Source organism: Alosa alosa, chromosome 5 (assembly GCF_017589495.1).
Source record: "Alosa alosa isolate M-15738 ecotype Scorff River chromosome 5, AALO_Geno_1.1, whole genome shotgun sequence".
NCBI lineage: Eukaryota > Metazoa > Chordata > Actinopteri > Clupeiformes > Clupeidae > Alosa > Alosa alosa.
The window spans coordinates 1,816,738-1,888,826 of NC_063193.1; the positions used below are offsets into that span (position 1 = coordinate 1,816,738).

At 39.5% G+C, this 72,089-nt stretch overlaps 2 protein-coding genes across 5 annotated transcripts in view; one reads left to right on the forward strand and one right to left on the reverse strand.

Moving 5' to 3' along the window:
• The first annotated feature begins 23,852 nt into the window (after positions 1 to 23,852).
• On the forward strand, positions 23,853 to 42,999 carry mrps30 (mitochondrial ribosomal protein S30). Its single transcript, XM_048244331.1, has 5 exons — positions 23,853 to 24,471; positions 36,997 to 37,142; positions 37,786 to 37,891; positions 37,996 to 38,172; positions 42,659 to 42,999. The coding sequence occupies exons 1-5, from the start codon at positions 23,886 to 23,888 to the stop codon at positions 42,916 to 42,918; spliced, it is 1,275 nt and encodes a 424-aa protein (XP_048100288.1). The 5' UTR covers positions 23,853 to 23,885; the 3' UTR covers positions 42,919 to 42,999.
• An 8,356-nt stretch (positions 43,000 to 51,355) lies between these two features.
• LOC125294681 (selenocysteine insertion sequence-binding protein 2-like) overlaps positions 51,356 to 72,089 on the reverse strand; it is a 43,991-nt gene continuing 23,257 nt past the window's right edge. For 3 of the 4 annotated variants that reach the window (XM_048243615.1, XM_048243613.1, XM_048243614.1), the window contains 8 exons: positions 68,252 to 68,384; positions 63,969 to 64,135; positions 61,035 to 61,176; positions 58,836 to 58,950; positions 57,113 to 57,333; positions 54,507 to 54,661; positions 53,549 to 53,723; positions 51,356 to 52,416 (listed from right to left, as the gene is read on the reverse strand). In XM_048243615.1, coding sequence (XP_048099572.1) covers positions 52,274 to 52,416; positions 53,549 to 53,723; positions 54,507 to 54,661; positions 57,113 to 57,333; positions 58,836 to 58,950; positions 61,035 to 61,176; positions 63,969 to 64,135; positions 68,252 to 68,384 — 1,251 coding nt within the window. In that variant the 3' untranslated portion in view covers positions 51,356 to 52,273. Of the gene's footprint in view, positions 52,417 to 53,548; positions 53,724 to 54,506; positions 54,662 to 57,112; positions 57,334 to 58,835; positions 58,951 to 61,034; positions 61,177 to 63,968; positions 64,136 to 68,251; positions 68,385 to 72,089 lie in introns of those variants that run through there. The other variant, XR_007193547.1, reaches the window with a different exon arrangement.

Sequence of the window (72,089 nt, forward strand, 5' to 3'; positions counted from 1 at the left end):
TGAACTCCATCATTATGTGCTTAAACGGGCCTTCAGATGGTGGGTGATGTCCTTCCTTGACTCTCATTGTAGGTGCAACATCAATTTTTAGACACATAATGCACCTTGCACAATACATGGCTGCTACTGAAGTGAATCCTAGTGTAAAATATATTTTCTCTTCTGTCTATGTCATAGTATTTGCATGGTCTAAGCCACTGATAGTTTAGCAATAATATGGAAACAAGATCTTGGAAAAAACGGTCTGTCTGTTGGTTGAATGTACCCACAGACCATGTGTTCTGTCCTTACAATTCTTCCATTTCCATCTTTCCTTATTATCTGATGCTTTTATGCTTCCTTTAAAGCCTCTTCAGATGTAACTACATCTGGTATTTGTAAATTCTGTAGCTGCCAGGTCAGCCTTCCTATTGCCCCAGCTGATAACATCTGTATTTGCAGAGTGGGCTGCACATTTTACGACAGCCACAGATGTAGGGAGTTGAATGGCATTTAACAATATTGCTATCCAATTTTTATGTTGTACGGGTTTGTCTGTAGATGTGATCATGCACAATTCCCCAGTTATAATGACTATATATGAAGAGTTCAGATGCAAAACCCTCCAAATCCGTCTGACCACTTTTCTTTTAAATGAGCATTTAAAATCTGGCTCCTATAGGTTTTTGCCTATACATCGATATTTCATACCATGAAGATAGTGGTATTTAGTGGGGTTTGAAGTAAAATTATTTGATTAACGTATACTATGTGTGGAGAGCATCCACTCTCCATCTTTATCTCATTTTTGACGTAGGTGGCATTTAGAGGCTTTTGCATCTGAACCCTTCATATATAAAAACAAATTGATTCCCATTTGCTTAAATACATGCCCTGAATAGGGCTACCAATTCATCTGCTTGGACAGAAATAATATCTAGGAGAGAGTGAGAGTAAACCACATCAAATTGATTCACTACAGAGTAGCCAGTCCCTACCTCTCCGGACTCCAAACGTATAGATTAGCCATCAAAGAACAATAGTAGGATTTGACAAAGGTGTTAGAAATGTCAGAGCCAGGTTTAGTGTACATAGAGACACCTTCACCACAATCATGCAAGAGCCACAGGGTTAATACCACATGCTGATATATAGATACAGGATTTGAAGTTTTTTCTTTTAGAAGCAGTGAGTGTACTTCATGTGGGACATGTACAGTTAGTGAATGTAACAACACAACGTCAGCACAGCTAACACTTGACTTGCAGCTGCTGCCACATCATTCCTCTCACTACTGCATCTAATTGCTTAGATAAATAAGCCACTGGTCTGTGCTGACCCCCATGCTGTTGACATAACACCCCTGACATGTACCCTGCTTTTTCACACACCAATAAATCATAGTCAACAAGTCAAGTAAGTCATAGTAGGCAAGAGCTGAAGCTGAGGCTAATGCCTATTTCAAATATGTAAAGGTCTTATCATAATTGTCAGTCCAAGTCACATTGTCAGTCAAGTTTTTTACGTGTATTTGCACATGCTTGGAGAGGCTGTGCCTCTCTGTTTAATTTAGAATCCAAACACGGCAGTAGCCAATCATTCCTAGGAAGCAAAACTTTTGCTGCTTTGTCTTGGGTCTGGGATAAGCAGTTATTGCTGAGATGCGAGATGCATCTAGGGCCCGACAGCCAGGAGTGAGTATATGACCCAAGTACTTCACTCTCTCTTGACAGAGTTGCAACTTTTGTTTGGAGACTTTCAGTCTCACACTGGCCAGGAATGTTAATTTTGCCACAGTGTCAATTTGGCACACCTCACTCAACGGACTTCTTAGTAAAACATTATCGACATAGTTGATAATAGGCTTGATATAAGCAGAATACATTTTTAGAGGCAAGATACCAGAGCTTTGTTTGAAACGGCCCCTGACTCTGTGTATCTTTGTGGCAAATGTGGCAAAATACCTTATCCTTTGAAAATAAATGCAAATCAAAACTAAAATATGTATCCGCTCGAATTGTAACTTATGCATTTTTCTATCAATTACAGAGAAACACGTTGCATTCTGAGTCAAACTTGAGTCACAACCTCCTCCTGCAGAGAAGGAAAGCTGTTCAAAGATCTGTCTCTTTTACAAAAACACCATTTTTGGACAAATTATGTCTTTTGTGATGATAATACATAACCCAAGGTGTGTTGGACATGCGTCCAATCTTTGGCATTTACCACACCTCAACTAAATAAAAATCAACATGGGGATAATAATATTGAGTTTGCAAACAAATATGTCAGACCAGGTGACAGGTCTACTACATCTGCAGAGTAGCTTTACTTGTAATTACGCCGGCTTTTTCAACAGTCTTAACTGTATGTCCTACTTGGTACCATTTTCTAAGTATTCCGGATCCGGGGTCTCATGAAAAGATTTCATCACAAAATGCAAGCACTCTGGAGTTTCCTTATCTTCCTGGACTGAGACTGGAGATGTTAATACTATACTAAGCTGTTTGCTAATGGTCCCTTTAAACCAACCCCATTATGTTTGAGTGAAATTATAAGATAATTTACACATTAAGTCCCAGTCCAGTACATTTTCGGAGCAAACACTGCTGAGGAGGAATACTGTTTTACTACATGTTCTTTACATTTAACTACCCATGGGTAAGGAACTCTCTCAAATATGAACTGATCTAATACTCCTGTACCATGCACTTTTCATTGTCATAAACTTACACTATCCTTGTTTTCTTTCATACTAATATCTGCTCCTGTCTCGTTCAAAAAGAAAAATGTCCCCATTAACAGAAAGAGAGTTGGCTGAGTAGGCTGTGCTGATACATTCAGAGTGAGTTGAGGAAAACAGTTCAAGTTGTAAATCAGAAGTGTCACCACAGGGTCTCCTGTTCAGACCTCTCTGTCCTCTTCAGCTTTGTCATGCTGAGACCAGACAGGAGTTTGAGAGCGCTGCTGTGATGGGTGATCCCAGTACTGTTTCTGATTTTCCTTGTGACAGTGACGTGCTAAGTGGCCTTCTCCTCTGGTTAGCCCCACAGCCACATCCATGTTCTTCCTTCAAGCCTTTCATAGTTTTCAGTGCATTAATCAGTAACAAGCTGGCTCATAACATAGTCCATGATGTCCTCCGTATAGACTTTGCCTCTCTCTCTTCTGCACAGGTCTATCTTTCCTACTGTTCTTTAACCTACTTTCTTTTATCTTCTCTACCATAGCCCTACTTTCTTTTACCTTGTCTACCATAGACCTAATTTCATTTTGCTTTTATATGCTCAACACTCCAGATGAATGATTTTGCCCTTCAGTTCACCTATTCCATACTTGCTAATTTCCCATCTATACATTTAGATTCATACTTTCTCTACATGTCCCTCAAACACCCTGGATTATACTCCTCTAGGAAAGTTAATAGCTTTACTCTTACTGCTCCCCATCGCAGTGTCCCCTTGATATTTTTATTTCCAATTACCTCACGCCTAAAATCAGAGCAAAACCCAACAAAATGTGATGACAGTCTTATCAGATACCCAATGTTCTCAGGCCTATTTTACTAATGCGCATAACCAAAAAAAAAACAGAGCACTCAGTTTACTACCTACACATAGGCAGTAAGGCCACTACCACTATCACTGGCAGGAAATATAATGCGCATAACCAAAAACAGTGCACTCACAATTTACCACCTACGCATAGGCAGTAAGGCCACTACCACTATCCCTGGCAGGAAATGTGCACTCAACCACTACCCCTCTCTCGGATAGGGACAGGCCTTCCTTCCCTATTTTACCACCTCAAAGTGTAAAATCAGGGACTCACCACCACGTTGTCTGTGACCACCGAATACGGTCATTACCGTATCCGAAACACAGGAGGATTCCCTCTGGCTAGGCTGGGTGCCGCAAAGCAGTGTTTGTTGCCGATGACGGCCTTCTCCCTAGATCACAAAGAGATCTCCCTCCAGTCGACATGGTTGGGGTCCTGCGCCTTTGGTCCTCCTCACTGTGCCTCATAGATAGGTAATCCCATTCTCGTCGCCATTAATGTGCTCAAAATTAATCCAAGACAACTGGTGTGAGACTGCAGCTTTATTCACAACGCCGGGAGCATGTTACCCACATGAAATGTCAAAGTAACAAGCCCACACATCTGTGGGTGAAGCCAACTCTTATACCTTACCCCACACCCATGGAAAATCACAAGTTGTCACCCTCCATTAATCACTTAACCATCTGGTATTTTAACAGAGATAAGAAATGTTTACAACCCCACTTAACCATCTGGTGTTTTGACAAAGATAAGAAATGTTTATGACCCCCCATCCTGAGGGTTACCCACAATTCACTGACACAAGGGTTAATTTAACTAAACATTCTAACATAGGAGTTTCCGAAAACACAAGGGTCAGAGTAAGGAGATGACAATTAGATTTCACTACATGTATGTAAGGTATACTAAACATTCAATGAGAGACATATAAAATTTATCCCACAGACAGTTAGAATCATATATGCCTTTCAGCGTGACTTATTTTTGTGGAAAACATGTGCTGGACTGGGCGTCGGTCATATTTTGTACCGCTCTGCGGTACATCTAGTTAGACACTATTATTTTTCATTCGTTTGAAAATAGTTAGGGGCCTTGAAGGCCCTGACGGTCCGCCACTGTCCGGTTGAAGGGAAGCTAACTTTTGACGCAATTATGCCTGCGTCTTTCTGTCGCACAGTAGGGAGATATCCATATTGTTTGGATAAGAAGCTAAGTCCAGCCAAAGAGTATAGAAGCCTATGCTTCTATACTCTTTGGTCTAGCCAGCACGGAAACTCATGAACAAAGCTATGTAGCCTACAATACCATTATATGTTAAGGTGAAGTATTACATAGAGGCAAGTAAACCTAATAAATACGGCACTAACGTTAATCATTTCAGAGGTTTTTGATGGATTGACAGGTCGGAAAAGTGGAAAGAAGATTGGCTATAACTTTTTTGTGTTGTTTTACCATTGACTGTGTTTGAAGATGATCATGTCTGGTCATTTCAACATGAACATGACTTACGATGGGAAGCCAACTGAAAAAAACTTTCAATTTGTGTCGGTGCCCTCCCATTGAAAACAACTGAGTCTGTTCAGCCATTTCTTTTCTGTCTATGATGCAAATAGAGGTTTGAGAAAACCCCATTCTCTGGTAGACTTGATGTGATGCATGCTGGGTTGAACACAATGCATACTGGTTAGAAATCCTGTCCGACTTCTGGCAGCCGGGGGCGGACTTACCACCGTGTCATCATGTCACATGACAAATATCGCGGGAGTCTTCGCCTGCATCCAGATCTATAATATTGTTCATGAGCATCGAAAAAAACTTTTCCCCAGTGAAAACGTCATCATTCCGCATCATTCATGTGAGTCAGAGGTTGGAAACTGGGGCTGAAAGAGTTGCCCAGTTAGGGGCTCATCATCACTTTTGTCGTCACATTGTAGTTCGTTTGTAGTCCATGTGGCGTTTCATGTCCAACAGTTTTAATGTGAACTTGGGAATTTGCCGTTTTGTAACTTGAAAGCTGCATATCTTTCTTTCACAAGCGTCTTAGTATAGTATAGTATAGAGTCTTTATTGTCCTATAAGGATATTCTTTTTCACACATATCATTGTTACATTCCATGCAGGATGTACACAGCCTCATACATATAACGTATAACATATAACACCCCTGGCTGGGGCTGGGAAGCTGTATTATCTTGAATGCCAAGTGTGAGATTTTAGTAGAGTAGCAGAAGGAGATGGGGGGCAACATACAGTGATCTTAGTTTGCGTATTGCATACAGTCTCTGTTGTGCACGTTTCTGTGTAATGGTGACATGTTCATTGAAGTTAAGCTTATTGTCAATGGTGAGACCAAGATATTTGAAAGTGCTGACCTGTGCAACTGGTTGCCCATGGATGGTGATGTGAGTGAGTCCAGGGGGTGATTTTGATGCATGAATGACCAGTTCTTTTGTCTTGTATTGACAGTTGGAGGTAGTTATCAGAGCACCACAGTGCAAAATCTGTGATGGACTGGTGGTAGGCTGTGATGGAACTGTTGTCTGTAAGTAGTCCTACTATGGCTGTGTCATCTGCATATTTGTAGTAAGTGGTGTTGGGTAGTGAACTCTGGCAGTCATTTGTGTAAAGTGTGTACAGGAAGGGACTGAGTACGCAACCTTGGGGGGTTCCAGTGTTGGTGATGATGGTTGATGATGCTGTAGACCCTATTTTCACTGTCTGTGGCCTGTTGCTGAGAAATTTGTTTATCCAGTGGATGAGGAGAGGGGTGACATTCAGGTGCTGTAGTTTCTTGATGAGTTGATGGCGCTGGATTGTATTGAATGCGGAGCTGAGGTCAACAAACAGAACTGAGGCAAAGTTATGGGGAGTCTGGAGGTGGTGAAGGAGGGAGTGGAGAAGGCATGCCACTGCGTCCTCTGTCCCCCTTTTCGGCCGGTATGCAAATTGGTATGGGTCCAGTTGTGTGCTGACAGTAGGTAAGATGAGTTGTAGTATGATTTTCTCCATGCATTTCATGATTATTGGGGTGAGTGCGACCGGACGGAAGTGGTTGGGCTCTGAGGGGCGTGGTTTCTTGGGTACAGGTGTAATGGTTGATGTTTTCCAGAGGGTGGGTATTGTTGCTGTCCTGTAGGATTCCCAGAAGATGGAGTGGAAGATGGGAGAGAGCTCCATTGCGCAGCACTTCAGCACCTTTGCCGGGATGCCGTCTGGTTTATATACAGTTGTTTATTTAGGATTAGTGAGCGTATGTTTTAACCTTTGACGTGGCATCCATGTTTGTCACACATTCTGACGGCAAAACACATGAACACTCGCTGTGGGAAAAACAAAAGGTTTGTTCGACTTAATGCAGATCTGCTCAGATTTGACTTGATGTGATGCATGCTGGGTTGAACACAATGCATACTGGGATGGACACAATGCATACTGGTTCGAAATCCTGTCTGACTTCTGTCAGCCGGGGAGAGACTTACCACCGTGTCACCATGTCACATGACCTTAAAATACCGCGGGAGTCTTTGCCTGCTGCCAGATCTTGCAGTTGCTTCATGACATCAGTTCAAAAACGTGATAGGGCTGTTTGGGAGGAATCTCCTCGTGACGATTTTGACAGGTTTCTCATGCTGCTTCCATATGTTGGAATATGCGAAAATGTACAGAAATTGAAGGGATACTTTCTTATATGTGATTTCTGCAACAATGGTAGGCTAGCCTACTGAAAGCGTTTGGATATTCTGTTATTTTCTGCTGTTGGTTAAATAGATATAATAGACACTGATATTGAATTTATGTGCTACAATGTAGGCCTGTTAACTATGCCAACAGTGGTTTATTTAAACTACATCATAGCAATTTATTTCGTCAGTCATCATGCTCTTTTTAATGAGTAAGAATGAAAGTTATGCTGTACGGCTTATTGCAACCAAAATTCCGTGATATCTCCTGCGAGTCACGTCAGGCAGACTGTAGCCGGTCTGTCCAGAATAAGCTGTCGTCTGTTGTAGCTCGTAGCAGTTAGCAGTTCATCTCGAACGTTTGTAACTGTTAAGCATAACACATTTGATGTTTTGGACTTTTTTGATTTTGGTCAGTTCAGTAAAAACTTTATATAATGATTGTAATAGTTCAGTGAAACTTCCAGGGGCTACTACTGATAGCCTAGATTCAACATATCTAGAGGTTTTTGTTTATTTTAGTTATGCAAATATTGACTCCACATTTATATAATGACTTCCAGGGTATTAAGTATAGTATAAGTACACACTCGAACCGGCAACCCTCCAGTAACAAGTCCGAAGCGCTAACCAGTAGGCCACGGCTGCCTGTATTAACATACTGGAAAGAGAAATAAAATGTTGTCAGCTAGCTGGTGACACGGCTATCTTTCTCAAAGATGAAATGCAGGTCAAGAAGGTCATTGAGTGTCTTAAGGAGTTTTCAAATATATCTGACTTACATTTAAATCTTAAGAAATTTGCTCCTTTACAGACAAAGTTACATATTTAGGTATTGTCATTTGCAAAAATCAGTTAGAAAGAATGCAGTGTAACTTCCACCCCCTCATCCCAAAAATTAAAAGTAGGTTTAATTTATTGCTAATGCGAGACTTATCTATCAAAGGTCACATACTCCTGTATGATGTAATTTGCAGCCAGGGTAGTCTAGCAACTCTCCGTTGGCTTGAGAGCTGGAAAAATTAAACTTCTATCAGGCCAATCACATCATGTCGGCGATGGTGAATTTCCACGTGAATTTCCTGCTACTTGAAAACAAAGAAGATGGATGCTACTGCTGGCTAACAGCGGTCTTTGAATCGCAACTCGAGTTAAGCTTTTTTTTTAAACTGGCAAAGGTTTGATCAACTAGCCAACTAGGTCCACTGGTGGGAAAAAACATGGGACTCATGAGCTAGCCGGTTGTAGCGCTATCCTATTGCGTGCAAAGGAAATTTGAAAGTTTATCCTGCCCTTCGGATTGAGCAGTGCCTATGGTAAGTTCCCAGACCCTACATCTTGATGTGGGTCTGGCTCGTCAGGCTAATAGACCACCTTATTACATTTTATATGGAGGAACAAACCTCACTACCTAAATAAACGGGTCATACTGTAGGCAACTCATATGATCAGGGAGGCCTAATGTTCTAGACTTTCATTCTTCAAATATAATTTTCAGTGTGAACTGAATTAAGAATTACATTGAAAATAAAAACAAGTTATGGTATTTCATTCCAAATCTTCCCATACGAAAAAGAAATACATAAAACTTCTAAAAGGATGAATACAAAAGTCTTATACAAAACCCTTACTGCCAGAAACACATATGGCTATGAAAATCTTATGTGACACATATCACAAAAGTGGCCCATTTCATATTTCTCTCATGTATGAATAAAGCACACATCTACATGAACTGACTAAGTAAATTATACAGTGACATATACTTTCAGTACATGAGATGTACATTTTAGAATATGTTATATAACGTTTTAGTATTATTCCTATATGATAAAACACCATTACAACCAGATTTGTGCATGTAACACACATGCAATGTATATAAAAACAACGCAGTCTTCATATGGTTTTGATAAGATTTTGATATTAGAAAGAAAAAGTATATATATGTTATACACATGTACACACTAATTTTTGTATATGTTTGTCTGACATATAATACATGCTTCTTATATGTGAAGTATATGTTTTTCATGAGTAATATTGTGTTGTTCCTGTATGATAAACCACCATTACTGTTAGATTTGTGTATGTAACACAGATAAAATGTATATAGAAACTATGAAGTTTTTATATGGTTTTGATAAGATTTTGATATCTAAAAGGAAATTATATACGAGTAATACATATTTACAAACTGATGTTTCCTATATGTGTTGCATATATGTACAATATATGCTTTGTATGAGTATCATTGTGTGATTAAAGAGCAATACACACAGGGATTTTAACCAAATTTATTTGAAACCTCTACTGACAAATAGTTCCCTTGCACTTCTACTAACTGTATCTACTATTACTGATCCTATCAAAAACATGATGGTTAGGCATGTCGTTATGAAAACAAACTTATTTTCAACATCAGTGGCAGACATTGCAGCTTTCTGCCATTCCCACAATTTAGGAGATAAAGTGCCATTTTAAGTGGTATAATGAACTCATTCATACTGTCCATAACTGAACGTAATATTTATGAACTGAACTGTGTTATTAAGAACAAAACGTACATTTCAATGTTCTCATTTCTGTTGCTTAACTTTATTCCGCATCTCTGTTATCTTCCCATTGATACTGCTCCCTACCAGGGACAGAGGGGTACCCGGCCATCTCTCCAGAGTTGCATCTTTAACAAACAAACCCAAAGAATGCAAAAGTTAGTAGGCTATACTTGACATTCACAGCAGAGATCAGTATCATAACAGCTATTGATAACACTGAACCTACTGTAGATGGCATCAACTTTGGTCTTCTCAAGGGGGAGACGAGCCTCTCCCTTCCCCTTGTTGGTTCCCCGAAGATTACTGACTAGAAGCACTTCAGGGGGGAATACAGCTGTAAGCAGTTGTCTTACAAATGTTGTACATGAATTTGCATTAACTGCGTAAGCCCATGCAAGCTTATCCACCATGACACCACTGCCTTTGAAGATCTCAACCTTTAAAGGAAGAAAAATGTGTTAAACAAAGGACAGGTGTTAAACAAAGGGCTTAAAGATAAAATTTTAGGATATGAAAAAACTATATAACTTGGTAAATTACAACCCTATATGATTTTGTATATAAAATCAGAATGTATTGGCCTTTAAAAAGGGCTTCCACTAACACAACCTGGTTGTCTTATATAGTGTGTTAATACTGGGCACAGAAAGAAAACACATAAAGAAGTGCACACACACACACAGACAGACACACACACACACTATACATACAGTATAATCACGATTGCCCTACACATTACAAGCATGCCTGACCATCTATATAATATTCATTAAGACAACTCACCTTTGATGGTGAAGAACTAGTTGTATCCATGTCTCCACTCCCAGCATCAATTGCCATCTGAGGAGGACATTAGTTAAACAGAAAACATCTGGTCAGTGCACATATTAATACATACTTTGGAGCCATAGACAAATGTATAAGCTTAGACTGTGTGCCAATGTGTCAATTATTCAATTGAATTTTCTGTAGTTCTTCTGTACAGCACAACAGATACTTACTGATATAGTTGGATAAATAAAGTATATCTGCCGAACTCATAACAAGCATCCCAAACAATTCTCTATCATGTATTAATTTCTAAAAAGAAATCACCTTTGATGACTGGGAGCTGGCTGAAGGTGAACTAGACTGTGTTGAAACAGTAGATGAGGGGCTGGAGGTGGGCTGAGTGAAATAGGGAAGACACTGTGAAGGACAGTCCTCTGATCCGGGCGTCCTGGGAGAGGCAGGCTGGCATATAATCTTCTTCATGCCAAAGATGAGTCCTGGCACATCTAGACACAATGACAGGAAAAATACAGGTAAACAGACTTAGCTATCACTGATCCTTCTACAACCAGTACATAATAAACAAGATACCTAGAAGAACCAAGTCTTTCCACTTTTGGCATTCTTTCTCCAAGTCTATGTTTTTCTGGGTCAAAGCAGAGACAGTTTTTTTCAGGTTGTTGATCTCATCTGATGAAGTTTGTGGTATCCCACCATACATCTTCAGAAACTCCTTTGCAGGATCAGTCTGGGAGACTTTTAACCTCTGGTCAAAACAGAAGCTAGAATGAATTAAATAGAGGCTGCTGCAATAATAATTGCAACATGCACAACGGAATCAATAACTAACATGTAAATCATGTGAATCAAGAATGTACATCCGCATCAGCTTTGAAAAACTTCAATGACTGATAGTGAGTGTGCCACAAACACTCCACATGTATGTGCATAGCTTTAAAGTGCAAATGCGGTGTAAATCGATTCACTGGCTTGCTGGAGGTTCCCATTACTGGAATGATGCTGTCCCACATCACTGGAATGACATGATCAAAATAATCTGATGGCAAATTCACACTACCTTATCTGTTTGTTGAGGAACTTCCGTGTCTGTGTCGTCTGATTCTTCCCCATACTTCTTGGGGGGCACAGAGATCCTCTTTGTTTGTGGGGCTGGCTTATTGCTTTTTGTTAGCTCGTTCAATTTTCGTGTGGCCTCATAACGAGAACCTACAGTAGAGAAGGAAAGACAGTCACGGACACAACATGATTTTACAATGACACCATGATAACGACATCTCTAAACTGTAAACTGCAAATCTATCTATGATGGCAGAATTGTATCATGGGTAGAATGACAAATGTCTATTAAAAATGTATATTAAAGAGAATAATGTGTATTTACACCTACTGATTAAATAATAGTCTGTATCTTACCAGTCACAAACTTCACACAGGGATTAAAGTGAAAAAAAAATCGTTTGACTGAACTTTTTTCAGGCCATAAGTCATACGTTGTTCATATCTACCTATAGAGATAGCACCCCTTTTGCGGTCGCGACCTATTGGTTTTCAATGTACAAAAAGATGCAAACAGCAAAGTAAAGGGAGTATTCGCCTTATTCACACAGCGGCCATTGTTTAAACCAAAACGAGGCTACAGGGTACACTTACTATAAAATTAATGCCACCTACAGGTGAATGCATAGAACATAACAATCCTATGGTTTGTGTACCCTGTAGCCTCGTTTTAGCCGCCAATGGCCACCATGTGAATAAGGTGAATTGAGAGTGTTCTTGATTGAGATTTTGAGTTTGAGTTGAGTTTTCCTGATGAACAAAAATATATTTTAGTACCATCCCTGACCATTGCTGATTAGCCATTGCTGTTCTTTTCTACTGCAGCAATATTGTAGAAAGGCTTTAACACACTCTTATTTAATTACTTCAGGCCAAAAGTGTTTAATGGGGAGATTTTTTTCTTGTTAATATGCAATTCTACACCAAGTAAAATATATATATATATATATAAAAAATCAAGTTTGCAAGACTTCCCATTTCCTCATCAAAGTAACGAATCAGAACATTCTAGATATTGTTCATATTTCCATGTGTTGCCTCATCCGCATTTAATGAAAACATGGTAATTTTGAGTTTTACAGACAACTCAGTTTTCCAATGAGCAGCAATACTGTGTGTGCTCATGCAGGAGGTCTGCGCATTTGATAACGACAATCTGGAGACGGTGCTTTTGTCTTCAGCAACAGATTGATTAAGGTTGACAAAAGGGTTGCGATATGGTGAGGGACAGGTCGTGTTGCGCTATGAAAGAACATGCGTAGCCTACTTTCTAAACGTAAAACGGTCAGCCATAGATAAACGTAGCCTACCTCTGTCGGGTGGCTAGTTGCACCAGGTAGGGAAGATGTCCTGAAGTGCACGAACGTTAACCTTATGGCGGTCTTCTGATTGGTGGCGTGCTAAAACGCCTTCACGCCTTTATCACTAGCAGGTTAGACTACTGCAATGCACTTTTCACTGGTCTTCCCAAAAAACATCTAAAGAAATTGGCACTCATACAGAACTCTGCGGCTAGACTTTTTTAACTAAGACTAAGAAGAGAAACACATCACCCTGTGTTGGCTGAACTGCACTGGCTCCCTATTTCCTATATAATTGATTTTAAGGTTATGTTAATTACTTACAAAGCTCTGAATGGCATAGCACCTTCATATATCTCTGAGCTTTTAATATCTTATCAACCACAAAGGAAACTTAGATCATCTAATTCTAATCTTTTAATCATTGCCCAAAGTGCTCCACAAACAAAGTGGAGAAGCTGCGTTTATCCATTATGCCCCCCAAACTATGGAACACCCTGCCTCTGTACATCAAGCAGGCGAGTTCAGTAAATATTTTAAAAAGATCTGAAAACATACCTGTACAGGAAAGCTTTTAGTTAACTCATCTTATCCTGTAGACTACATTTTCAGATTATTCTACATCTGCTACTATTGGGGCGAGCCTGCCAGAAGCAGATGGGCTCCCCTATTAAGTCAGGTTCTGCTCAAGGTTTCTTCCTGGAATATGGGAGTTTTTCCTTGCCACAGTTGCCATATGGCGTTAACTTGTGGGGGGTAAGAGGGTTAAGGCTGCCAGTCTTATGACGTCATTTTCTATATTTTTGATATGTTGCTGAGTAAAACATAAACAGCAAAGAAAAGTGATTGATAATGACTGACTGACTATTATTGTGTTACATGCTTCAAAATGTAAAAACACTTTGAGCTGCATTCTGTGTATGAAAGGTGCTATACAAATAAAGCTTTATTATTATTATTATTATTATTATTATAAAACCTTTTCCTATTGCATCCATAAACAATTTTCTTGCAGCGAACCGCGCAAAAGCAAACCCCCGGCGCTTTAATTTCTTTACACCATGGCTTGTTAGTTCTCCCCCGTTTCCACCAGCTGCCCATCTCCATTTATTTTTTAACTTTTGACACCTGCCTTCCTTTAGCAACAACGCATCCATGACAGCTAGTGGCCTTGCCAAATAGACGACACAAATCATGACGCTTAATATGCGAGGTTCTGGTAGGCCTACTGGTTATGGTTTTGTGCTATAAATGAATAATATTTTATAGCAAAGTTTTAAGTTGATTATTTTAATTGTATGGTTATTTTTTGTCAACATACACTCACAACCTACTGTCGTTAAAAGTGAGGCCTAAGCAAAATAGGCTACAAGGCTGTCTGTGCGTCACAAACAGACTGACCCCCTTACTCAACAGTTCGCGATGATGACAGTGATATTATTTTTTTTTTATGCTAACACGCTCAGTCAAAACCTTCCGTCGCAAATTGTGAAAAACATTGTTGTACATGTCATAACAGACGGGATAATAAATTGCATAGGCTACGGTTTATATTAAGTGCCGCTTTACACATAATGTTAGTTGCATTGATTAAAAACTGTAACAATAATAGTAGCCTACATCGGGTGGCATTGAAGGCTATCTGTTCAAGTCATAGGTGACACCCAAAATGAATGACCTCCCCTGACAAGAGTTCGCGATAGTAAGAAATTGTCTACATTGATGCACGGAAAGAACACAGCCTACGCTTTTCTTCTCCCGAATTAGCACATAGAGCTCACAATATCATATCCAAAAAAGTTAAACGGACTGGCCAACCTCATCAGCTGTCTCTAATGTGTCACTATAATCCAACTTTTAGACCGTTATAGTCCTCCATATGTGTTCTTTGGAAAAGCAAAGGTGATAAGCCCCCCCCCCCTCCTATTTTTTTTTCTCATCGGATCTGCATCGATCTTAAATATGACATTTCTAAAATCAAAATGACGGAAATCCGTCCTATGACGGAGAACTTTAATCCTTGACTTCACATTAGCTGCATAATGAGGATAACCTCCTTGTGGCCTCTTCCCACGTCGCCACTCAACTGAAGCCAGATACAGGCTTAAAGGAAGCCCATCAGGGCCCATTTTTGTGTCATCATAGCCAATGATGGCATCAGTTTTGACATCACTTAACTTGCCCTTGTCATCTCCTTCTGACCACTGTACCACAGCAAACTTCCTGGCTGGTGTTTCTGCCACTAAAAGAATGGAGGAAAAATGAAGAAAGGATGTATGAATACAGTAGTACATATTTTATCACCATGTAACACTGCATTCACACCAATACCTGTAGTGCACAGGTAGTGCATGGTTTTGGTCTGTTTTCATCTACTTGTTATCAGATTAGGCCATTTACACCATGTAGTGTTCTGCACAGCAGAACAGCAAAGACCCCTTGAAATAGAGGAGTTCTATTTTTCTCTGCGTGTCCGCATGGGCTTTATAGACTTTTTTTTTAAAGTGGTTGATTTTCAGGGCACACAGACCTTTCAGTTGCCATTTCCTAAAACTAGATAAGAAATACTTGCCTACTGCTAGGCCACTTGCTGTTACCAGTACTACTAAGAAATTGGACTGACGTTTAATGTGCCCCAAATATCAACAAACATTTCTTTTATGAAGCGCTAGTAGGTGAATCTCAGAGGATGAAAAGTCTCAGAATGTCGTTTGTCTCAGGATAGAACTTACGAGTTCTAAAGAAAATATCACCAAGAAAATGTGATACCTACTTCTGTTTTGACTAGGTTGTTTACAAGGTGTGACTGGTCAAGAAGACTGCATTGACAGCAAAACGGTGCAATTTGAGTGCAGCAGATTCTTAGCAGTGTTATCCTTCGCTTTTGTAAGTCCCACTTTTGCGATCCCGCTGGGTTACATGCGGTACCCAAGATATCATGTGAAAGTGCCATTTCTGGTCTTTCAACAGTTGTCTTCTGTTAGTTGCTAGCACGCACGGAGATACATCAAATATTCTTAAGTTGTCTCTGGAGATATGCTAGCGGGTTTGATTACCCCCCCCCCCACACCACCACCACCAACAACCAACTCTAGATCAGTTGCAGTGCCGTAATATTGGTCAAGTAGTCAACTTGCTCTTGCTTAAAAACTGATTACACGCATGAATGCAAAAACAGTATTACGAAATGTTTATTACACTCCTTACCAATTGTTTCTTCCATTATAAAAGTGATGTACGTTCTCGCTCACTCCTTGCTGCCTCTCCGGCCTCTCCTGACTCCACAACTTCTGTTTCGATTCGAACGTCGCAGCTGTCTCATTGGAAGATGGAGATCTCACGGTGTTTCACGAGAGGCGGGGAGCAGGATTGAGCGCGCAGCGTCGCTAGTATCCTGAATCGCATTATTCACTGTGTTTTTAATTATGTTAAAAAGAAAACACTGCGAAAAAAATGAATGGCTGAAAGAAAATATTCCTCGTCGCACCTTATCACGATGGAAAAAAAGGTTTGTATTCCTACTTAGCCTACTTTGGGTTTATCTTTACAGGCAACAATTTTCAGAATCCCTTGACTGTTATCACAGTTTGGGGTAGACTGGTAACTAATGGTCAAAGTGACACATTTATTTATTCATTCATTCATTTAAGAATATATTGGAGTAATTTATGTAGCCATACATTAGGCTACCATCTCTTAATGCAACTATGCTTCGCAACAGTTCACAAATGAGGAAGGATAAATCTATCAAAACAGGCATAGAGCCTGCCGAATTTTGTTAGGCTGATGAGCCTGATGAGATTGCATGACATTTTTGCATAGTCTCCTCCAATGAAAGTCAATCCAAAATGATTGAGGTCTGAGTTTAAAAAAATTAAACTAAAAGTTTAGGCTACATAAATTATGCCACATTTAATCTAAACATTAGGAATGGATATTAGTGTATTTTTTAATGACATTAAACATGTGGCCTAGGCCTAGGTAATTAGGCCTAACCCTGCTGAAAAAAAACAGCTACACACCAGCCTAAGCCGGTGGCTGGTTTTGGCTGGTCTCAGCTGGTTTTTCATCAGTTTGTGCTGGTCTTTGCTGGTCTACTGGTTGGGCCACCACTTGGACTTGCTGGTGTGACCATCTTAGGAAGCTGGTCATGTTGGTCTGACAAGCTCATATGTGAGTGTGCTGGTTTATGTTGGTCATGATGGTGACCAGCATATCAAGCTTACATTGATGGTTTAAGATGGTCATGATGGTTTGACCAGCCATAAAGCTGGACATTGCTGGATTGGCCAGTCAACCTCCAACTACATGACCATCCTAAACTGGGTCAACCAGCTAAACCAGCAAAACTCTTTAAGTAAAACACAGCTTAAACCAGCAAACCATCATAAAGCTGGTCAGGCTGTTTTTTTTTCAGCAGGGAAGTCATTGACCTATCTGCCCCTAATAAAGAAAAAAATAGCCTATAGCTTGAGAGTAAGAGAGGCAAAAGGGTTTCAAAGGGGGCAGGATAGGCAGAAGAATTAGGCGGATACAGTAACATGCTGATTATTGCAATAACAAATAGGCCTAGAAATTTCAGCTTGATGATTATTTAATGGCCACACCCCATTTTTTTGTTTTTATATTGTTCAAACCAAATATTTTTTTATTAAAAGCACAGGCACACTTCATTTGTGTCTTGTGGTTAATATTTTCCACATGCCAATGTTCTGCTGACCCAATGAAGGCTTAACCTGAAAGTAGTTCCACCAAGCTCCACATGTTCCATCGAGCTCCATACATTTATCTGGACTCGCTCCTGATGAGAGGGATTTCAACAGAGAAGAAAATTATCAAGAAAATTAGGATTGCCCGACAGGATTTGAATAGATGTGATGTAGTGGAGAACTCTCCTCACTGTCACGGTTTGGTTTCAATGTGAGTGGTTGAGGTCGCACATCAATAAAGATGACACAAGTGGTTTAAAGGATTTTTGATAAGGTACTGCTTTTTGAAATACATCTCCAGATGGATGTATGGAGCAGAACGAAATTCATCTGGCAAGAGTCAGGTTAATGAAGGCTGCCCCTTACTGATGAATAATGAACAGTTATTCAAACATAACATTTATTTTCAATTAGGGCATTTAGACTTAGCTGCAGATCAAATATTTTCAACCATGAACTTCTGACGTTCTATAGTATAAGCTACACATAGCCTAGGCCATGGTTAGAGATAACCATAGCCATGACTCATCATTAATTTGCTATTTTTTTCTACTTCTCACTTTATCAGGAAAATCCAACACACTCTGTCCAACATATCGAAACAGCACGCCCAGCAAAATGTAAGTACCCTAACCTGGTGTTTTTGTTTGTCAGATCATGGTGTTACTGTCTACAATTTGTAGCATAATACATTACTTGTAGCTTACTAGACTTACTGTAACAAAAAGATGAGTGTAACTCCTCTGCTTCTCCCACATCAACCAATAGAAGGCAGGGGTCATTAAAAATAAAAGACACTCTGCACTCTGATTCATCATTTTGAGATATGGCAAGTGGTGTAGTAGTTTCCCGGCTTAGAGAGAAACAATTCCACAATGCAATTACACTCCTTAACAAACATGTAAACCACCCTTGACTTGAATGTTTTGCCTACACTGCAACCTCATTGAATGCATAACATTATGAGTATTCAGTTTGTATAACTTCTAACTTATGTATCCTACACTTACAGTATCTACCTACTTGCACACTTAAAGGGATCTGGAGTGAATAAACACTTAATCCTTAATCATTGTGTTTAATTTTGCAAAACGGCAGTCAAGGCTAACATTATGATGGCATGAAAGTTTTGTTTTTTTATTCCCCATCTGTTAGCATTAGCGTCTAGTTTGCCAATTCGATCTATGCTGTACCAAATGCCATTGTTCTGAAACGAACCGACAGCACTCGGCAGCCTTAAAGAACAGGGAAATGGGCTAATTAACTCTGAATTTATCCTTTAAGGAGTTGACCATATCATATTTCACTTCTGATTGCACATTGTGATAATCCTGCATGATAAACATGTGGTCTTTGAAATATTATTTGAGAGTGGGAGTCCTGACAGTAGGCTAGCTATGTTTTAAAGAAATATAATGGAAATTTTGTATTCCCAATCTTATTTGTCACATTTTGTGAATGCATGCATGAATTGAAAAATGTGGTTTGTTATAGGAAGACTATTAGTATGCCACCAAAAGCCAAGAGTCAAGAGGAGAGCCTTTCACTCTGTCACCGGTAAGACAAGGCTACAATCTCTCTCTGTCTCTCTGTCTCGTTCTCTTTCCTTAATTTTGAGCTTTTGTTGTTTTATTCCTCCTATAGAATGATAGCAAGGATAACTGGGAAAGAGATCATCATAGTGAGGAGCCTTCCACATTGGCACAAGTAAGACAAATAGCTCAAATACCCCTACCACCCCCCCCACACACACACACACACACACACACACACTTTCGCTACCTATTTTGACTGTTTGTCTTTCTTAGGAAAATGGTGAGCATACCAGCGAAATGGAAGATCTGCGGATGGAGTCTTTCACACTGGCACAGGTGAGGCATAACTAAGCTGAACAGTATTCTTCCATGTTTCATTTACCCTCTGTGTAGTATCTAGCTGTTTGTTTTATTGTCCTGAAGTTTTCTTGTTTTGTCTTTCCCAGGGAAACAGTGAAGATGCCTGTGAAACACAACTCAGAGCCCAGCCTTTTGCCCCATCACAAGTAAGAGAAGACAATATTACATTCCCCAACTTCTCTCTCCCCCTTAGCCAAGTGCACCTCCCCACCCCCCCACCTCTAATTTTAAAGTTTTCTCATTCTTTCCTCCTAGGATGATAGTGAGGATAATTGGGAAAGAGATTATCAGAGAGAGGAGCCTTCCATTCTGCCTCAGGTCCAGGTAAGACAAATACATGTAGCTCAAATAATCAACCCATAACAGGTAAACTGCAATGTACCCCCCCACACACACACACACACACACACACGTGCACACACTCACAGACTAACACACACTTTCGCTACCTATTTTGACTGTTTGTCTTTCTTAGGAAAATGGTGAGCATACCAGCCAAATGGAAGATCTGTGGATGGAGTCTTTCACACTGGCACAGGTGAGGCATACAGTAGTTAAGCTGAACAGTATTCTTCCATGTTTCATTTAGCCTCTGTGTAATATCTAGCTGTTTGTTTTATTGTCCTGAAGTTTTTCTTGGTATGTCCTCCCTAGGGAAACAGTGAAGATGCCTGTGAAAGACAACTCAGAGAGCAGAGTGGAGAGCCTTTCACACTAACACAGGTGAGACAAATAGTGCAAGTAATCACTCTATAACTGTTAATAAGAAGATATAAAATTTATCAGTGTGTCATAAGTTAACATTTAATTTTCCTGTTATTCTAGGATATCCTCTCCCAGGGATTTACAGAAGAGCAGAGTTTCATCTCCATTGTGTCCTTGCCCTCAAACACAACACAACCGGTGTTTTAATGGCTGATCTACTCAAGCTTTTGAAACTGGTTTCTGCTGGAAAAAGTGCAATTCCCTCAAGCAAGTACTTTTTAGACAAACCCCTGACTGGCATTATAGATCAAATTGAGTGTCATCGTTATTGCAGTGTTTGCACCAGTTATCTTGGCATGCCACAGGCACATGATGAAACACTCACGTGTGTAAAGTGTCACTTATCCATAAGTGTCGAAAAAAAAGCCTACATGATAGGAATTACTTTCTAAGTATTCCATTGACAAACCAGATCCAAGATATTCTTGAGAACCAGGGAATGCATGGTATCTGTTTTCATGCCAGTGACAGCAACAGGATTGGAATAAATTATATATATGATGGTACCCTATATCGGATGTTGAGGTCTGAAAGTGAGGAAGATTTTCTAACTCTAACATTCAACAGTGATGGTGTGCCAGTGTTTCGTTCATCCAAATTTAATGTTTGGCCAATTCTGTGCTGTGTAAATGAAATACCACCCGAGAGTAGGGATAAGCATGTGCTGTTGTGTGCCCTGTGGTTTGGCTCTAAGAAGCCAGAGATGAGCTGCTTTTTTCAACCTTTTGTTAAAGAATGCACAAATCTCTCCAGAGATGGGCTTCAGTGGAAGCACCCCAATGACCAGTCATTGAGGCGTGTGAGGGTGCATCCTTTGTGTTGTGTGTGTGATGCTGTGGCAAGGCCATTGATACAAAACCTGAAGCAGTTTAATGGTAAATATGGCTGTGGAGCTTGCCTTCACCCTGGTGTCCAAATGAGGAGAGGACAAGGAAGCTCAAGGGTTTATACATGTTTACCAGAAAAGCCGTGTGACAGAAACCATCATACCACAATAGAAATAGGGAAGATTGCTGAAAGAGATGGTAAGACAATATTGGGTGTTAAGGGCCCATCTGTTCTTGCGGATTCACCCAAATTTGATATCATAAGTGGGATGGTTCCTGACTACATACACTGTGTGCTACTAGGTGTTTGTAGACAATTGGCAACATTGTGGATGGATTCTAAGAGCTCCTCTAAGCCATGGTACATTGGCACTAAAATTGCAATCATGGACAGACAACTTCTTTCAATCAAACCCCCGGGCATTGTTGCTAGAGTTCCAAGATCTCTATTTGACCGCAAATTCTGGAAAGCCCATGAATGGCAACATTGGTTGTTGTATTACAGCTTGGCAGTTCTCAAAGGCATACTACCACAAAAGTATCATGCTCATTGGGCATTACTTATCGAAGGTGTTAGCATTCTATTGGGTTCTGAATTGACAACAGACTTGATTGATCATGCTCATGAGGCTTTGGTTTACTTTGTGGGAGGAATGCAGTCTCTATACGGTGAAGAGAACATGACGTTCAACATTCACTCACTTTTGCATTTGAGCCAAAGTGTGGTCTATTTGGGTCCCTTGTGGGCCCAATCAGCATTCATGTTTGAAAATTTCAATGGATTCCTACTCAAACAAGTGAAAAGTAGTCAAGCTGTCCCACAGCAAATATGCAGAAAGGTGTTGCTATCCAGAGCCTTTCCCAGATTAGAAAAGCAATACCTGGGAAATGCACCAGCAGAAGTCAAAGATTTCTGTAGTGAAATGATGGGGGGAAAAAATGTCAAAAAATGTGTTAAGTTTGGTGATGTAACTGCCTTTGGTTCACCAAATGTCAGACTGGTATCTGCCTCTGAGCAAGCTGCATTGCACACATACAGAGAGGTTCCCACAATCTCTGTTGTTAAAGTTTACAAGAGAATAGCTCTCAATGGTGAAGTAGTTCATGGTTACACCTACACCAGAACTAAACAAAGAAATAACTCTGTTGTGCTTCTAAAGGATGGTGCTATTTTTCGAGTCTCACACTTTATTGACTTGAATGAAGGATGTCTCTATGCCATTGGGAACTATGGCAACTGCACAGCACAAAAATTAGCCAGGGGTTCTGTTGTCAAAACCACGTTGAGCTACATGTCAACTGTCCACTTTCCAAGTGGTTTTCATAAAGCCATACATGCCATTCAGATAGTTAGACCATGCATATACATTCAGTGCCCTCCATCCAGCTCAATTGTGTGCAAGCTACTGAGGACATATTATTGTAAATAATTGCAATCACTATTTATCAGCCTAACAGGACACGTGTCACTTATCTGTTTGAAGCTTATTGGGTTTTCATGCAAGAATCGCTTCGCATTGATAAACCATGATGTTAGTAATGAATGAAGATAGCCTATATGAAATATGTGATATTTGAGTGCTACACAAGCACTTCAGTGTAGTATTACCAATGGGACGTCCTGTGTGTTTATAAAATGCAGTCCTCATAAAGTACAGTATGTGCATTGTCTGTGATGTACTGTACACAGCACCTGATGATATTGTTACTGTCAATATAGTGTTTGAAAATTGTGGTGTGATGTAATGCTATTTTTATGCAGTTGTTGTTTTTAATTGCTCTAATTGGCTTTTGTATCTCTTACACATAAATATACACATAAAAATCACATTCTAATTTGTTTCATGTGTATTCATTCTGATCAGAATTAATGTGTCTGAGCTCCAAGTAATGTGTGATGTGAAATATTTGTATATAATTGAAAAGCATTTAAATTATTTGATTAAAAATTATTTTAATGATGTTTACTTCTGAAAGATAATGAAGACATTCTGATTTACAGATAAACAAAAAACTTGGCTTTAAAAACATATCACAAAATGTTTTTGATGTTATCGCAGATGCCCTGTTATCGTGAAAAAGCAGCACTATACCTGGTTCTACATCTCTTTTCTCATGTGTTCATATTTTAAGGTTTTTTATATGTTGCTTCCTTGTCTGCCTATCTCATACAAGATTTTGGTGCGTGCCCAAGTCTTGTATGTTGTACTATACAAACATTTTGTAAGGATATTGTTTTAGGGCTTGGTGTCATCTACAATGCTTATATGTTGCAAAACCTTGCAAGTTACATGTTGTATGCATTTAATATGCATTTTACATGCAGATTCACTTACCTATATACTACATATGAGGATCTAATGCAGCATATGAAATTAGTGTAAATTATGTATTGATCATTTCCATATGGGTTATTTTCCGGAAAGTTGATGGAATAGAATTTTTGCTTCAATGTAATTTTGATATTAACAAACTTCCTAAACTGTCCAATTTTCATAGTATAGGCAGGCACTTTTATGTTGGCCTCTCACCTACAAGCATAACTTCTCACCACATAAACACTTAATATGGAACAACAAACTTGTCAGATATAAAAATAAATCTGGTTCAGTAATGAATATACTGTCATTGGTTACACTGTAGGGGGCGGTAATGCTATGACAGGTGTCTAGTGGATTTTACGAGGAAATGAGAAGAAGAAGTGGTGGTCACATAGCGGAAGAGCTGAAGCTAGAAGCGGAAGTTGCTGGTAACATCCAGTCATGGCTGCCATGGTAAGGTTGTTTGCTCGGCGGTTCAGTAGTGCTGGGGTACCAGTCCGTGTAGGTACCCCAAATATTTGCGAAAGCGTGGCAAGGTATCCCGCTGTTCTTCCGTCATTTACGGCTAAAAGTCGATCTGCAAAACGGCGCCGTGTGGCGGAATTCTTTGACCACCTCCGTGACTGCAGCGTGAAGGATAAACTGTCATCACTTACAAAATCCCAGCGGATGAAATATGTGGTGTATCCGCAGACGTTCGCCCTGAATGCAGATAAATGGTATCAACATTTCACTAAGACTGCGTATATTACTGGGCTTCCTCAAAAGTACTCCGAGTCAATTAATGAGACAGAAGGATCTGCAGGTAGTCAGACCACGTTGCCTCAGAATGAAGATGCCTCGTTAGCAGAGATTCGCAACCTTGTCTGCAGTTCACTTCTACAAGAAAACTGTCAAGTCAGGAAAGGACAGGGTATTCTTCACAAACAGCTACAGCACACAATGGCTCCTTTTCTGAAGAATTTGACCTGTGGTATGGCGAGTATCCTGGCCAAGCAGAATCCAAACCTACGATCCTCCGCTTTTGGTAAGGTTACATTACATTATTCATTCATGGCATCCAGTAGCGGCTCCTGGGTTGACAAATAGGCGGGGCAGAGTCTGTTGATCAAGTTTAGAAAAAAAAAGGGCATAGTTCCAGGTCACCGGCAGCTGGACGCACAAGGGCGGTCCACGGAGATTTTGTTCATTTTTACGACTCTTTCTTTCTATGGCTTGACTATGAGCGAAATCTGGGTAATGGAATTCCATAATGTTACCACCTACGGTCAAAATACCGTTTTGTTCATGCATTATTAAGCTATGTTAGCCTACTTAATGTTATTTTATTCATAAGAAGTGAAGTTTAAAATGTTGAGATTCCAGACAAATAAAAGCTACAATGTAGGTACCAGTAATCAGCTCATTAGCTCAGATCAGTGGAGAACTACTTTGGGGGAAAAACTAAAGAGGGAAACAAATAACCGAGAATTCGTTGCGAAATCAAAATTCCACTAGAGCTCCAAGTGTAGGCTTCACGCCGCCTTACACCACTCAGCTCTCATAGTCAAGTTGTTTATTGTCATGTAGGCCTAGCCTACTCATAAAATAAATTATAAGTAACGAAATTATTGTGTTCAAGAGCCAGCTCAACTTTAAAGAGTAAATTAAAAGTAGGCTATTCATTAAAAAGGTAAATATTATGTGTGTATGAATGAGTGCTTGCGTGTCCACCGTGGTTTGTATAGAAATTAATATTAAGTGACACATACACGTAAAAGGGCAGTTTTTTTCAAGAGCTCCTTGGGGAATGATTTGGAAAATTTGAGGAAGCTTGAACTATCAAATAGGATGGCGGCAGACAAATGGCCAGTGAATGAAAATCTGTCGGTGGCGGTAACTATGATTGTCACACACTTCATAGGCAATTTGCGCAAAGTTACAAGCGGTCCTGCGCTTATCCTGACACCTGTATGTTTTGCACAAAGGCACGGACATCACGTAGGCCTATCGTTCTCATGTTGGCCACAAACTTGTCTGTAACCCTGTGTGCCTCCACTGCATCGATTGCTCTTTTCTGCAGCTGTGCATAGAGCACATCTACACGGGGCATCGCCTTAGAACAGGTCTAAGGAATAAAAACTCGGGATCTAAGAGCATTCGAGAAAACCCTTTAGCCTCTCTAACTGAGACTGTATTAACATCTCCAGATGTTTCAATTATTTCGAAACACTCCAAAATAAGCTTTTAAATCTTTTCGGAGATCTTGTGAAAAAAGCGGAGAAACTATAAAAATCCGAGAAGACATGCTGCTGACGCAGCCTTTTCCATCACCAGGTTCAATTGATGTGCATAGCAATTAGGGTAGGCTACACGTCTTGCACTTTCTTACGCACTCCACCAGATGCTCCTCCCATGACACTAGCCCCATCAACTGTCTGTGCAATCAGCCTTACTTTATCTGTGTCACTCTCAGGTGAACAAACTCGCATTACCCATTTACGCGACTGACAGTGTAGCCCTCATCGAGTTGTGCTGCAATATTAGCTTTCCCCAGCATGGCTAATTTGCACAACTCCGATGCTAGCCTCATGTTTTTTGCCTTCTCTGAAAATGTTTTCATGTCACACACACCTACACTAGCCTACTCCAAACATCCCCTTGTCCCCCAGAAGATCGGAAAAGCAGGCATGGAAAACAGAACATTTTATTGCGTTCAGGACAACCAGAGCTTCTTATCAGACATATGGCCTACCACGAACGTGAAAATGTCCGATTAAATGACCGACTCTTGTCCTTTGTTTATACGATGTTAATGTCGGGCTGATCAGTTCCTAGGTCTTTGATAGCTAAGTTAACTACAAACTCAAGTCTTTCGAATAAGTTTTCAACTGTCTGCCTGACCTCACAAACTTCGTGCAGACTATACAGTAGGCATAGGCTACTACCTACAGTAGGCAGTAAGTTCTGACGTCGTATAGGGTGGGCAGTGGCATGATCTGCCCACCCGACCTTCTACTAACCGCGCTCTAGCTGCAGTTCCATTATCGGTCGACAGATTTACATAGACAAACAGCAGGCGCTGTTCAATTTCTTCAGTACCAGAAATGAAATGTAACGTTACAGTAGGCCTACAACAACTACGGATATGATCAACGAGATCTTTGCGATCTTGCGAAATTTCTTTGCAAATCATACAAAAATGTAACATTATTGAGTACTTTGCCACTGATTACAATAATAAACAAACAACATTTTATTTAAAAAAAATATTTTGTGGATCTACTTTTCTAGTGGATGAATCTTTAGTAGGGCTCTGCCCCTCTAACCTGACCCTAGCCAGATGAATGTCGTTCCGCTTAGCTCCGCCTAGCTTCACTCACATCCATCTGGGACCCCTTCCATTGAGAGTGATTTCTCCAACCAACTTTATGGTTTAGCCAATCAGGGCCTTAGGCGGGGAGTTTCATAGATGTGACATAGCAGAAGCGACTGTGAGTCTGTTATTAGCGTCACGGGTTGGCTTTGATGTGAGTGGTTGAAGTAGCACGTCAATAGATGACGGACAAGTGGGTTATGCAATCATATGCAAGCATTTTTTGATTAGGCCCAGCCTTCTGAAGCAACACTTCAATGGATCGGTTCCAGATGGATGAGTGGAGCTAGGCGGAGCGAAATTCATCTGGCTATTGCCAGGTTACTGCCCCTCCTGCCCAAGTGAACGAGCCGCGTCTGATGGCATCTGTTACATTAGCTCTCTCCATGAAAAGCGCTATACAAATTTGTAGTAGTATAACTATTAAGCTACCTCCGACGGCCTACTGGGTCATTCCATGTGAAATCACCCAATTTCAGCACAATTTGGCCCTCAATTGTGACCCTCTCCGAAAAAATCTGAAAAAAATCACAGGTGTGTGTTGACCAAATCCATGCATAGATCTTAAATAGTATACTGTATAACTAATCGTTGCAAAACTACAGGCCTTTCAAACTTCCAGTTATTTTAAGCATTGTGGTGAACAATCCTTTTTGTTCAACTTCCAACATTATTGGCTCTTTTGGTATTTCACACACATTAGTGAAACTATGTGAATAGAAGTACATTTTTCCAATCGGATCAGACGTATCTTGTGTACTTTCTCCTCTGCAAAGCTCTGAAAATGGCTATAAATTCATAATGTAAAAAGACAATCACCTTTTAGGGCTTCTCATTCAAAAAGTATGCGACACATTCATCAGATTTTTTTCCTACTCATATATGTATTATAAGGTCCTTGTAATGTAAGTGATAAGGTCCCATTATCATTTTCCTATTTTCAGAGCATTTTTTTTTTTTAATTGGGCTTGATTTTCAAAAAGCCTGTTTTCATCTTCTCATTTCACCACATGGACAGTTAACAGGATTTTTTTTTTAATTTTATCATAGAAGTTGGAAAATGAATGTCATATAGGAACATATTCAAGAAACAATGGGTTTCTAAAATTCAGTTCATCAAGGTATTTCACAAGATGACCATGTGTATTTCCATCACAAGTATTCATAACAAGGTTTGAGGATTCGTGGATCCAAGAGGCATTTGTAAAAAGATGATAAATCGTTAGTATTGATTTTTCTGCATCTGACAATGCACTGAATTTTAGAAACCCCTTTTTACTTAAATATGTTCATTTATTACATTCATTTTCCAACTTCTTTCCTAGATCACATGGAGACAAAGCACTGATCTCCATCTTGATGCTCTTTGTCTATGTATCACAGAGGACTGCATCCCAAGCATATGACGATGGATATATATACTTTGCCTAACCAGCTGGCTAGTAATTATTAAAGTGCTCACATAGGCACTGATAGGTTGAAGCTGGTGTAGAAAATTCATTACAAAGATGGATGTATGATGACCAGTCAGTCTTATGTGTGTATAATTTACTTGGATCAGTTTATTTTCTCTAGATAAGATTTATGTATGAGTAGTATGTTGTTCATGTTGCAATAATTATTTGGAGAAATTCAACTTTGAACCATAAACTGTGTGTTTAGATTGGATATGTGCAGCAAACAAGTGACTCTCTTACTCTTCCATTGTATTAAAAGAGCACCACATGTGGTGCAAAGTGGTACTGCAGATAAAGTACAAATTCAGTGGATTTATAGACAATATTTGTAAAAAATCTTATCTCAATGAAGAAACTCGGCAACAAGCCCACATTTTGGGCAGATGATCCTCACATACAGAATGATGTATGGTAAAATAAAAAAAAATCCTGTTAAAGGATAATTCCGGTGTGATATTGACCTAAAGTGTATTGAAACATGATACCGAGTGTGAACGTATGTCTCATAGCCCATCTCGGCTTGTCCCCTGCACTCCAAAATCTGGCGCTAGTTAGCCGAAAATAATTCAGTGGAAATGCATGGATTCCAGTTTCTTCCAGTAGCAGCAACTGGAATCCATGCATTTCCACTGAATTATTTTTGGAATCTGATCCCTTATCATAGCTGTTAATTCTTACTCGTTGCTCTCGACTTATCGCGGACTAAATTCAAGATGGCTGCAAACGCTAAACTTATGAAGATACTGTCTGTATAAATAGTCTTGTAAGTAAACTACCAGTGCTTTTTCAAAGTTCTCAATGTCTCGTTTTAAATGTCAGGGCCCTCGGAAGTCTACCAATGAAGTGTGGAGATACATTGAGCCTCTTAAATGGGTGTAAAACAGTGATTTATTTGCATGGCTAGCCCGATGCCGAAGCACCACTATTGCATCGGCTAACTAGCGCCAGATTTTGGAGTGCAGGGGACAAGCCGAGATGGGCTATGAGACATACGTTCACACTCGGTATCATGTGTCAATACACTTTAGGTCAATATCACACCGGAATTCTCCTTTAACTGTCCATGTGGTGAAACGAGAAGATGAAAACGGGCTTTTTGAAAATCAAGCCCAATTTAATAAAAATGCTCTGACAATATGATAATGTTAACAACCAAAGTTAATGCATGGACATAACCTTATAATCCATACATGAGTGGGGAAAAAATCTGATGAATTTGTGTCACATACATACTTTTTGAATGAGAAGCTCTCAAAGGTGGTGATGTTCTTTCACATAATGAATGTATAGCCATTTTCAGAGCTTTGCAGAGGGGGAATTACACAAGATACATCTGATCTGATTGGATTGTTTAATTCAATAGGAAAATGTACTTCTATTCACATACATAGTGTAGTTTCACTAATGTGTGTGAAATACCAAAAGAGCCAATAATGTTGGAAGTTGAACAAAAAGGGTTGTTCACCACGATGCTTAAAATGACTTGAAACTTCAAAGGGCTGTAGTTTTGGAACCATTGGTGATACAGATATACTATTTAAGATTTATGCATAGGTTTGGTCTACAAACACCTGTGATTTTTTTTTTTTTTTTTTTTTTTTTTTCTGATTTTTTGGGAGAGGGTAACCTGCCAGCCACTAGGTGATTTGACACGGAATGACCCTACTGTAAACACACTCATGATGCTTGAATTGCTGCTGTCAAGATGGCTGTCATCTCCTACACAGAAAAGCATTTTACTGTCAGTCTTCATATTTGTAATAAAATAAAAATAAAAAACGCTGTCAGTTTCACTTAACACATGACTAGGCTTTTGGTTACCAAAATTTTATTCTTTGAGTCCAAGTGACTGCTTCTAGCCCTGAGATATGGTGGAGATATCACATTTGCAAAAATTGGACCTACGGGTATGCTGGTGTATGACACGCGATGATGAGCTACCTTAAGGAAAATGTTGCACTCAATACGTTAAATCTAACTTGGAACTGATCAGTAGACATGACTGATAATGTACCTCAATTTGTCCACCATAAATGACAAAAACATTATCTTTCAACCAAATCATTGAAGTAGATATGAATTTAAAATCACTGGCTGAATCACACTATTTAGGCGATTAGTGACAAAAATAATAAAAAAGACCAAGCATTTTTCTTTTGATATAGTCCACAGATGGCCCTTTCATGTGCCAATTTTTTTGGGTATTCGCCAAATGGCGTGTGACAGTGGAAACGTGCAGTCCTGGACTGACACCCACCACACCTCACGCCTTGTAACTCCAGTTTTAAACTAACCTTGGATGGACCTTTGATGGCATGGATTGTTACTTTGCTGTGTTTAAATATAATTTTGGGACTTTTTTTTGGGACTTTTTTTTTTAGCCTAAAACGAGGAGGCGGTCCTTACTCCCCCTGCGTTTCAAATTTCATTTTATTTTGGGTTTTTGAGTTTTTAGGTGGACCCTTCAAACTGGCCAAGTTTCATCAAAATTGGTGACGTAGCATGTATAACCCTCGCCTGGTCCTCTCATGGACACACTCTTAAAAACACTGCATTTATTTATTTATTTATCTGAGTCCTGATTATGTAAGAGCTGAGTCCAACCATTCCAGGCGCGCGGGAACATATACCAGGGGTGCTGAATAAAAAAATAATGGATGTCCGACAATTTCTCTCCCAGCATGATATGTTTTGAATTTAGACAGCTAAATTCGCCATTTCAGCGGCGTGTATGAGAAGTTTTATAATGCCCTGTAGCCACATTCCACTGTTCAACAAGTATGCGTGGCACTTGCCACTCAATGAAAACTGCGTGCACACACCAGACCCAGAAGCGTTTCCATTTGAGCGACTCAATAGTGAAATGATTTCAGTGTCATATTTCCAACTAAGCTGCTGTGGAACTCGATAGGCAAGGTCTCACCAACACGAAATTCGGCCAGTCGGATTTTGTCTAGATCGGCCACATTGCCCTGAAATGACACTAACAGATTCAGGATTGACGAAACTGAGCCGTAGTACGCATGTGAGGTTGTGGGTTTGCCAAAGACATTCATGCATTCTACCTCATATGTTGTTGATTGGAATTTGAAATTTGGGCTTTTCACAATCCAACAATATATCCAAAGTGCGAACTAGTTGGTGATGGGTGATGGCTTACTGTATGGAAACTGCTGGCCTTTGCCATAACACAGAGTTCTGACGGGGCTGTAGCCTGGGTGTTCCCATGCTGCCTTGCGCGCGATTTGATTCACGCTGCTAAGGCAGCCTGGAGACCATGGAGCAAATTTTCGCCTGAGATAGGGAACCAATCACAGAACAGGTGAGAAAGCAAGACGATGATGAGCTATGCACAGACACATTTGATAGACATCCGTGGCACCCAATAAACGGATCTGGGCATTTTTTTCAAATACGGGAAAATGAACGTTTGGTTCCCAGACCACGTCTCATTGAGAAGTGGTGGCGCTAGCCAGGCTAAAGGGGCTGTGCATGACCTAATAAACAGGCAAGATATAACCCATGCTTTTGTTGTCAATTTGTGTTTGTGGTAATAATGACAACAATAACAATAAAATCATCTTGATCATCATTTTTGACCGATCAACAGCCTCTGGATGGTCATATGCATAGTTAGAGTACCTTTAGATAGCATTTACATTTTAAACATAGGCTAATTAAGCCTTATTAAGATGAAATTGTCACTGAATTGACTGTCTACTGCCGGGAGAAAAACAATTGTATATTATTTTCTGGAATCTTTTCTGCGTCTGGAAACTACAGTTAACTAGACTGCTTGCAACGTGTCTCCTCAGCGAGTCTATAACAATTGTATAGCCCAGTGTTTCTCAAAGTGTGGTCCGGGGACCACTGGTGGTCCGCAAGCTATCCCAAGTGGTCCGCGAGCAGATGTTGTAAAAAATAATATAGATGAGTTGTTTGCAATATTGAACCAACTTGTATGTAAATCCAAACAGTTCTGCAACACTGCCTATGTAAGCTATGCCAATTTAAATCATATGAATCCTCTGACACAATAAGCAAGGTGCAAAGACAATAAGCAAGGTGGTTAAGTGAGTAGGCCTATTTTGTCTATTAGCTAGGTGGTCCGTGAGGTTTTTTCTAATGGTTAAGTGGTCCTTGGTCTGTAAAAGTTTGAGAAACACTGGTATAGCCTAATGACGAACTGCAAATGTATTGATTAAAAAAAATCTTCTGCTAGCAGAGGGTGCTGCAGCACCCACCTTCCTGCGCCCTTGGACCATTCTATATCTGAACCAAAAGCAGCCACAGTCAATAGATTTACTCGTTACTTTCGCCAAACATACCTTTTTATTTGGACAACCATACTGTATACACACTGTTCAGAAGTCATAGACGGAGAGCTTAAACCATTGTGATAGTAGCCATTGCAGCTTATAGCTGCAACATGAATACACACTCCACATAATATAAAACATATTGTTATAGCTTTACAATTGCATTAAGACATACCTGTCAACATTTAGCTTTCCAAAAACGGGAGATTTTTTTTCGGGGGGGTGTCAGTGTTATACCGGATCACCGGATCTGTGTTTGCATATTTAATACGTTTCATACACGTGTTTTAACTTAATTTTAACTTTAATTTCGGTCGTTGCTTTTACCTTACCATTACCTTACGCCAGTATCCACCAGGTGCCTGCCTGCAGCCTACTTCCAAAACTCCAAGCTTGCTGTCAGATTTGGTTCCGAGGGAACAAGTTCAGTGTATCAACAACACTCAATAACAGTTTATGTGATGTGTTAATCAATTAAATTCCCAACAATTTCACAACAGCTCTGGAGTAGGCCATTCATCTAACCCGCTTGCTTACGACGAGACTCAGGCTGCGCAGTTGGCACCCGCTTCCTAATGGGTTTTGAGTTGCCATATTTTAGCCTATGACAAAACGGTTGAAATTGAAACTAAGTGATCGTGTATGTGTAGGGTGTATTTCATACACAATCTGGCAACCTCAATGCATCAATGATTTTAAAATGAAGTTTGATGGCCATGCAAATTACGGGAGTTTTCCGGGAGAAATAACAAAACGGGAGGGTGCTGGGAGATGACCTTGAAATACGGGAGAAACCCGGGAAAAACGGGAGTGTTGACAGGTATGCATTAAGAACCAACCTAATGTCTCAAAATATTTAATAATAACTTGATGTTCTCTACACAGCCTGCAAATTAACGTTAGCTCACCCAGCCATAACCTTACATGTAGCCTACAATCTCCACTGTTGATTTCGCCATCCTCCTTCGCAATAAACCAGACACAGCACCTTGTGAAAATGGTCTGGCCAGCTCCAATTTCACCGTAAACGATAATATATTAATTTAAACTGTATGAGCATAGTTTTCGAACTTTTCCGTTTAGAAAGTGGTTGTACGTCGCGCTTCCTGGCTACGGTAAGCCTTCACTGAAAGCCTTCCGATAGTACAGACGGTGTCAACGAGATAATGGCGCGGGATATGTAAACTCCAGCAAAAGCTTAAAATCAGTAGGAAAAGTGTTCTTGCGAAGTGTCTTCGTAGGCTCGGGTAAATTCAAACCAATTAGTGATAACTTCCAGGGTTTCCCGCAGCACTTTGCAGTCAAGGCGGCCGCCTTGGCAAAACAACCCCCAAAAAGTGTTACTTTGTCCTGTTTTCTCCTTTTCATTCCAAACCGTGACCAACGCCAATCTCCCTTCTCCGCAGAACGCATTAAAAATAAGAAGAAACGTGTTATGAATCGAAAAATAATCAGATTTTATAATCTTTACATATGTGATATGGCTCCGAATCAGAGCTAGTGAGCAGAGCTGAGCGGTGCAAAAATCTCGCTCCTCGTTCTCAAGAATCAGTCAAATCGCGAACAGCCACAGCTCCGTTTAATTGTCAGGTGTGATGAAATGCGTTCATATTAAACTTTTTATGTCATAAACGTTGCAGGCCTATGGAAAGGTTTAGTGGTAGGGTTGTCCAATGATCAAGTTGTTGCTTCAATTTATGAAGCGATGCACAGATGCTGGGTTCATCCGTTTGGCGCAAGTTTAAAATGTTTAGCCTACTGCGTGATTTGTCATTTTCGTTCTTTTGGCAATTAATCCCGACTGATCCCTTTAGTTAACGTTGCCAAGCTTGTTTGTTGTTGCACTATCAGTGTTGCAGTCTTTTAAAATAAATGTTCTGAGTGAAATATATTGCCATTGCTCTTAGGGCTAGTCCACACGTACGAAACCGATCTTTTTTCCCTCCGTCTTCCCTGAAACCGCATCAAGAATATTTGCGTCTAAACGGATCCATCTAAACACGACTCAACACGTTACTTCATACCCCAGGCCTATAGGTGGCACTGTTTCTTTACAGAAATTGACCAAAGTTTGTGCTTTACAAACAGACAGAATAGGCTATGACAAAATGGCTAGTGCAAGGAAACCAGAATTGTTTGTGTGGACTGATGGTGAACTGTCAACTGTAAAACTAATAAACTTTATTTTACGGTTTGTGAAGGATGCAGTCCTGTCCTTTATTTGGCTAACGCAGGTAGGCCTACTAATCACCTTTTACTTTCTTTGGTTGTAGTATAGTCCGTGATTTACATTAGTTTTGGCTATCACCGCAATTAGGCTACTAAACGCAAGGCTTACCCAAGTTCTAGGCTATTCTGTCGCCACATTTATAATATTGCTATAAAACCTTCGTTAGTAACAGTCAATACGCTTTGCCTGCATCAAATCAAATCGGCGATTTGCATTCAGTGTGCTACCATTGGCTTAACGTGAGTTCTAAGCGTCTTTGTATGCTTATATCTGATTTCACTCGACTGTGAATGCATGTATATATGTTGTAAGACATGTAAAATAAATGAATGACACTGGCACTACGCACAAATTAATGTAGCCTAAACTTACACCGCGACTTCCTAATAACTTAAGTTCTCTCGCGTCACTGACAGTAGCTAGAATGCATTAAAAAACACCAGGAAAAAACAGTGTTCAGTCCACCAAGTCATAAGCTATCGGCGCTGTGCAGCACCAGTTGTGATATTTATCTTACGGAGTGTAATCGTAGGTAATGTCATGTATGAAAACTAGTATTGTTAGGCAATACTATAAGTGCAAGTCCAGGGCAGCTGAGGTGTGGCGATGACATCATCGATCACGCTAAGCAGGATGTCTTGGTTTAAGCTGTCTAAACTAATTCAAACGGGCTCACGGTTTCAGATTTCTCCACTCTGGGACCAGGTTTCAGAAAAGTGCGGTTTCGGGCAGTGCGTTTACAGGATTCGTTTGGACGCTCGGCCAAGACAAAGCAAAACCTCTGCGTTTAACCTAAAAAGCGTCTCCGTGTGGACGGGCCCTTAGTTCTTTGGGAACGGGGAGCTAAATTGACCTGATGCGAATTTGACCGGAGAAGCGGCCGAGTAAACAGCCACCTGCTCTCAGCACAGTGTTGACGACTGACAATAGACGGGCCTAGGGCCTGAAATTTAACGGTCTTGGTTTTTATTAGGAAGACAGTTGGGCATGCCTCAGACTCGTGGTGTGAGCGGTATGGGAGCGGAACAGAGCGGCCACTCCGGCCTCTAAATTAAAAAGCGGTCCGCGCTCAAATTCCATCCATATTACACAAAACTATTAACCTAGAAATCTAATTACATTTGCTGCCAGGGCTACAAAACTATAAAATGATCTAAACTTCATTCACTCTCGGTGTATTGATCAGGACAGACTTGCGGAACAGGCTGCAGGTCAACAGTCTGACAGCCTGCATGAAGATAAGCATTAATGGTCCAATAGTAAAACAGTGCAATTACCAAAGGGCCCTTGAAATTATCTTTTTAAAGCCAAAGAGGATGGCTTGTAACAATGCTAGTTATTAGCTCTGCCATAAGTAGTGACTGATCACATTTGCACATTTTGTTGTTTTGCACTTTCTTTTGCACTTGTTCTACAGTTTGTAATAGTCTTTGTTAAAATTGCACAAATTACACAAATACTGTTGTATAGTTTGTTTGTTCTTCCCCCCCCCTGCTCGGATGGCAACCGATACCAGCAAATTGGGATACCGATAACCAAAAAAATGCTGAATATCGACGTGGATAACTGGCCAGGTCAATAATTGGACAACCCCTACTCCAGTCCAAAGCAGTTGGCTGTTTTTCTTTTTCTTTTCATTTGGTCTGAAGGGAACTGAAAATGCCGTAGGTTATTTGCAGGAGAATCCTATTTCTGGAAAGTTTTTTCCCCCCGGAAATGTTAGTCTATGAATACTTGGTTTGGTTTACCGAACGTTGTCCCAACATTCAGATTATGGGAACTTCTGTGGTAGAATGTTCCCATTTAGTTGCATTAACAACCCCCTAACCATCTCAATATATAACTTTTTAATTAAAACCTTATGACGACATAGATAGATAGATAGATAGATAGATAGATAGATACTTTATTGATCTCCAGGGGAAATTCAAGACATACAACATAGGTTCTCAAAGGTTATTAGATTGTTCATTTATCCATCACAATATGTTGTTATTTCTTAATGAACAGGCAAACTCAGATAATAATTTGTTTTCATTTGTTGGATAAATGAATGAAAAATGCATTTCTGTGTCGATGTACATGCCCCTGAGGTGAAATTTGCTAGGTGCTTCGCTGTGTGGAAATTTAACTGAGTGTGTTGAGATTTAACTGAAACCTTGCATGTTTTTTTGTTTTTTTTTATCCAAAGATTCTGACCCACAAGTAAATTTCTACTGGTTAAGAGGGAAGAGGATTATCCCAATGGGACATCGCCGAGGTAGATCAGAGCCCATCCGATTTCAGATTGATGACCAGCCACTGTGCCAGTTGAGGATACCTCATCAACTTCCAGAGGTAAATTTTCATCGTTACTCTAATCCAGTAGATTTTGTGTAATCAGTTAAGGGTCCTTAACATTCTTGAATTATGAATTTGCCTAACATTTGTTTTTATTGAAAAGGCAAGAGACCATGATTGTAACACAGCACAATTATGAAGTATTCGGAAGTCATAAGGCTCTCTTTTCAGTTGTTGTCTGAGCTTATGTAAAGGCTGCTAGTTTTAATACATGAAAAGCCTCAGTATTGCACTGTATAGATGGGTCACTAAATTTACTTTTTTTCACCTCTGTCCCAAATTCTACTTTCCACTGTCCTATACTTAAAGGAGCATTTCACCGCTGGAAAGATAAATGTGTATTCACATTGGGACATTTATGTAGTAGAAATGTGAAATATATTTTGAAGTCAGTGCCTTCTTGACCGAGAAAAAGCGGAACATGTATTTTTGGCTCGTGGATGAAAGCCAATAACTCTCAGAATTCACTTTGCTTTGCTGCCATAAATGAGTACTCAGGAACTAACGTTACCACACAGAGGGACTCATTAATGTTATTTTCTACGATCATTGTTTTATGTTACACTCAAGATAAACCGGCTTGATGGGCTATTTTATTTGTCTCAATTAAAAAACAATTAATCTTTTATTTGTTCACCAGTTTGTCCCATTGAGGAGTGAAGTTCCTGTCGAAGTCCCAGTCATGAATCTACTGCCTGACCGGCTACCATTGTTTAGGAGGCAGTATGAGAACAATATTTATTTAGGTATGTTCACCTAACCAAAAAAGAACAGTATTGGGTGCATAAATGGTCTTCAGTACTAGTCCTTTCCTGCTCTGAGTATTCTAAAAGTGTTTTCTGTGTCATAGGTTCAAAGGTCGATGACCCATGCTGTTACGGACACACACAGTTTCATACAGTACCAGTTCATTTGCACAGAGCACAGAAGAGCAAACAAACATCCGAAGACCAGGTAGAAGTTACCTTGCGGGCAAATGCCATTGCCAGCCTCTTTGCCTGGACAGGAGCTCAGGCAATGTATCAAGGCAAGTCAAACCTAACTCTGCAAAATGTAGAATGCATTATGGAGAAATTAATGCATGACTGTTTGTTATTAAAATGTGATACTTCTAATCATTTGTGTTCAGTGTAAAGAGAAAATATTTAGAGGAAATAAGCATCTTGCCAGACTTAAGATTTTTATTTTGTCTCACAATGACTAAAAAGTAACGTGAATGAAAAATAATAATACCAAATGAAAGACATCAATCTGTGAGATGTGTTCTAATTTGATTCGATTTTCAAATGATTTCATTGTAATATTACTGACCATTAACTTAGTGAGCTGTGCCTGTACATATGATAACTTGCCCACTTATAGGGCAAGTTGTCACATTGGAGTATTAAGCAAATAAGAACAATTAATTGTTAATGTAGATTTTTTTTAAAATTTGATTTAATATCCAGAATAAAATAACATGAATAACCAACCTTTTTTACAAAAAAATGGTGAATCATAACCCATCAGTAAAAGTAATGATTTAGGCCATATCTTTGTCTTTGGAGACAATACACATATAAAAAACTAGATGTACCGCATAGCGGTACAAAATATGACCGCCGCTCAGTCCTGTACATCCTTTCCACGAAAATAAATCACACTAATCAATTTGTCTCCATCTTTTAGTCCATCCCCCACTCTTGAAACTTGTGTGTATGCTTGTTTGGCATGCCTGTGTGTGTGTGTGCGGATTCAGTGCCTACTGGCGCTGAAAAGGTGAATAGATTGTAGAATAGCCAAAGAAGTTGTAGCATTGTTATAAAACCTTTAAAATCTCTAAACAATCACAAGTAGGGCAGTTCATCACAGTTCATCCATTGCAACTGGATTGATGAAAGGTCACTTTCACCTGTAGGCTACATTGTATTTGAGAAAAGCAAAAGGTATCAGCATAATATTTTTGTTTATTTTTATTTATTTATTTATGTATTTATTAATAAACAAAAACATCTGTCAGTTCCATGCCGTTTTCAACAGCTATCAAAAACAAAGGTAATTTTTGGATAGATGGATTTTTTGTGAATGTTTCTTCTTCTGCATACGATTTTAGTCATCTTTAGTTCATGTGATACTTTATTGTCAATGCACAAATTAAGTAACAGTAGTCTGAAACGAAATGCTGTCTTACATCTAACCAGTGGTGCAAATAACTGACATGTCCAAATGGGCCTTGATGAAATGCGTCGCTAGACTGTGCATACACATTTTAACGGGCCAAAGTTGAAGAGTTGTTGTCCGTTGTTGTTCGTGCAAATATAGGCTGATTCATGTTCCCTTGCATTGTGTAACTGAGGTCCATGGCTTGTCTGGCTTTCACCAGACCAAGCTCAATCTTTTAAGAAATCAAAAAATAAATAGCGGGCAGATCAGGCTGGGTTCACCCAGCCTAGTCCATAGGCGCCCGATATTGTTTAATTTTCCGATTGAGATATCCACGCTCTGGTTATTCTAAATGCAAAAATGCATCAGGGAGTTATGACAAAACTGTAACTAACAAACTAGATCCTAATAGAAAGCTGTTAGCTTCCCTAAGCTACAGGTAGGCCTATAAGGTAGGCCTATTTACAACATAAATTGTCAATAGGCTATGCTGGCGACACAAATAAAATCTCTTTTGGAAACCAATGGCTTACGCCTTACAGTATCAAGCGGACTTAAACTGCCATATCGTGCGAAAAGTTGTAATAAAATTCACGCAGCTCCATGAGTCAAAGAAAAGCGCGAATGAAGTAGCCACTTCTAAATGGGACCCACTACACAGTAGCTTAAGGTGTGTGGCTAAAGCAGCCATAATGAAATGAAGGTGTCATTGTTTGGATACTTAACACACACGTGCTTTTTAATCTCACAGACTACAACTACCAAGCTGGAATCAAAGCACATCGATTCCCCTCTCACACCCTGCACGCACTTAAAACAAATAAACAGGCGTCTCAGTCTCACGCATGTATAGGCAAAACTGTATCAGACCGGTGTAACGTTGGTAAATCTTCCATTGCACAGAATGATTTTTGTAGAACTTGCAACAAATGACAGCAGCACTGTAATTGTGTCTTTCGACTATCAATTTGCATGGTATAACCGCATTTATAGTTTTCTAGAAATGCAATCAAATTCGCCTCCATCACTCAACCAACGCTAACGGTAACATTATTGTACCTAGGTCCTTATTGATATTATAAGATTAATGTACCTGCAGTAAAAACCAAGCATGTCCGATAAACATTCTCAGATTTATTTCGGCTTCAAGAAGAAATGGGAATTACATTTCACGTGAACATCGTCCTATCCTTATTAGACGTTCTCTGCGGTAAACTACAGTCCTTGTAGGAAGCGCCCATTGTTTTTCCAATCCACTTTTAACTTCCAACAACGAACAAACAAGGAACAAACGACTACTTATCGCCAATACTGGAAATGCAGCCATGATGATGATGATGAATATTTGGCTTTCTTTTAATCCTACTGAATTTGTAATTATGTATCTGCCGTTCTAATACCAATAGTATGTGCGTACCTGTGTGTGAGTGCATGTGTATATGTGTGCACCGCCATCTACAGGCCAATGAGTGTACAGTCACTAAATGTACACATAACCTACATTTTTAGACCCCCATGGATGAAATTCTACGAAACTTGGCATACCCCCAGAGAATGCCAGGTCAATCATACACATAAAATTTGGTGCAGTTCTGAACATCTTAACTGAAGATAGGGGCGATTAAAGCAGAATGATATTGCATTTTCATTTTTTACCGGGGGGGGTGCAAATCACAAATGAGTGATTATGGGCTAGGTTGATGTGGGCCCTTGAGACCAACATACCATACAAATTTCTTCATCCTCAGTGCCACGGTTCAGGTAGTTATTTAGGAAAAACTGCATTTTGGGTTTTGGGGGGCCCAGTGCGGTGGGGGAGTGGCCCCCGGGGACCAAACAAAATTTTTCCGTAAAAGTCTAGTGGGGCTACATACCCACCAAATTTCATGTGCCCCAGTGGTTCGGTGTCCCGGGTATCGTTGACCAAAAATTCAGGGAGTAGATGACTGGGGGAAAAAAAACCCAATCCCTATATGCCATATTTGCTAGCGGCGGTCATAATACATTTGTGAATGCACCAGTCCCTACAACAGATCTCGCTTTAGGCAAAACACTTGCTGGGCACAGGAGAATAATTCGCAAGCTGTTGCAGGATTATTTGGATAGCCTACTATGTACACACATGTGGGCATGCTTTTTAATCGTGTAGACTATTACGACCAAATTGGAATCAAAGCACATTCTCCTCTCACATAGGCTACCCTACACACGTCTCATTCTCACGCATGTATAGTCATAGGCAAAACTGTATCGCACCGGTGTTGCGTTGGTAGCCTAATGATTAACCTATGATTAAGGCCCAATTCACACCAAAGAACATTCTATAAACCAGCAACATTCTAAAACCTTGCAACTGTGACTAGACGACGTGCAACATCTAATTCACACCATTGCAACTCCTTTCTGCAAGGGTTTTGTCTCATTGCGAATCTTTGGTGTGAATTGGGCCTTAATCATCCATGGCACAGAATGATTTTTTTGTAGCATGTGCAACAAATATGTTTAGCTACCACCTTAGACACATCTCTCAAAGTGCGCTCTGTCTTTGGTTTAAATCGGGATGTAGGCTAGATCACGGGTGCATTAATAAATCTACGTTGCGAATAGTTGACGCAGATTATTCACGTTGACGAATTTATGTAATCTATTACGTCGACTAATCGTCCCAGCTCTAGCCATGCTAAAAAAAAAACACGGAAAACTATGTTTAAACAGGATATGACTGAATATCTACATAGATTTTTTACAGAGAGTTGTATTAGCATGGGATTAATTACTCTGGACCGTTTTACAGAAAAGAAAAGGTATATGGCATATTTTATTTTAACCAAAATTGTAACAAAACATAAAAATAGTAGTTTCATTTAAAATAAGCCTTTCAAATTTCTTTGCCTCTAGGTGTGTGTGTGCTGTTGCACGCAACATACTTCCACCACCTTTGGGAATAGTGGGGGTTCACAAATCACTGGCGGGTCATTCCACGTCAATTCAACCAGATCCCACACACTTAGGTTTTTAAAAAATCTGAAAATTACCAGGTGTACCTATGTTATGCGTGATGGTACATAAATAGGAATAGCAAAATCGTCACATTTGGTCTGGATGATCCGGATTTTTTGAGACCTAAGTGCGTGGGCCCTGGTTGAATTGACGTGGACCCTGGCAGTTTATTTTGGAGGTCGTGGGCTGAAAAGTTTGGGAACCCCTGCTCTAACGCAGTAGTTATTATGACATTAGTAGACTACAGGTAAATGTAAGTCGGTCATCATTTGCTACAGTACCTGAATAATAAATGAGCTGCCTATTGTATGTTTGATCTCAATACAGTCTTAACTGCTGCATGTTAGTTAATTTTTCTTGTCTTCCATAAGGTTTCTGGAGCCATGAAGACCTGGATAGGCCATTTGTGTCTCAGGCAGTAATTACAGATGGAAAGTACTTGTCCTTTTTCTGTTATCAACTGAATACCTTAGCCTTGACAGATGAAGCTGATGTGGACAATCCAAGGAAGAACTTGTGCTGGGGTACAAAGAGAATGCAGCTCTATGAAAACATTATTGGTAATGATGTAATTGGATTAGATGACCATGTACTAAGACTCCTGATCCAGTTTCTTTTGAATGGGGCCTAGTCCAGGAAAACCAGGATTTACTGGTTTTTGTGGTACCTCTGTATGTTCTGTTTGCATAACATTAAACAAAGACATTTTGTATTTTTTTTTTCTTTTTGAATTTTAATCAAGGTTTTGCTTTTTGCTTATTGAACCATATCAAAATTATGTTTCATGGCCTGGCCATGGTGTCGTCATTTGTGGGCATGACCTATTACGACCACGGTCAATATTTTCTAACTGACTATATGCCACAGAAGGCTCTCAGCCAGCACATATATTTCCAGTGGAGCATCAGATGTGTTGTAGTGGATATTGTTTTAATGTTACCTTTCTTTTAGAGAAGTAATGCAGCATAAAGAGAGCCTGACGAGCCAGACCCACATCAAGATGTAGGGTCTGGGGACTCACCATTCGCAGTGCTCAGTCCGAGGGGCGGGATAAACGGTTGTCTTTCAAATTCCCTCTACACGCAATAGGATAGTGCTACAACTCATGCGTTTTCCCACCAGTGGAGATAGTTTAATTTTTCCAGCTCACAAGCCAACGGACAGTTGCTAGACTACTCTGCCAGCAAATTACATTTGCTGCCGCTATGGGTGCATCTAGATTTTTAGGCTAGCATAGATACACAAAAGGAGCAGAATATAACACAAGATGCTCTTACAACCCAGCTGACACTCCACCGGAAATACAGTATATGTGCTGGCTAAGAGCCAGCTGCCATATAGTTAATATAAAGGTACAAATCATATTTACCATCACGGCAACATTCTTTGGAGAAAAAAGTTATATCCTAGGTCCTAGAAAATATTAGAAACAAAATGTAATAGCAGTGTTCCTACTCATTTTCCTTTTCAAAATTCCATGCTTTTTTTCTTGGTGTTTCTGACTGTATTTGACCAAAAAAAATTAGGCACCCTAATTTAAAGTACGGGCAAAGTGCAAAGTATTGTTAATGAGGCAAAATCTATTTGCAATGTAATAATTTTTGTAGTCCCATGCTGCGCACTCCCAACTTAGGCTCTGGATGATTACAAACATTGAAGGGGTCTTTAGTTAATGCATGAGACACTTTGCTCACTGACTGATTGTGTACTTTCCCCGTTGTTTGTCAAAGTCAAAGTCAGCTTTATTGTCAATTTCTTCACATGTTCCAGACATACAAAGAGATCGAAATTACGTTTCTCACTATCCCACGGTGAAGACAAGACATATTTTACCAATTAGGTCCACAGACAAACATAACATTCAAGTAAACAAAAAAGTAAGTAAATAAGTAAATAAGAGGGCACATATAATAATGAAAAAATAAGAGCAGCAAAATGTGGTTGAAATTGTGCATAGACAGTCAATAAAAATACTAGTGCAAATTCAGGCCAATAAAAGGCTTGGGTAGTTCTGTTTGACCTAAGTAAGAAGAAAGTGGCATAGTGGTGCAAGTTATGTAAGAGCAGCAGAAGTGTTGTGTTTCAGGACAACACCACCAGTTGTAAAAAGTGTACAAGTGTGCAAGTGTGCAAGTGGAGTAGTGCAGGCGGACCATTTTTGGGTCCAATGTCCAGGATGTTATGTAGCTGAGGGTGGAGGGGAGAGGAGGGAGAGAGTTCAGCATCCTTACGGCTTGGTGTATGAAGCTGTTGGTGAGTCTGGTAGTGCTTGGGGCGCAGGCTTCTGTACCTCTTCCCAGAGGGCAGTAGATCAAACAGATTGTGGCCGGGTGACTTGCATCACTCACAATTTTGGTAAGCCTTCGGGTGAGGTGGGTGGTGTAAATGTCCTTCAGGGGAGGGGTGAAGCACCAATAATCCTTCCAGCTGTGTTCACTATGCTGCAGGGCTTTCCTGTTGTATTCAGTGCAGCTTCCCCCACACAGCGATACAGCTGGAGAGGATGCTCTCGATGGTGCCTCGGTAGAATGTGGTCATGATGGCTGGTGGAGCACTTGCTGCGCCTGAGTTTCACTTGGGAAGTACAGGCTGAGCTCTCTTAAGCCAGTGATGCAGTGTTGGTGGTCAGGAGGTCTTCACTGATGTGCACCCCAGGAATTTGGTGCTGCTCGCTCTCTCCCACCACAGCACCGTCGATGGTCAGTGGCAGGTGTTGGGTGTGACCTCTCGAGGAAGTCAACAACAATCTCTTTGGTCTTGCTGGCGTTCAGCAGGAGGTTGTTGTCCCTGCACCACGTGGTCAGATGGTGGACCTCCAACCTGTATTGAGTCTCCATTAAGCCCTTGGTGATGAGACCCACCAGAGTTGTGTCGTCAGCAAATTTCACTATGTGATTGTTGCTGTAGGTTGCAGTGCAGTCATCGTCAGCAGGGTGAAGAGCAGCCGGACTGAGCCGCGCCAGCCTTGGGGCCCCTGTGCTCAGTGTGATGCTGCTTGAGGTATTGTTGCCAACCGCATTACTACTTGGGGCCTCTGACAGAGGAAGTCCAGTAGCCAGTTGCAGAGGTAGGTACTGAGTCCCAGTTTGTCAAGTTTGCAGATGAGTTGTTGTGGTATTATGGTGTTGAATGCAGAACTGAAGTCTATAAACAGCAATCTCACATATGAGTCTCTTTTTTTCAGGTGGGTGAGGGCTGGGTGGAGGGCAGAGCAGATTGCATCCTCTGTAGACCGCTTGGCTCGGTATGCAAACTGGAAGGGGTCCAGGGTGGGGGGGAGAATGGCTTTGATATGTGACATGACAAGCCGCTCAAAGCACTTCAATGAATTGGGGCTCCAAGGGCTTATTGCTCTGTCAGTTAGCATTGTGCTAGCTGAGCTGTGCTTTAGAGAAAAATGTGCAGTGTGGTTCCAGAGTTGTATATTTGGAACTAAGTATCAGTCACGCACACACACACACGTTAACATGTATATTATCTTTAACAGGGGTGCTTTATAGAACTATTTTCAATTTATTCTTGACATTTGAGTTTATTATTGACATTTTTTCTACCTAAAGGGGCACACGGGGCAACTATTTGGGCAATGTTTCTGAGCGACACTTTACCATTGAGATTGGGCAACATAATTTCTATCTAAACGATTTGGATACAAATGGGCAACGTTTTGAGATCATCCAATCAGGGTCCTAGCAATGACAATTACATGACCAGCTGTGAGCTTCTGAAATTTTTAACAAAGATGGCAGGGTCACAACAGTTCGTTAAGTGTTCATGTTGAAACCCAAACGGCATTTTACCTCATCAAATGCTTAATAAAATAACTAACATCTATTTTATGTGCCGAGGTTAAAAAGACCTTGTGTTTTCCTCCAGTAAACTGTTAGCTACCATTGCTCCATTGAGATTGAATGGGATTTAGTGTTTTGCTAACAAAGTTATCGCCAGTTGCCTGTTGCCCTCGTCTGTTGCAAGTTGTCTGTTGCCCTGTGACTCACCTGGTCCAAAAAATTGCCCTGTGTATCATCAGCTTTACAGTTAGCCATTACATTTGAATTAAAGCCCATGTTTCAAGTTAACCACCACTGTTGATTAATGGGTACATAAAGCACTCAATATATGTATATCATTTTTAAAATGTCTCCAAATGATGATAAATGCCAGTTTTTGTTGTTTTTAGCATTAGGTTTTTTTTACGCAATTCGGTGATGACGTCACGTTGGGGACCACATGATCTGCGCTTCATTCATTTCAATGTATTTCATTACAGCTACCCTATGATCTACCAATGGTAATAACGTTGCCTGATATCAATTTAGAATTTTTTTCTGAATTTCGGGAGGTTTCGTTTTGGAGGGTATGTTTTACATTCATTCCTATGGGAAACGGTCGCGGTTACACTTTCAACATAAAGTTTATATATTTACACTTCGAATTTCGTTACAGCATTTATATGACAACTACCGGTCTAACAAAGATAACAATGTCTTTCGATTTTAGTTTAATGCAATTTTCTGAATTGGGAGGCTACATAATGCGCCTATTCAGTTCAATGCATTATGCTTATAACGTTACGACACTTTTTTTGTTACTGTCATAGAACAGCTCCGAGTGAAAGTCAACATTTTCTTTATATCTAGTGATAGTGATCATGTCGTTAGTTCAGATAAGTAGGCTACCGGGTAAACTTAGTCAGAAGATCAGAATATAAAGCATCATGATAGCTAGTGCTATGGGCTAACTTTTCAGTCCCACCTGTGAGCCACCCCTGTTGATGCAAATTTAGCCACCGCCGATTAGGCTGGTCGTGTCTTCAGCATGAATATTTTCGATAACTACTCCTCGTGATTGATTGTCATTAACATCGTCAGGGTACGGCTTACCAAAGAGGGAGATAATAAGGGCAAGTCGCAGTTTGGCAGATGCTTGTGTGGGCTGTGCCGTCTCGATGGAAACTGCGGTGGAGAGCTGCTGTGGGTAGGGAAGCGAGTGCGGAAAGGATAATCACTTCAAAACGCTGTAAAATAGTACCTGATTTTTCGTATTATATCCCATTTTGTGATACCCAACAACATCAAATACAATGGATAACAGTTTAAATGTTTATTACCAACAAGCAAATTGTGCAAATACGTTGGAAAATGAACCCTGCAACACGGCCTTTAAGGAGGGGGAAATTAAATCTCTCTCATAGCCTGACCATTGTGAGTGTTACAGAGACGGAGCTTGTCTATTCTGGGAATTTTGACACAGGAAAGCTAAATTGTGCACGTTCCCACGGCGAATCACATGATTGCATGAAGACTCACGAGTAGCCTATGTGTTATTATATCAATGAATAGAAAACCTATGTTCTACGTTCTTTGTATGTTTAACCTATTGGACGTGTTTAATTTTTGGAAAAGGAAAAAATGCTACAGATGGAATAATTTGGCGGACCTCCTGCAGTACCTCCGGGGACCCCCTCGGGATCGTGGACCCCCGGTTGAAGATCACTGCTCTAGATGCAATAGTCTGGAAACAAATATTTTGCCATATTCTCTGCTATTTTTTCCATACTTATCCAGACCTGGAAAATATTCAAATCAAATGCAATACTTTTCCATACTGTGTAGGAACCCGGTAACCAGCTTTTTTCATTTATAATTTCCATTTTTATTTATAGTCAGTGTTAATGACCTTTGAAAGACTTTATGCAGGGTGCGATTTGTAGGGGGGGATGGTGAGGATTTCCCCCCCTTTGGTTTTCCTATCCCTACCTCTGCTAAATTATTTTTATCGTCGGGGGGGACAACATTTATCCCCCCCTGCCCCTCATATTGATTAATGCTACTTCATATAAGTAAAGCGCTGCAACATGAGAACAGTCTAGTAGGCTAGCCTACATAATAATCTGACATCAGAAACGCACCGTCACCGTCAGCACTGATGCTGCTGACACAGTGGCTGCGTGATAACTTAATTTGGCCTTGATCGTGCAGGACATTTCAGAATGTCGAGTGTGTAATCCAGTGGTCCCCAAACTACGGCCCCCGGGCCGGATACGGCCCGCCACCTCATTTTGGGTGGCCCCCCCAAAACATGTCCGTGGTATATAGCAACCGGCCCGCACGGGAGTACGACATCGTCAAACTATAACCTCCGCAATTTCCCCCATTCATTCTCTATGGCGAGTCTTAACAGTACACATGTAATACTCTTTTTGTCCACTGGTGGTTGTTTTGGCGCTGTTTCGCGTTTGCCATCAAAAATGGAATGAAATGTAGGCCTATCTGCAAACAATGTAATGAGGCCTATCCTGACTGCATCAGTGCTCAAAGTATTCTAAAAGTTTATCAATGAATTGTTAATAACTAACTTATATTCAAGTCATTTTTCTGGGACTTTCTGGGATAATTATTTTTATTTGTTCAAATGTTGAATGGTGGTCATTTCAGACCACTTCAGTACTTCATAAAATTCTCATAGTTTGAGAACTTTACATTTTCAGAGTTTTAATGAAATATACTTTTGGGACTACCTGCTAATACTTTTGGGAATGCAAAAGTCTTTTTATTAGTATTATTTAATTTGAGTTACATTTTACACTGATATGGCATGATGGCAATATAAACACAGCTAACAATGGTATTAAATTGCAAAAGCCTATAGATTAAATGTAATGTAATATTCAACTAAGGTAGACTGCTGTTGTTCACAGCACTAAGCTATTTATGGTTACTGATATACTCCGAGTCTCTGGCCCTCTCTTACAGCCAGGCATAGTAAGCTGGCCCTCGGAAGAAAAAGTTTGGGGACCACTAGTGTAATCCATCATAAATGGCTAGGTTCAATGGAAAAGTTAGCTGGACAAATGAAAGAAAACGAGGATTCAGTGAAGCATAATAATGTTTTAGAACCTTCAAAATTAGAAAACTGATGCAACTGAGATGGAGGACAACTGCATTAGAGTAGAACGTTAGGCCTATTGTCGAAGGAACTTACATTAAATGAGGAGATATTTGCTGAATGTCACAAAAGTGTTACAGAAATTGCTTGGCATCGATTATTCAATGGCTCTCTACGAAAACACCTGTAGTTTGCGGAGGAGGGCCGAGAAAGCACTCGTTTGATAAATCAGCCAGTAGTAGACAAATAACTTTTAGAAATAATCTGTACTGCAAAAACGAATGTTGGTGGGTATTTTAACAGCTGCAAGAAATAGAAGCTTCATGGTCTTTATGTTCTGGTTCGTAAATTATTTTCATAAAACTTCAAGTTGCCCTATAACTTTACTCTCCAAACTCTTCTTCACTGCACTGTAATTAACTGACAGTATGATAGGCTATTTATTTTCTGTAGGCTACAATAAACACATGTATTTTTTCAACTTTTGCAATATTACGCACTTGGCTACTGAGCATAAATCTGCAGGAGAGAGATGCATTAGCCTACATGGCGTGTAGCGCAAATGTGTAGGCTATTTGGTTACCAACTAACACTGTTAGCCAATTCACTAACTTAAGACTTCAGAGCCATCAATTACAACGTTTTTTTACACAACAAACACAGAAAGGATGTTGGCAGCAAAAGTAGAGAAGTCATTTCAGATGGGGCAAGAACAAGGTGAATTTGTATGCTTGTCAAAACGTAGTCCTACCCTGCATTAGAGGAGCTGATCATCATACCAAACACACTCGCTGTTTAAAGTCAAACACCACGGTAAACTAAAACTAAAATGTTACAAAGGTGGCAAAAATAATATAGGGTATTATTAGCCATGACATTACTAGGCTATGAATCGTTCGTTCATTTTTTTTGGGGGGGTTACAAACTTATTCAAAATCATCCCCCCCTCTGGTTTTTACACAAATCGCACCCTGACTTTATGTTCCCTCAGAGAAAAAATGCCCTTGTTACTGTATTCTTCAAAATGGAAAAGACAAGAGAATACGCATTTCAAATTCAGGGATTCACATCAACTGGAGCTGTGAGAAATTGGTTGGTCAAGGACCCATGTTTTGTCACCAGGTACATTGAGGGATGAAACTCCATCATAGATTATTTCCAAGGCATGCCAGGGGAAAAGCCTTGCCAGCTAGTTTACTAGATGCTACTGGGACTTTGCCTGGAATCATGTTTTATGGTCAGAAGAAATACAAATTGAGGTTTTGGCAATATTTGGCATACATGAGAGAATAACTGAATAGAGCCCCATGCCTACTGTATAGTGAAGGGTCTGTGGGGCTGTTTTTCTCTGCAAAGACCCTGGCTATCTTGGGGCATGGTATCATGAACTAGCTTAAGGTGAACGCATTTCCATTTTATGACTTCCACAGGCATACCCAGCAGTGAAATTAGACTTAAATTTGAGCGTTAACATCTTCTCAAATCGTTTCAGAAGTGCAGCAAACATATATTTATTGTAGACGAAGATTTAACTTTTACAGTTAGTGCAAGAGTTCAGATGCAAGACAGTTAAGAGGTTCGGAAAGGTTACCGCCCCCCACAATAAGATGTAGTTAGTGGTGTCCAAAAAAAGCAGGAACACCTTTGGTTAACTATCAAGTTTAATAAAGGTCCGCACACTGATTAAAGCTCCCAAACCTGGATTTATTTACCACGACGTTTCGGACACGTTTGGGAGCTTTAATCAGTGTGCGGACCTTTATTATTTCTTCTCAGTTCATTTTTTTGGTCCAGCACCTGCACTCCTGTGATGTGCACGCACTCCTTAGTTTCCTAACTATCAAGTTTAGCAATAGGGCCTACACTGGAATCCAACAATCTGATTAGTATATAAAGCAATCAATTTGCATCACCGTAATGCATATAAACGGCTTGTACAAATAAGACTAAGAGTAGACACATATCAACAAGGAAAAGCTTGTGATCATTATTACCACGTTTACATGAACACTTCTATTCCGATTAGAAACGGAATAACGGCTCAATCGGAATAAAAAGGGTCATATAAACACCTCAAACGGAATGAAATTCCTGATCCGATCAGAATTTTAATCGGAATGAAAGAGGTGGTGTAGGCCTAGTCCGCTCCTATTCCGAATGAACACCCATGTATACGGTCATTCGGATTAATGTAGGGCCTACTTCAGACGCCACACATTTTTTAATCGGAACAGTTTATAATCGGAATGACAAAAAACAAATTTCCATGTAAACAAGGTTATAGTCAGATTGCATGTAAATCACTTTTACAGAATCATGGTTATTCATTCACTGCAAATCTTAGTCTAGAAAGTAATCATATAGCCATATACTTCGCTTGAAGAAGGGGGTGCATAAAATCTAGATTTTAAAAATGTGGAAAAAAATGTCTATTATACACAATATGGTACATTTAAAGAGAGATAATCTTGATAGGAACTGATTGAATAACTTATTAAGGGAATGATGGTGGTCATTGGCCAATACTTTCTCAGGCTGAATTTTTTTAAATAATGAGATGAAATGTTAAATGTTACAAGTGCATCTCAAGAAATTAAAATATTGTAAAAAAGTTATTTTGTTTTTTAATCCTGATTATTAATAAAGATAAATATACATTCTTTATATTAATATTTAGAGATACTGGAAAAAAGAGGTTTGAAATATGAAAGTTTCAATCTTCCACAATATTATTATTTTTTAGATCTACTTGTATATTAAACATGGCCCAATCTGCTTTCTAAAAAGACTTGCAATACTGTATGTCCCAGTTGAATGGGATACAGTAAAAAGACTTCACAGCATTCCCATTTCTCTATACATTATCTAAAATGTCAAGGCGATCTTCAAGGTATTCCTTGTACTTTATTACACTTTTAACAGATTTACAATCTAAATATAAACACATTAAATTCTTTACAATAATCACAGTCTCTCATGAATGCAGTGCTTTCACATCTACTTATGTCTGAGTGTGTATTTTGGTTACTAAATCATATTATCTGCATTATTCAAACATTCTGAGGCACACAAGGTTCATCATAGTTTTTACAGCTAGTTTATCTGGTGTCTGGCAGTAAACAAGTAGTCATACTTTCATTCAATGGCTCTAAATCTTCAGTGTTGATACTGGCAAACCTCTCATCTCTGTCCAGCGATAGGTCACTGTGTCCCTTTTCAAGCATCTTCTTCCACAGTGTCACTGACAAAAAAAAAATATTTGGCACACAAGCATATAAGTTTAACCTTAAACTAGCATGCCAACTGGAAGAGAAATACAAGCTTTACTGGCCATGTTGTTTTTGGTAGAACAGTAGAAATTGGGTCATTCCACGTCAATTCAACCAGGGCCCACGCACTTAGGTCTCAAAAAATTCTGAAAAAATGACCAGGTGTACCTATGTTACCCAGGAGACACACTGTAAAATTACTCTTATGTAAGATCAATACTTTCCAAGATACAGCCAGTTTCACAGGGGGAGGGGGTGTCGATTTTGTTCGGCCTCTTTTTTTTGTCAAAGTTCACAAGCCCACAGCGCAAGAACTAAACCATGTAGGAGGCTCAAATTTTGCATGCTGGTACATAAATTGGAATAGTATGTAGCCAAATCGTCACGTTTGGTCTGGATAATCCTGCATGGTCATAGCTGTCCCTCAAAGTTGATACAATTTTTTTTGGAGTTTTTGGCTGGGCTCTGTTTAAGCCTTCAGAAGACATATTTGTACTCAACATAGGCTCTTGATTTATTTTCCTTACTGAGATAAGTAGAAGCACTCTCACAAAAAACAATGAACAGAAAAAATAAATCCCTTCAGGGTTTGAACAGCAGACCTCACCTCATTCAAAATTTGAGCCTCCTACATGGTTTAGTTCTTGTGCTGTGGGCTTGTGAACTTTGACAAAAAAAAGAGGCCGAACAAAATCGACACCCCCTCCCCCTGTGAAACTGGCTGTATCTTGGAAAGTATTGATCTTACATAAGAGTAATTTTACAGTGTGTCTCCTGGGTAACATAGGTACACCTGGTAATTTTTTCAGAATTTTTTGAGACCTAAGTGCGTGGGCCCTGGTTGAACTGACGTGGAATGACCCAATTCAGAATTTTACAATGCTGATAATTGCATGAATGGTGATGTGATTTGGACTTCAGGAGCCTCATTACAGAAATATATCCTAACTGCTTGTCCTATCTTAACTTAAGTTTCAAAGATAGGAAAAATCTTATCTTCCTATTACAGAAGCAGTCTCGCCATCAGCTTCGTGTTCGCTAATAAAAAGTTGCAGAAGACAAGACAAGAAAAGGACATTACATCATCTCATTATGAACACTTACTGTATGCTGGCTCCTCAGCACATGGTGAAGCAGAGGACTCCTCTGGCGATGGATTACTGGCTGGTTCAGTAATGTTTGCTAGCTGGTCTTGGGATTTTTCCTCCAAGCTTGCAACCATATCATCATAGGCCTTTCTTGCTTCAGATGATAGCTCAATCATCTTATGATAGAGGTCCTATACAGACAGGAACAGGAATTTCCATTAAGGCCAAAAGTTTAAGCATCTTTTGATGATTAAGAAACATTTGTAAAAATGTAAATACATTACTATGTTTTAGATCTTTTAATATTTCAGTGGGGATGCAAACTTTTGCACCCAACTGTATTTTTGCCTGATTAAACAAAGCCTTGGAATTGACATCTGCTGGCGACTTGAAATCAAATGTATGAAATGTGTTTGTCATGTCAGCCAACTTTGAATGCTTTGACAATTTGAATAGGAAGGGATAACATGTTTGCTTAAAGGAGAAGTTCGATGTGATATTGACCTAAAGTGTGTTGAAACATGATACCAAGTGTGAACTTTTGTCTCATAGCTCATCTCGGCTTGTCCTCTGCACTCCGAAATCTGGTGTTAGTTAGCTGATGCTACCAACAGGTTTTCAATGGGGGTGCCTCGGGCATCGGGTTAGCCATGCAAATAAATCACTGTTTTACACCATTTACGAGGCTCAAAGTAGCTCTACACTTCATTGGTAGACTTCCGAGGGCCCTGACATTTAAAACAAGACATTGAGAACTTTGAAAAAGCACTGGTAGTTTATACAGACAGTACCTTCAGGAAGTTTACCGTTCGCCGCCATCTTGAATTTAGTCACAATAAGTCGAGCGATGAGTACGAATGAACAGGTATGATAAAGGATCAGATTCCAAAAATAAAGCTACTTTAAGCTATTGTTATCTATAGTCATCATTCATTCATAAGATAATAGCTTCTCCATAAGGATGCTATAATCACCTGTGCTCCATCATAGTTGAATATGCCAACAAGACTGACAGGAACTGCTTTGTTCACACACCGACCCAGAGCCTTCCTAGAAAGGGCAAAAACAAAGGGAATGTCTTGTTCCCGGCATGTATTGATGATGGTGTAGAGAGCCTCATCAAGACCACCTGTTTATAAAAATGAGGATGAAAATAGATGTAAACAGAATGCACAAAAGCAGCTTTCTCAAACTGACTGATAGTCAATTCAGTTCGGTTATGATCCCTTTATTTTTCCATATGCAGTCAGTGAATTTGAGGGACATGTTCATCTGAAAAAGAAAAACACTTATAGGCCAGTCAATCTAGCCAAAAAAGACAAAAAAAAATTGCAACAGAAATGTCTCATAGCTTTTATTGGTCCTATCCATAGTATGGATTGAACTTTTTTTGTTGTTGCTACAGAGTCAAATCTATGAGTGGATTTTACGGCTGTGCCACAGTGGATAATAATGGATATTTTCTCTTTTGATAATGGTCTAATTTCCTGGCCTTTATTTGTTTACATAAACATAGTTGGTGGTTTTATTTCTTTCTAATACTGTAAGCCTGGAAGAAAAAAAAAAGTGTTATGGCCTACCTCCAATACATTTTTAATCTGGCTTCATCCAATTTTCAGATTGTGTGTTCAGTAATATGCAAATTATGGTACATTTTATGAATAAATGCCTAATTTGCATATAAACATAACATCTCAAAAACTTGTAATACATTTTTTTCTTTGGTATGATGTCACTAATCAACTACAGAAGTTTCATAGTGATAGCTATTAATTGAAAATGTTCCCCTATTCTACTTAGAGTGTTGAGCACAACTTTGGCCATTAATCTCGAAAAAAATATGTTCCACTCCATTTACAGCGGTAGACTTTTAGTATATGATTCAGGAGGGTATTAGGACCAATAGAAAACTATGAGACATTTCTGTTGCATTTTTTTTGTCTTTTTGGATTAGATTGACTGGCCTGTTGGTTTGTATCTGAGGTTCCAAGAATTTTTGGTAACACTTTACTTGAAGACACTGTCATAACCCTAACACTAACCCGAACCCTGTGTAAGGTGGTCCTGCAGCACTGAAAATGGAATGTTTGGTACAGGCACCACTATCTGCCTTTCAAAATCCATTAAACATCCAACATTCATTGGTATCCATCTCCTCTTCAATTCCTACCTAGCAACCTCCATAGCAACCACCATACATACCCTAACAACACCCTAGCAACCATCTCAATTACCCTAGCAACAACCTAACAACCACCTCCATAATGTCAAACTAGCCACCACCATACCAACCAACATGATAACCCTAGCAACCAGCATAGCAACCACTTTATTTACCATAACAACCATCTTAATTATTCTAGCAACAACATAGCAACCACCACCATAATGTCAACCTAGCAACCACTATAAAATTAACATGATTACCCTAGCAACCAGCATAACAACTGCTTTATTTAGCACAGCAACCACCACATCTACCCTAGCAACACCTATTATCAGAGGCTTAGAGCATGTCTATTAAAACCCCAGAAAAATTCAGTGCTCGCAGACAGGATGTGGCAGATTTAATTGTAAATAAAATGTATTATGTGATAAATGCCAATAATGTAAATGAAAGCTAAAAATCAATAAATACAAAAAAGAATAATCCTGTCTAAAGTTATAAAATGAAGGTTTCTGTTTGTGACCAGTTCAAGGTATGTGCTGCAATAATCATTTGTGATTGCCATCTCTTTTCACAGCAAATGCCTTGAATCTGTTGATGGTTAGATCATGTGTCTAAATCTGTCAATTTCTGTTCAAATTTCTCATGGGATTATCCAGAGTTATTGGCACCTCTGCTAAAGTTGACTAAAAAGAAGAATGTAAAATCATCTTTTGGAAATTGATGCTTACTTAATACCTACTTAATACTTAATACTTAATGCCTTAAGTAAAAAAAATGAGGAAACATCAAACCTTTAAGGACACTTTGTGAATGAATAAATAAAGAAATGTTCTTCCTTAAAATACAGGGCTCATAAGTATTGGCACCCCTACAGTATGTTAAATTCCCATAGAGGCAGGCAGATTTTTTTATTTTTAAAGGCCAGTTATTTCATGGATCCAGGATGCTCATTGAGCTCAATGCAAATCAAACCAGCTAATAGGCTAACAAAAACCATGCCAGTCTCTAGGTATGGTGAAGGATATGTGATGATGTGTGGCTTTTTCAATTCCAATGGACCAAGGGAACTTTATCAGGATGCATAGCATCCTGGATCCATGTAATAACTGGCCTTTAAAAATAAAAATCTGTCTGCTTCTATCTAATCGGGGTGAAAACAATTTTTTTTAGAAAGCATCCTCACATTACACCATGTATCTTTCAATATTGTCCATTTCTCAATAGTGAACCACATTTTGCCCCTTGTAAACAAATATAGGTTAAATAGGTTGAAAAAAAAAAAAACAACCATAGTTTCCCTTTAATAACAATAATGTACTAAATATATGTTTGTTTGTTTTTTCAGACCTGCTTTGATGAAGTTAAACTCAAATATGCATCTACTGTTTTGAAGAGTGTATTTAATATTACCTTTAGACTGAATGCGCTCGCAGTTGGGTGAGATGATGACACATTTCACTTTATGAAGCCTGAGATGCTTGAGAACTTCCCGTAGACCCATTACTAGCCGGCGTTTAATGCGGGCTTTCCTGGGATCTTTCAGGTATAGGCGATCCTGAAAGCGAACAAGCTCCTTCAACAGGTTGGTCACACATTCATCCACATCCTTACTCAGGACCTGGCTGCAGTAGCTGTCAGAATAAAGAGCTGTATTTCAGATGACTGTGTCAGCATGGCGTAACAGTCGAAGAAAATCAAATACACACTACTGATCACAGTATACTACTGATCACAGTAACATCAAGCACCAAACACTTCAGGGTAGGCTGGTGCAGAGATGGAACAAGGTCACTGTTTGGCAAGTAACAAGTAAGCCTCAAGGCCAAACGATTAAATATGTTTCCTTATGTATATTTATTCTGAATTGTGGACACAAATAAAGCAGTAACATTTGCATGTGTGCACATGTGTACGAATGATTGAGTGAAGTGTCTGAGTGAATGTGAGGTGTGTGGGTTGTTTTCTCAGAATGGATTTCAGGGTGAACATACACTAGATAAAATCAGGATGAAGCATTACATTTACATAAATGAAAACGGAAATGCCACCCTAGAACTTAGCTGTTGAGCAACTTGCAGATTAAATAAGTAACTAAATTTAAAAACAATATTGCTCCAAAATGAACATAAAAATGCATTTATGACTGGTTTGCCCGCAAGGAAGTGTACAACTTTCATGATCACCGGTGTTTCAGGGACCCGGGGGAAAAGGATGACAGAACCAAAAATAAATAAATATATAATAAACAACTACACTAGCAGCTGTCCTAATGAAGAGGTGAAGCAATACAGTGGTAAAAATGCCCCTGTCCCAATTTTTTTGAGACGTGTTGCCTGCATTAAATTCAAAATGAACATATTTTTTTTTTTTCCAAAAAAAACAATAACATTTCACGCGAACTTAAATATAGGGTTGACATGATTTCTAAATCATAGTATTCTTTTTTTTTTAATTCACATTCGGGTTGTACATACGATCTCATTACATACACACAGGCCCATTCCACTCCTTAACCATAAATCAATTTCTCACTGATGGGCGTTATTTCTCCAAATACCTCGCCTGTTCTTGGTCTGATTGATTCTCTCCAGTTTTATTGGTCTCTGTTTATGTGGACTGTTAACATAAATGTAATATCATCTAATTGGAAATATGTCAGTACATCACACCTGTCCATCACACCTGAACTGGGGACTTCTCAGTTTGAAGTGGGGGCTTTGCAAGAGCTCCCAGAAGAATGTTTTGACGTCACTCAGCATGCTGAACAGTACTTCCCAGAGTAACTTTGATTAACTACGTGATGTTAGCCTTCTGGCTAGCTAGCCTATGAAAATTAGCAACATTGCCTGTTTGTTGTTGTCAAGTCAACGCTCTCAAGTTCAAAGGTATGGAATTCCAAAGTGGGAACCTTCCCACTCCCCAGCTGCATGAACGTATGATAGTCTTCCATGAAACAGGTTTGGAAGGATTATTACTAAATGCATTGCAATATCATGAAATAATGTAGATCATTACATTATTGATTAGCTCTACTGGAAAAAAGTCTAGCATTTCACAATTAACACCAATACATTTTAACTCATGACATCCCTACCTAGACCATAGCATTGACACACATAACCACTTTACTTACTCTCTGAATTTTCTACTATGGATTTTAGGATGATGTGGAATGGTGGCCTCCATCAAGGTGTTTTCATGAGGTTGATCCGCTTCAGAACCATCAAGAAAAAGATTGCTGATCTCACCTGCAGTAGAAATGAACAAAAAACATACACGTTGAGTGGTTAAAATATCACTTATGTGTCCTAATCCATGGGATGAGTTGATGTTGTGAATACATCACCCATTTTTCACCCATTTTGATCACTGGACTTCCAAATATAAAAGATCAGGAGCCATATCTATGAAAGGGATTTTTAAATCAACCTGACCACAACTCAAACTGTGAATATTAACAAGACAAAAGGGGAAGATCACGCAAATGTATACATCTAGGGTAAAAACTAAAACTTAAAACATCTCTACAAAACACATCTGGAATGATTACCAATTACTTAACGTTTACAAAACAAGTTAAAGTTTGTTTCTATGTGCCCTAGATCAAAGGTTACAGCATTCTGAAGATGACAAGTGGAGTGTCAGGCAGTATAGATTTGTGCTCTTGAAAAACAAATTTATCTGAAAGTAATAGTGAAAGATATTACCAACTTTTTTTTTTATTCTATTCTTGTTTTATGGTGCACACATTTCCCTTAATATGGTTTTGAGATAAAAATTAAGAAAAATATATCTAAAGGGGTTTTAGGAGACGTTTAAAAATGGTGTTCTGTAACTCCGTTACTGTGAAATGCTGTTTCCCCCCCCCCCCCTCCCTCAATGGCATTAATGGCTATGGTAAGACTCTTTATTTAGTATATTTCATTTGAAAATTCAAATTTGTCACTGAGTCACGGGGCCAGTGGCTACCCCACTTTTCGGGGAAAAATAAAAAATAAAATAAATTTCCCGACGCACCACAAAACATCTTGCCTATTCGTCTGGGGCTTTCTATAGTTTCAGTAGGCTACGGGCTGTATCGTGAGACAAACAGCAAGAACAGAATAGGTTAATGTATTTCACTAAACCCGCTGTCCAAACCCACTGCGCGCGGATACATACAGTGTGAATAACTAACATTTTATTCGTTGCCTACATCTTTTTTTGTCTTATTTGAAACAATTATTGTAGGTATCCATTAGCTACTTTACCACCAGAAATAATCGGCACTTACGCGTGTGCTCTCTATCTCCTTCTCTCCTAGAAATGCACATTTTTGTTGGAAGATCACCTGGTGAAAATTCTTTTCCAATTTTTCTATTCCAATTGCTATTCGAAAAAAATACTTTTTTACTAATTTTAACAAACACAATGTAAAAATGTTCTCCCATAACAAAGTTCTAATCAAGGTGGAGCATTATGTATTTGAATAGGCCTATTTAGTTTCCCAATAAAAGGCTCTTCATGTACAGTCATTTATTTATTTTTTAAGAATAGAAATAGAAAAGTATAGTGTAAAAGTATAAAAGAGGTCTTTGTTCTGTGATAACCACATTGCCACAACCTACATTGTGAGCAGTTTATACTTAATGACTCTATCCCTTTATGCAAGTGTAAGTGTAAGTGTAGGTATGATCAGAAATGCACCATTGACATCAATATGTTTTGTATAGAGCTACCACAGGTTACTCTATACAACCACAGGTGGCAGTGTGGTGACTCTATATAAAACATATTGATGTCAATGGGGCATTTTGCCCATGTTCAGGGTGGAAAATAAAAAAGAAAGATTTGCATAAGTCAAATTGGTGTTTTCAAAAAGAAGTGTATAAAGTCACAGTGAACAGTGGAATAAGAGTCAAGACACAGTAGAACCAAGTCAAGAAATGCATGTCTTGCAGCAAGACGCTGCACCATCTGGTGGACAAACTACATAACGCCAATACTGGAAATACTGGCCGCCTAAATGGAGGATCAATATTCGTTTTTTGTCTTTACTGAATTTAAAATTATTTATGTAAGGGATAATGTATTGTCCGGCGGTAATTATCCCGACAGGGAGAACAGAACCCCGACGCGCAGCAGAAGTTTCATGTGTTTCGGTGTCCCGGGAATCGTTGACCAAAAATTCCGGTTGATGACGAAACTTTGACAATCCTTATATGACCACTACGCTAGCTATGCTTGCGGCGGTCATAATAATTCCTAGCACAATACAGAATTATAGAATATGAACCTCCATAAATGTCAAAGGTTGACCAAAATCCAAACAAAAACGTGTTTGAGCCGGTACCTGGAGAATCAGGTTGATCCACATTACACAGGCTTTCTGTAGCATCCAAGCTTGTGTTCTGAAATTCTAGAGTAGATGGGGATAAACCTTGTTCTTCCAGCAAACGTTTTTTCTTTCTTTCCTCACGTTCTTTCAGAATGACCTGAATTACATACAAATATGAATTGACCACAAAGAATGAATCAACATCTTATCAGCATAAGTAGCAAGATTAAAAGTGACATTATGAGATCATTATAATTATTATGAGTGACATAAGATCATAACTGATTTTTTTATTTTATAGGAGCTGAAATTATGCAGGCACACATGACTGAGAACCAATGTGAACTCTCATACTTACGTAAGGGATAATGAATATAGAATGCCGGTCATTATCAGGAAAATCTCAACAGGGTAAATCGGACCTTGCTTCGCCCTGAAGGGACTTATTTTCCTGATAATGACCAGCGTTCAACACAATATCCCGCTTATTATCCGGCTACTTGCCAAAACAAGAAAAAGAAACTTCACATTATTTTATGTTTTCACATTTATTTCTTACTGTTTCATTGTGGTTTTTGCTGAGAGACAAATAGTTCACAACAAACACTGAACTTGAATCAAACATTCTTTAGAACACAGCGGATCTGCGTTCACTTTTGAATGAAGTTCCATTGCAAGAAGTGACCGGACTACTTGCGGAGTGATATAAAAAGACATGAATCAGAGGCGCGAATCCATTGACAGCGGCCATTACACTGTGTTCCAAGTTATTATGCAAATTGGATTTAAGGGTCACTAAAGTGTCATTTATTTTAGTTAGTTTTAGATAGTTAGTTAGTTAGATAGTTTTTCAATTAAACTCATGGATGGTATTGTGTCTCAGGGCTCTTTGGATCAATCTCAGACACCTGTGATAATTATGACCGCCGCGCAGCGAAGCGCATGCCCAAATTTCCGTCAATGATTCCCGGGACACTGAAAGACCGGGGTACACGAAACTTGGTGGGTATGTAACCCCACATGGATAGCATGGAACCGTCGTTTTTCGCTTTGATCTGTTGCCCCCCCGCTGGACTGGACCCCCCGAAAGGAGGGTAGGGCAGACACAGTTCTCTGTGAATATCTTGAGAACTGTAGGGACTAGGATGACCATTTTTTTCCGTATGTTTGCCTCCAGGGGTCATGTTAACCCATTTCATGTGCACACATGTGCACAAACAGATACACACACACACACACACATACATTCACAGTAATCATACGTATGACACTTACTCACACAGTAGACATATGTACGCTTGCATGCACAGGCACATACGCAGGCACACACACAAGCACACACACACACACACACACACACACACACACACACACACACACACACACACACACACACACACACATAACATAAACATGTACATGCACACACACATGCACACAATTCAAGAATTTCTCAGAATTATGAACAGGCAAGATGGAGGTGGGGTTGTATAAAATGAATTTTACATGTGAAATCTATGAACTAATCATGTTTTGGTACTTGTTGTCTAGCAGATATCAGTGAGAATTGAGTGTGGATAATGCAATTTAGTGAGACAGTTAGAATTATATAGTCCTTTCAGCGTGATTTATTTTTGTGGAAAAAATGTGCTGGACTGGGCGGCGGTCATATTTTGTACCGCTCTGCGGTACATCTAGTTAGTTTGCCAAGTGAGCCCAATCAAAGGAAAACTACTAGGATCTCTCTGCTGCTGAAAAATTGTGCACTAACTTGGACAAGATATGAAAACATTGGATATTTCCCGAAAATGTATGCGTGATCACCGTACTGTGAAGAAATTTGTCGCTGATTCAGAGCACCGACGGGTTCGTGCAGACAAAGGCATAATAAGGAAGGTTTCTACCAGACAAATTCATAGAGAGCAAGAATTCTCAAGAAGTTTGCAAGTGTGTATAAACCTACTATTCGGCCACCGCTAAACAATGCTCACAAGCAGAAACTGTTGCAGTGGGCTCAGGAATACATTAAGTTTTGTTTACGGATGAGTGCTGTGCAAACCTAGATGGTCCAGAAGGATGGAGTAATGGATGGTTGGTGAATGGCCACCATGTCCCAACAAGGCTGAGACGTCAGCAAGGAGGTGGCGGAGTCATGTTTTGGGCTGGAATCATGGGGAGAGAGCTATGAGAGCTAAAAGATCTATGAGGGTGGGAGGCAGTTCACATCCAAGCAGCAGCTCTGGGAGGCTATTCTGCAAAAACATTAAAGCAGAAACTCTCCAAGAACTCACAAGTTCAATGGATGCAAGAATTGTAAAGGTGATATCAATGAAGGGGTCCTATGTTAACATGTAACTTGGCCTGATTTTTTTGATTGAAATAACTTTTGATTTAATTTATATGACCTCCTAATGCGGCAAATTCCAACAAATTACCATTTTTAGTTCTTTACAACCTATAAAATGTCTTCAAACTCTGTTGTGCATAATAATTTCGAACAGTGCATTTTGAGTTTTTTTTTTTTTGAAAAAAAATTACTGTTATGATTGGGAGGTTTGTTCAATAAAAAACGGTTGATGACTTGCCGACTGTCACTCGCATCAACTATTTAGGAAAATCTGTAATGTAATTTGCATAATAATTTGGAACACAGTGTATTATGTTTTCAGTGATAATTACTAGCTTTGTAAAATCACTATACTGTCCTTAACGGAACAACAAGTAAAAGCCATCTCAGTCATATGTTATAATGTTGCCATGCTCTGAACGTCTGTCTGTCCAAAGTTGTAGAGTCCTTCTATTGCTTTTTAACTTCTAGCCTCTTCTAAATCCAATTAAGGACAGTCACACCCCACGCACTGGCTCCTTTCTTGCAGATCTGTTACATTAATGATACATTCTTATTATAAATCTAATTCCATGTGAGCATGATTCAAATGTTTACCTTACCTTTTTTAAAGGAGTTGGTTTTTTTGCCTTAGGGACTTCCCGCTGTTTTCCCTTCTTCACAAGAGGACTAGTAGAGTCCAATGGATTGTGAGCAATCTTGTCCTGTACCCACAATGGCTTCTTTTGATGGGATGGTTCTCTCTGCGTCGCAGATAGCGCACCTCCAACTAAAACATCATTATGTGTTAGTATTAACAGTGATTAAACATACATTGTGCACTATATTTAACATTTTAAGTTTTGATCTGCTACATGCTGTAAAATGTGCATTCCATTAGTGTCTAAAAAGGTCCAGCCTTTCACTTTAATGCCCCAACTTCCTGGAATAATCTTCAATGCACTTTCCAATGGATACACTCATAAACCTTCCTGTGTCAATTTGAAACCGTTTTTGCGGTCTTTATTTGACGTTTTTTTATGTTCTTTATAGAAATAAATGACTCTACCTAAACACCCAAAGACCATAAAAAAATGTATTCTCTTTTTAATTTTCAAGGCTTTTCGGTATTTTTGGGTCTCTTGGTCTTTTGCTAGTTTCTTTACAAAAAGTTTTAACAGCATACTGCCTTTTGTTCAGAAGTTCATTTATGTGCATTTTATAAGAGAAAAGTGCACCTAGCAGTTTTATGTCAATAGTACTGTCGTACTGTAGACAACACAACATTGTATATGTTGTACATGTACAACACAACATGCCCTGGTGTTTCGATGTCCCGGGAAGTTAGCTAGCGGCAGTCATTATAAAGGTTCTAGTTTCATTTTTGTTAATAGTTTCTAGTTTTCATTTCATGAACCGGTGTAGAGCATTGTATTTAACACTGTTGTCTCAAAGTCATTTGTATGCCTATACATGTTTAGAATGCTTACAAAAATAATTACATTAAAGGTCCAGTATGTAGGAAATAATGGAAAATAAACTGTAACCATTCCAAAAATGATCACCATATGTTGTCAGAGAGTGAGGAAACACGATGAATTGAAGTAATGGCTTATTTGACAACATTACTCTAACCCGTGAAACCCCGTAAAACCCATGAAAAAAATCAGTTACGGGGCGGAATCTCTTGGAATTTTCGTTTATGTTTTGAACGATTAATTCTAGAATAGCGTATTAATAATGGGCTAACGCGTCCGCCTATTTGGGTTGCCAAATTAGCAAAGGCCAACTGTCAACAGCTGTCAGTTGTAGTCATGAACATACACAAGAGGCAGGCAAATTTCCAAAATTAAAACAAGAAACAAATTAAGGAGGAGCTTCCTGAGATGGTGACGTCTTCGTCAAACGAAGAATATCAAGTCTGACGCAGAGCTGGCCATATCTTGAATTTCCCCTGGGGATCAATAAAGTATCTATCTATCTATCTATCTATCTATCTATAACAGGTAGCCTGCTAAACTTCATCTGCATCGCTAACTTCAGCTATATGTTACGTTGGTTAGAGAGGTATTTTTTGTTTTCACTGTTTCCGTAATGTGTAGCTGGGTCATGGTTGGAGAAACGTTAAAGCAGCTGCAGGTCAACTAACGTTAGCTAAGTCTTCATTACATCTGGCAACCCAGAAGAGGCTCGCGTCTGGTAGTCTTGAGAACGTTCACCAGTGTTTTGATTTTGGCCAACAGAACGTTCGGTAACAATCCTACAAATTGCACCTTTAACATTTTTTTGTGTTGTACTGACTGACAGTTTTGTACCTAGAAAAGACAAGTCAGTACATGCCATTTTTAAGAATATTGTTGAGATGAACTGACCTTGCTTTGGTGTTTAAGGGTCATCAGGAATTCTTCTTGTTATGATGACTGCAGCCACTTGATTTGATTTTATTTCAAAATTAGAGTCTTATTTTTCTTGTACTGAATGACAATGGAAATTATATCTTATCGGGACAAATTGTGCCGAGTAATATTGTATGTCCAAAATAAAACTCACTGGTGATCTTTGAAATAAGGGGCCCTATTGTGAACCCGGCACAATGCGGCGCAAAGTCTTATTCATATCATACACCCAGTCAATAATTAATTTTTCGCCATGCAATCCACTTTTATTAAACCTTGCACCCAAGGGTGTGGCAATTAACGACATAAGGTGTAGTCTGCCACATGATTAAAAAAAGCTATCTTATACCCTCTAAAAAAATTTACGCCACTGATCAAAAAAAACCTGGTCTATAGAGAAAGCATATAAAGCACAGCTGAAAACGAGATGTAAGCAGCCCTTAGCAACCAGTCCCAAACAACTCCTCTGCAGTATAATTATCCTTAGGATTTTTATTCAGTCATTTGAACATTCCTGGGGTAAGTGTTGCTTTTTTCAGGCTACGTTTTCGATTATAACCACTTGTCAGTCAATAGTGAAAGTAAATAACTGTGTAGAACTGGGGCCTGTACTACGAAGGGAGCTTAACCTACCCAGATGTAAACCAGGGTTACTTTGTTAAACCGGGGTTGACAAAACCTGATTATCTTAAGTGGTGTTAATCGGTACTACGACGCTGATTATGAAGTTGATTTGTTGAACTGGGGTTAACCTAATTGGAGTGTGTGCGCGTTCACATAAAAGGGGCGGATTGCAGCGCAAGTCACCACTTTCAATGATGACGCGATCACCTTATTTTACGGATGAGGAATGCACAATTATTATGACAAGTTACGAGGAATTAAAACCCACTCTACGACAAAAATCAAATATACGTCGGCAGCAAACAAAGCAAGACAAGGCTGTTGGCAACGTATTCGGGTAGCCTAAATGCCTAAAAGTAAAGTTTTATTTCCACATGTTCTTCAAATATGTGTTACGGAGGATTAATAGCTTGCGGAATGTCTGAAATGAGTTGAAATAATTAAATTGCCTATTTTGAGTTCATAGAAAGTCCTACAGATGCAACACAATTCAGAAGTATAGATTACAGTAATAAGGATAATTGAATGTTTAAGTAGCCGTCATTGACTGATTTAGTGTATGCCTAATCCTGTGAACATTTCAGATGCAACACCATTGCCAAACACACATGGCAGCAGGTGAAAATGAAACACAAAAACATTATTCAGAATAGTAGGTTTATATAGCTTGCATTAATATTTCTTAATTATGAAAACATGTAGGCCTAGTATGCTTACAGCCTTCACCTGGCCTCTGTTTTACAACAAAAAGGTGTCTTTGAACACTACTGTAGGAGGAAAGGCATCAGAGTGTTTTACAGTAGAGGAGCTGGCCATCGCAAATAATAGTGGAAGGCCGATTATGGAAGGGATTGAGGGAGGCATTCGGTCGGGTTTTCTGGTGCTGTGGAAATGTGTAGCCTTTATGTGCAGGGTACAGTAATATGACATTCAATTCAACAAGTTTGTTAAAATGGTGATAAAATTTCGATTTATTAGGCCTACTGTAGGCTATGTCCGATTTATTTTTGGCTATTCTTGCTCAGATGTTCAGCATACTGTAGGCCTATGTCCGATTTATTTTCGGACATACAGTATAAAGGGTGTGGTTAACGGAAACCTTGGGTTAACCAAGAACATAACCTGCTCGGAGCAGGTTTGACATGCAGCGTAAACTGCCATGGCAGCATACCTCGGTTAAAACCTATCCACCTTTCGTAGTACGGGTTAATTGGGAAGTTACGCCACACGTGATCAAGTTACTCTCAAAGTTACCCAGATAAGCCAGTAACCCCGCTTCGTAGTACAGGCCCCTGTTTTGCCGTTGACTATGAGACCACGGTTAGTTTCACTTTGCCTATAGGTTCAAATAATAGGCGAGTGCAGAATGCATGTAGGCTATACTCTGCTAGTCACACACAGATTTTAGTAAAGCACATAGCCTACAAGTGGAATTGTGCAAGCAGATTCCTTCAAATACGTTGACTGTTAAAATACTGATGAGATGTTTGCTGTTGCACTGCTAGCTCTTAAAGGAAATGACAGATGTCATTCTCATTGGTTTAAAGGAAGTTACGCCCAAAACACACCCATGAATGAATATCGAGAATTGCCCAAGGGATATCACCGGGCACCCTCTCTAATCTTATTGAGTTACCCCTTGACAGCAAGAAACAGCAAAAAAAAAACTTTAACCAACAAAACCAGGTTCACCTAAATTATGGCATTTGGCTGCCGGACTAATGTATTTATTGGGAGCACTGACAATGAGGGCTACCCTCAATGTATATCCAGGAGTCAAATAATGTTTAAATGAATTAATGAATTAGAAATATCTTAAGTATCTAAAAAACTCTTTTAAATTCTTAAGAAAAGGAAGACAAATTTCTACATCAAGATTGCAATACCTGATAATGTAACCGGCTTTTGCTCTGGTTTCCCTTTCTGGGACTGCTGCTTCAACTCCAATGCAGCAAGCATATTCCCCAAATCCAACTGCACAGGGTTCTTACTTTTTCTGCCACTGGGTTTCTCTGCTCGCTGTTGATGAGAATCAGAGGAATAAGAACTATGTAAATTGCTGTGAAGGGCAATAGTGAACCAATACACACAGTAACATTTCTAAATACGAACCTAAACTGAATAGTGACGACTTAATTCCCAATATTAGTTTAACTACTTGGCCATTTTGGTCATTTTAACTACAGAGTATAATTCAAGTGTATACGGCAATTAAATGCATCCTCCAATTAAATGATGAAGTAAAAAGTAACAGCAAGCTGCTCCTAAACTGGTGCCTTAGCAATCTGTATACATAAGCAAATATGTTGAGTCATGAGGACCCTACACATGGGTTTCCCGTTAACCAACATTACTAGGCGTTCTACATACTCGACGCACCCGACCGGTAGCGCGACACCGTGACGTCAAAATGACGTAGATCTTGCTGGCGCGCCAGGATTTTAAAATCGCCACATACTTTCGGCCGCACCCGACCTGTAAGCGACAATGTGGCGTCACAAGCGCCGTAACCATTTATACTCGCGGCGTCGTGGTCCGACACTAGTTGCAATATTCTCCTGAACAGAGGTGTGTCGCTGTTGTGAAAAGATTAACGCTAACTACGTTACACAGCAGAAGAAGCTGCATTAAGAAACACTAGTAGCAGAGAATGTAAACGGGCTCTGCTATTAGCTAGCCTCTGTGATGGTAATTCAGACTTTGGTTGCTACTATTCACAGCTACCACCATCATTATCATCTAGTTTCCTAGGTGTGCGCACAGGTAGGTAGATAGATAGATAGATAGATAGATAGATAGATAGATACTTTAGTCATCCCGAGGGAAATTTTAATAATTTAAACAGTTTAGTTAGCTGGCTAGCTAGCAGCTGGCTGAGTTTGTGTAATTTCCTGAAGTGGAAAGAGATTTTGTTCTGATTGATTGATTTTTGAAAAAAAATGAGTGGTGCGCTACCTCGCGCTACCTGGCTAAAATCCTGGCGCGCCAACAAGATCTACGTCATTTTGACGTCACGGTGTCGCGCTACCGGTCGGGTGCGTCGAGTATGTAGAACGCCTTAGCCAGGTAGCGCGAGGTAGCGCAACACTCATTTTTTTTCAGACGAGCGCGACAAAGCGGAAACAGGAAGATGGAGTAGTTTGAGGGCAAGCGAGAGTTAATAAAGTTACCAGCGAGAGTTGCAACACATGGAATTAAGAGGAAAGAATAGAAACGATTTATTTTCAAACAAAGGATATCTATTAAGGCCTGAAGAAAATCTCAGCTAACTAAACTGTTTAAATTATTAAAATTTCCCTCGGGATGACTAAAGTATCTATCTATCTATCTCTCTATCTACCTGTGCGCACACCTTGGAAACTAGATGATAATGATGGTGGTAGCTGTGAATAGTAGCAACCAAAGTCTGAAGTACCATCACAGAGGCTAGCTAATAGCAGAGCCCGTTTACATTCTCTGCTACTAGTGTTTCTTAATGCAGCTTCTTCTGCTGTGTAACGTAGTTAGCGTTAATCTTTTCACAACAGCGACACCTCTGTTCAGGAGAATATTGCAACTAGTGTCGTGACCACGACGCGCGAGTATAAATGGTTACGGCGCTTCTGTGACGTCACATTGTCGCGCTACAGGTCGGGTGCGTCGAGTATTGTATTGTGTGTCGAGTATTAAATGGGTGTGCAGCCACAGGGCAAAAGACGGTCAGGGGCCGGCCACAATGTTATAAACTTAACCTAATAGAGCTCAACAGTCCCGCCCCTGCTCCGAGAGCTTAGTTTCCGGAAATAAGTTTCCAATTAATTTCTCCAATCTACGTCTGGAAAAATCTATATATAGTTGTAGACATGCATTAGGCCTTAGGCTAACCAGCTACGACGTGACTCATACAACATATCATTTCCAGCAAAAACACTAACAGAAAAACTAAAAAAAAAGGCAAAGGTACAAGACTGTGTCCATACTGTACACAGCCACACATCGGTTCTGACAGCCTTGGTATCCATCTTGATTCCAGCGAGTAAAGAGACGACAGGTGCGGGAAAAGTGGCATAAATGTTGCCATGGCAATGGCAATCTCTACCAATCAAAGGCTCTGCTTTTACTGGCTTTTACACGTTAGGATTTTGGGTAGTGTAGTACTTTTCTGTTAAATTGTGAATAAAACATTTTTTTCCTCAAAACAAGGTTGATGCCCCATTAACTTTTGCCATCTATATGAGCATGTACAATCATTTAGTCATGTTGTAGCTGGTTTTAAGTATACCATGGACGGTTACGATTTTATGGCTTATACTCCAGTTGTCAATGGAGAAATTGTATGGAATTCTAACTTCCGGAATCGGCAGTGGGCGGGACTGTTGCGGTCTATAGTCGGCTGTCATAACCTAGATTATGCATGGCCTAATTAAAAAAACATAATAATAGTAATAATAATAATAATAATAATAATAATAATAATAATAATCTCATTTCAGAGTTGGACCTGTTTATTTGCCTTTCATTTGCATGTAGCCTATATAATAGAGGATGACGCGGGATACAACAGCAATTCACAATTGGCAGATGACAATAGCTAAATGTTGTAAAGAAAGCTGTTTGTGCCGCTGCTCGTGGGTTGTCATCCAGCTAACTTTCATTTTTTTTATAATAATTTTTTCTTAATTATTCAATGATGATATAGCTATTAACTCATTGAGTGCCTTTTCCTTCCCATGCATTGAGTGCCAAAAACGTAATATTAAGTTTTTAGCTTTTTTTTTAAATTACGAAACTAGACACTCTAGCACACCTTATGTGATTTTGGGAACTCTGTGATGAATGGAAATGAAATATATGACAATCGTGAAACTCATGAAAACGCACAATCTGGACATTTTATCTGGACATTTTATCATAACTCGCGTTGCCGCTTTGGGTCGAATCAGTGACGCATTCACGTCAGGTCAAAACCAGGCCATTTTCGTGGGTCTATCATAGGGTTGCAAAGGGGCGGAAAAATTCCGGTAAATATCCGGAAACTTTCCGGAAACTTACCATGGGAAGTTTGGAAATATTCCAAATTGGAAACTTTCATGGAATTAAAGGAAATTATGGGAATTAACTGGGAATTTGGGGTTATTCATACAGTACAAACTGTTTCGTATACAAACATTAACATTTTGTTTCCGTAATAAGCAATATGAATTGTATGTTGGTATTTTTGCTTAGCTTAGCATACAAAGCTAGCTAGCATGCTAGCAGGAATCCCATTCTTTGCCTATGGTTTACTAGTGTGCTAAACTAGCAACATTGAACTGCCCAAGATACACCACACCACTCAACAACAAAATCCGATTGGTTGGAACATTTTTTCCCCATGCATACAGTAGGAACGCACCATAGGTTTCCTTTATGTCTAGCAGCCTATGCCGATTGCTGTGTGCATGTGATTGACATATGTGCAGGGTAGAAATTCGATCAGGTTGTTTTAACTAATATTAGACTGCAAGATGGGGTTTTGTCCACTACATTTAAGTTCCCTGTTATAGACTAACTTGCCATATTAAAAATTCCCAGTTTATTCCCATTACTTCCCGTTTATTCCTGTTAATTCCCATATATTCCCATGGAAAGTTTCCAACTTTGAAAATTCCCGGAATTTTGCAACCCTAGTCTATCACTAGGTGGCAGTCTTGCCAGGTCTCGTTGATCACTTCCCGGAAGGTTTACACAAGTAGTTAACAGGCA

Excerpts from the sequence above, each read along its gene's own strand:
- mrps30 (XM_048244331.1), top strand. The coding sequence starts at position 23,886 with ATGGCTGCCATGGTAAGGTTGTTTGCTCGGCGGTTCAGTAGTGCTGGG. Across the intron at positions 37,143-37,785 it reads TACCTCATCAACTTCCAGAG|TTTGTCCCATTGAGGAGTGA; the intron begins GTAAATTTTCAT and ends TTTGTTCACCAG. Across the intron at positions 37,892-37,995 it reads TGAGAACAATATTTATTTAG|GTTCAAAGGTCGATGACCCA; the intron begins GTATGTTCACCT and ends TCTGTGTCATAG.